This window comes from Cibotium barometz, chromosome 58 (assembly GCF_041138505.1).
Source record: "Cibotium barometz isolate CiBa-2024 chromosome 58, ASM4113850v1, whole genome shotgun sequence".
Lineage (NCBI taxonomy): Eukaryota > Viridiplantae > Streptophyta > Polypodiopsida > Cyatheales > Cibotiaceae > Cibotium > Cibotium barometz.
The window spans coordinates 37,055,348-37,127,436 of NC_141103.1; the positions used below are offsets into that span (position 1 = coordinate 37,055,348).

At 41.6% G+C, this 72,089-nt stretch overlaps 2 protein-coding genes across 2 annotated transcripts; one reads left to right on the forward strand and one right to left on the reverse strand.

Moving 5' to 3' along the window:
* The first annotated feature begins 14,432 nt into the window (after positions 1-14,432).
* LOC147606233 (protein transport protein SEC24 A-like) lies at positions 14,433-37,002 on the forward strand. The gene is made up of 13 exons (XM_086792764.1): positions 14,433-14,776; positions 14,952-16,509; positions 16,605-16,743; positions 16,903-17,093; positions 17,199-17,306; positions 17,422-17,625; positions 17,747-17,978; positions 18,075-18,224; positions 18,342-18,498; positions 19,025-19,152; positions 19,268-19,593; positions 19,686-19,868; positions 36,473-37,002. The coding sequence occupies exons 2-13, from the start codon at positions 15,046-15,048 to the stop codon at positions 36,704-36,706; spliced, it is 3,516 nt and encodes a 1,171-aa protein (XP_086648890.1). The 5' UTR covers positions 14,433-14,776; positions 14,952-15,045; the 3' UTR covers positions 36,707-37,002.
* Positions 29,880-32,233, reverse strand: LOC147606234 (uncharacterized). Its single transcript, XM_086792552.1, has 2 exons — positions 32,150-32,233; positions 29,880-31,978 (listed from the first exon to the last, which is right to left on the reverse strand). The coding sequence occupies exon 2, from the start codon at positions 31,362-31,364 to the stop codon at positions 29,880-29,882; it is 1,485 nt and encodes a 494-aa protein (XP_086648678.1). The 5' UTR covers positions 31,365-31,978; positions 32,150-32,233.
* Positions 37,003-72,089: the final 35,087 nt, after the last annotated feature.

The window sequence follows — 72,089 nt, forward strand, 5'->3', positions numbered from 1 at the left end:
ATTCCCTTTACACAAGACTTGAACATGCCATGTTTGGGGTACTTTGAACATACAATGTATATTGAAACTAACCCCCTTCCTTGCAAGTTTTTTGTGGTTGAGTATGTTGTGGAAGCAGATTTGATCTTGGGGTATAAATGGACTATTGCTCTGCTAAGCACCACTGTGCTTTGCTAGCGATAGAGTCATCATGATGGTTAACGACAAAAAGTTGACAATACCATATTGCAACTAAGAGGATCCAACTTTAATGGATTTCTATGATGTTGAATGTAAAAGGTTACAAGCCTCTTCCACAGAAGCACCTCTACACAATGACCTACCATCTGTGTTAACGACCAACTCTGTTAGAGCATCTACTCCTTCGACGCCATCCTCACCACCAACGAAGTTAAATGCCAATGCCTCGCAATCAACAGCTATTCCTAAAGAAGTTCCCACAGTGCAACCATCTATCTCTAACAAGGAGCTCAAAAGAAAAGCCCCAGAGCCTATGCTTCTTCATTGTCGATAAACCCCACCAAAGGAGACAACCACATGCTCGAAAGCCTCATCATCGACAGCCACTCCATAAGAGACTCTAGCCTCATCATCATCAACAATTCCCATGAGTCTCAAACCTACAGCCTCATCGCTAGCCAGTGTGCTCAAGGCTACTATGAAGGTGCTAATCAAATTTGGGTGCCTCGATAGTCAAAGCCTCTTCCTCAATGCAACACTCAGATGCCAAGGAAAAATAAAAGTACTCCACAACACCGTCCACAAAAACCTATGTGAGTTCCTCAAAGAACTCCACCAAGTCAGCAAGTGTGGGTACCAAAAAGATTACTGCAGAACAAGGTTACTACCAAAGTAATAACAAAGCTTGGATTCCCAAGCACATCACAAAGCCCCCTAAGCTTGCACAAAGAAGGAAACCTCAACACCAAGCGCATCAGCCACACCAATTTATAATGTTCATCAAAGATGGGTGCCTGTGCATGTGCTTCAATAACAAGGATACTATGATGGTAATCCCATCATATGGTTGCCAAAATCGAACAACGTGAAGAAAACCTCACCACCGATTTCAACCCCAACAGCTTCACCTAAAGATCGATAAGAATGGAGGCCCAAGCAACACCAAGCAAGTCACTCAACCACTCTCGTGCATTTATCACCTACACAAGAGCTTGTGTGTTAAAACAACCCTAATGGTAACCAACCAGCAGTCTTACCTACCGCCTCGCCAACATTTGAGCAAGTCACTCAACCACTCTCGTCACCTACACAAGAGCTTGTGTGTTAAAACAACCCTAATGGTAACCAACAAGCAGTCTTACCTACCGCCTCGCCAAAGCTAAAAATTAAAGAACCAATTCTCATGTCTACAATGGAGACTTATGAGCACATCAAAGACAAACTCACAATGCTCTTTTCACCCCTCTAGATGTGAAGTGTAAATGCAAAAGCTACACGGCAGACATAAGAACCTATTCTCTCAAAAGGAGAATAGCCACAAGAACATGTTGCTCGCAAGGTGGTAACCAAAAATGTTTTAAAAAAACACAAACACAAGAGAATCACATATATGGCCTATCAAACAAAGGATCTTAAATAGCCATTCCATTGTTGTTAAGCTTATAGCTTACTATTCTTTTGCCTATATTAACATAGCAGCTACTCTATGAGTACATATCCATACTATGCACTAGAGGACATTTGCACCAAAACCTCACCATCGACAACTTCCAGGTACATCTCTGGATGAGGGGGCCATGGTAGGAGAAAGCATGGTCAATGGTACAACCCATCGCCTGGAATTTTCCTTCAAATTACAAACCTCTCCAAACAACGCTACCATCCTCACAAATCAATGATCTCTAATCCTTAGTGAAGATATCTATATTAGCCTCTCAAGTCAATGTAATTCTTTCAACCTCGCCAACAAGTGGCTACTTCAACACAGAGTAGTTTAATAAGAGTCTATTTGACTCAATTCTTGTACTTCATGTATATCTGCTTCATAAGAAACTTAAATATACATAAAAACATAAAAAACACATGGAAAGAAGCATGTAGGAATAGGTCCTACTCAACAACATGTGACAAGAATCCTACCACACAAAGGGACATCATCAAAGGCCAATTTCTTCAAATGATGAATGTCACTTCAATGAATCAAATGAGGAACTGAGAATCACCATCTTGTTCTGATGATAATGTCTACGTTCCTCCGAATCCTTTCCTCTCTTCTCTCCCATTATTAACATCTCTTAGCATCCCCACTAACACAAATCACATGTAACCTTGCTTATGATTACAAAAAACAAAGTGAGCAAAAAACCCCCCAAAAAAATGCTCACACAAATATAAAAATGCAATCACTCACAAAACCCCCCCTCCTCGGGTTAGGAATTCTCGATAAATCACCACTAACCTTTTCATTCACTGACTAGATTTTCTTATTCCTTCCGGAGAGGAACAAAGACCATTGAAGGTCACTCAATATCAAAAGCCATCGACAAAGCTTGTCCATTCTCCCCACACAAAGGTCTTTAATGACACGATCACGAGGACGCGATCGCCATCAGGAAGGGGGGGATGTTAACCCACTTCTAGGGTTAACAAGATCTACCACCATCATCTTACATCAAGGAGTCACGATAGATATGTTGAGATATCGAGCTCATCTAGTGAGGCGTTGGACACTGATGACCCGCCTAGGGGATAGGCCCCACACTTACACCACTGGCATGGTTGGTGAGATCATGGGTGTGATATGTGGCCAGTGAGATGACAGGCTGTGTGACAGCCATTCTAGCTCATTTAGTTGGGTTCACACTATAGAGAACCCTAGTATGTATTTGGTTGAGTACCTTTTCATATGGTGTGTACTCTTATCTTTGTATATGGTGTGTTGAGTGTTGTGTGAAGAAGAAGAAGATTTTGAGCCTCTCACCTTGTGTGTTCTCTTTTAGGGTTTTGTGAGTGTGTGTGCTTGTTGCAAGAGCTCAAGCTCTCTTCTCCTCTGCATCTTTTCATGGTATCAGAGAGCCTGGTTCATGCTAAGGGCTGAGCTACAAGCAAGAGAAGCACAGGAAGCGGTACGAGGGTAAGAGCTTCATCTACTCTTCCCTATTTGTGTTGGCAACTACACCCTTGTCAGGAGCTCTATGGGAGGCAGCGGCAATGATTGAGGAGCTTTCTTTGCGGGTCGAAAATGCATTTCGGGCGCGTTACGACCTCTGTTTTTTAGAAAACAGGCAATTTCGAGCACTGCGGGTAAGTCATCGATTCTTTGCAAAACTCTGTTTTAAGAACTGCAGGAAGAAAGGTTGGTTGTGCAGACATTGTGTGTGCTGCAAGGAGGTCAGTAGTTTCCATTGGGTGTATGTATGTACATTGAAGTCACTGGTTGTGACATTTAAGTGTAGTACAGTACCGTTTTGTAAAAAATACAGCAGTTTGTGCAGGATAAACCAGAGTACTGTTTCTGGTAAATTTGTGTGTCTGGCAAGATATCAAATGATGGCATAAACCAGATTGTTGCTGAAAAGCTTGATAAGAACAACTTCCATGCTTGGAGGTTCAGGTTGACAAATTTCCTGATGGAAAAGAGTTACTGCTGGGACTACATAGAAGGTGAGCATGAAGAGGCACTGGAGATATCGAAGATCAATCCGACTGCTGCAGATGTGAAAGAGTTCAAGGATTGGAACCAAGGAGCCAAAAAAGTTATGTATTAGCTCTCTATCAGTATACAGGACACCATGATTGGGCACATACAGGATGCCAAGTTCCCCAAGGAGGCGTGGGACACCTTGGTAAAACTCTATGAAACGAATACCAAGGCACGAAAGATACAGTTGAAGAATGAACTTCATACTGTGGAGAAAAAGAGTATGTCTGTGAATGACTATGCATTGAAGATCAAGGGTATTGTGGAATCCCTTACATCTATTGGCGTTTTAGTTAGATGATGATGATAAGGTGGAAGTCTGTCTACGTGGTCTCGGGCCACAATACAAGGCGTTCAAGACGTCTATTCAGACTCGGGAAAACATTCCCAATTTCACAAATTTGGTGTCTGTTGATTATAGAAGAGAAGAGCTTGGGTGAAGACCAACAGTCTTCACAAAACAAAAATAATTCAGAGCAATAGGCCTTCTACACAAGTTCAAGAAGAGGACAAGGTAGAGGAGGCCGTGGACACGGCCAAGGAGATGGTCGAACAAGTAATCAGAATTATGGCTAGCAGCAGCAACAACAACAGTCCCAGAATTCACAGCAACACGCAGGTGGAAGAGGCCAATTCAGAGGCAGGGGGAGTCAAAGAGGTCGTGGAAATTGGCAAAGGCAGCATAATGATACACGTGGATGCTTTTATTGCAGTAAGCCTGGACATGTACAGGCAGATTGTTATAAGAAGAAAGTTGACATGCAAAATGGGAAATTGCAGCAAAACTATGCATTCTCGAGCAGAAACAATGAGGATAATGAAAGGTTGTTTGTTATGCAGCATGTCGTTAATGCCATGTTTGAAAATGTTGAAGCAGCAAATAAAGATAATGTATGGTATGTTGATTGAGGTGCTTCGAACCACATGACAAGTCATGGGGAGTGGTTCAAGGAGATGAAAAACCTTGAAAGACCAGGTTTTGTGGAAATAAGGGATGACACTGCTCATCCAATTGCCCATGTTGGAGATGTGCCATTGTCTATGTAGGATGGCAAAGTGAAGTACCTTGCATATGTACTTCATGTTCCAAACATAACAAAGAATCTGGTTTCAGTTAGCGAGATGATTGAGCAGGGTTTGCAGGTTCGGTTTAATCCTGATGGTTGTTATGTTGAAGACTTTAAAGACAAGTGCAGGTTGGTTGCAAAAGGAACCAGAGTGGGCAGAATGTTTACATTGAATGTAAACATGCCTGAAGTGAGTGCTGCGATGTTTGCAAATGGTTTAAGAATTGTTGCAGACACAGAGATTTGGCATAAAAGAATTGGACATGTGAATGTGCAAAGAATGAAGTCTATGCGGGGATGCCAAAATTTAAAGTTGAAGGTATGCAGAAAATATGTGAAGCATGCCAATTTGGAAAGCAAACAAAGCATGTATTTCCATGTGACAGAAATGTGAGCAGAAATGCACTAGATGCTATGCATTCAGATGTATGGGGTCCTACGAAGACCATGTCTATGGGAGGCTACAGGTATTATGTGACATTTATTGATGTGACCACATAAGGAAAGTGTGGGTATACTTCATGAAGGAGAAGGGTGAAGTGTTCACTCATTTTCAGAATTTCAGAGTTATGGTTGAAAAGCAAACAGGGAAATATGTAAAGTACCTAAGGTCAGATGGAGGGAGAGAGTACTTCTCCAATGAGTTCTCTGAATTTTTGAAGAAGAAGAATGGTATTCGGAGACAGTTTACATGCAGATACACTCCGTAGCAAAATGGAGTTGCTGAGCGAAAAAACAGGCACATTGTTGAGATTGCGCGAGCATTGATGGGAGAGAAGAATATGCCGCATAGCTATTGGGCTGAGGCTGTTTCTACAGCAATTTACATCATGAACAGAACTCCAACTGCAGCCATACATGATGTAACTCCAGAGGAGAGGTTTATTATGGCAGAAAACCTGATTTGTCTCATGTGAAAGTCTTTGGATGCATTGCATATATGCATGTGCCAGATGAGTTGAGAACTAAGCTGGATCCAGAAGCTGAAAAAATGTGTGTTTATTGGGTATTCCCTTGAGCAAAAGGGATACAGGTGTTATAACCCTGCTACACGTGAGTTGAGGGTAAGCAGGGATGTTGTTTTTGATGAGATGAGCAGCTAGTATGCTGTTGAAAAAGAAGCTGTTGGGGCTGATGTGAGTGGAAATGTGGTTGCACAGAATACAAGTCAGCAATCATAGTCTTTGAGTGGACCAGGAGAGTCCTCATCTAGTGGTTGCACATCTAGTGGAAATGTGGTTGCACAGAATACAAGTTAGCAATCACAGTCTTTGAGTGGACTAGGAGAGTCCTCAATACTGGTTCAGTTGATAGACCATGGAGTGGCAAGCTACGTCATAATACCAGTCCTGCAAATGTGATTTGTACATCACATAAAGGCAAAGAGAAAGTGGTTGAGCCTCTTAGTATGCCTGACATTTCTGCAGGGCATTCTCATGTTGATGGAGAGTCTAGTGACTCAGAGATGAGCCTTGATGAGGAGCTTGGGATACCAGCTATGAGAACACCTGGTGTAAAGAAGGCTATGGAAGCCATGAATGCAAAGCTGCGAAGATCTGGGAGAGTGAAGAATCATGTGCAGCAAGGGTTTACCTATGATGGTTATGTGGCACATCACTATGCATACATGGCAAAAGTTGTATAGGTTGTAGAGCCCACATGCATTGATGAGGCTGTTGGAAATGTGTGTTGGGAGAAAGCTATGGATGAGGAGATGGATGCACTATATGGAAATGAGACTTGGGATTTAGTGCAATTGCATGAAGGCAAGAAAGCCATTGGATGCAAGTGGGTGTACAAAGAAAAACATAACAGTGATGGAAGCATAAGCAAGTACAAGGCTAGATTGGTAGCCAAAGGATATGCACAGACATATGGCATTGATTATGAGGAAACTTTCAGCCCAGCTGCCAAGATGGCAACAGTGAGAGTTGTGATAGCAGTGGCTGCGTCAATGCGTCAAAGCAATGGTCTTTACATCAGATGGATGTAAAGAATGCATTCTTGCATAGGGATTTGCAAGAAGAGGTGTATATGTTGCAGCCACTTGGTTATGAGGATGTGTCACCCTGAGCATGTGTGCAGGTTGAAGAAAGCCTTGTATGGCTTAAAACAAGCACCGAGAGCATGGTCTGACAAGATTTCTGAATATCTTGTCACTATTGGCTTTCATGTAGCCAATGCAGATTTCTCGTTGTATGTGAGACAGAGTGATAGAGGGGTTGTGCTTATTGTCATCTATGTAGATGACCTAATCATTACGAGGGACCATGATGCAGAGATCTTTGATGTAAAGATCTTGCTTAGACAGAAGTTTGAGATGAAGGATCTGGGGGAGCTTAGATATTTCTTGGGCATTGAGGTGATTAGGTCACCACATGGTATTGGATTACTACAAAGACAGTATGGCTTGGACATGTTGTCCAAGTATGGAATGATAGGCTGTAAGCCTATCTTAGTGCCATTAGATCAGAATGGCAAGTTGAGTGCAGATTCAGGAGAGATTTTGGAGGATCCTACTATGTATAGGCGCATAGTAGGAAGCTTGATCTACATGACGATCACCAGGCCAGATTTGAGCTATGCTGTTGAGTTGGTGAGTCAATTTATGTAGGTTCCTCGGAAGCCGCATTTGGATACATTGAGACGCATACTGAGGTATGTGAGGTCTACTTTGCATTGTGGACTATTTTATGAAACTGGGACAGAGATATGTGTACATGGGTACACAGATGTTGATTGGGCTAGTAGTATCTTAGATAGAAGATCTACTAGTGGCTTCATGTTTTCTTTGGGGAGTGCTGCTGTGACTTAGAGCAGCAAGAAGCAGCCTACGGTTGCTCTATCCAGTACAAAGGCCGAGTACAGAGGTGCTGCTATGGCAGCATGTGAGGTAGCTTGGTTGAGAAAGCTACTTGCAAATTTGGGTCTATTAGACAAGTTGTCATTTTCTATGACAACATTAGCAGTATATACAGTTGGCCAGGAACCCAGTTTTTCATGCTCGCACAAAGCATATAGAGGTCCACTACCATTTTGTCAGAGAGAAGGTTTTGGCAGGAGACGTTGACCTTGTTTATGTCAGCACACAGGATCAGGTCACTGACATCTTCACCAAAGCATTGGGTACAAAGAAGCTCCGCAGATTCAGGGCTTCGCTTGGTGTACATGAGATGGAGTTGAGCTCGAGGGGGAGTGTTAAGATATTGAGCTCATCTAGTGAGGCGGTGGACACTGAGGGGGATAGGCCCCACACTTACACCACTGGCATGGTTGGTGAGATCATGGGTGATATGCGGCCACTGAGATGACAGACTATGTGACAGCCATTCTAGAGACTGGCATAGTTATAGCGCTAGCTCATTTAGTTGGGTTCACACTATAGAGAACCCTAGTATGTATTTGGTTGAGTACCTTTTCATATGGTTGTGTACTCTTATCTTTGTATATGGTGTGTTAAGTGTTGTGTGAAGAAGATTTTTAGCCTCTCACCTTGTGTGTTCTCTTTTAGGGTTTTGTGAGTGTGTGTGTGCTTGCAAGAGCTCAAGCTCTCTTCTCCCCTGCATCTTTTCAAGATACACCAAAGGGTCATACATTCAAGATATGAAGCAATAGTGTCCAAAGCTACAACTTGGATAGGCGCCCGTAATGGTGTGATGAAGTATTTATGGTGATTCTCGCTTCAAGAGTATGTGGTAGCAAGTCCAAGATAAAGTCCTAAGTGATGTACTTCATGGATATATTATGAGAGTAGTCATTGTAATAACATTAGGCCTCATATGAGCCTAAAGTGCCCGGTCGGCCATAGTTTAAGTGAGTGTGAACACTTATGGCCATGTATATAAGTGAATATCTCTCATATTACAACATACTCTCCCATTTTGCAATTGAGTCTTTCTCTTGCTAATCCTCTTACTCTCTCCCTAATGCATGCTAGTGAGTGTGTGTGAGTGAAGTGGGGTGAGAGGAGGGGCGAGTAACCGTAGTGCAATGCGGCAGTGTGACAATGCTCATGGGGAGGTACAGTGGAATTGCTTCTCAAGGAGTTGTAGAGCTTGGAGACCTCAAGGGTTACAAGCTCAGCCATTGGAAAGATCCTCCATGCATGACAGTTGCGGTTCACCAGGTAATCTCTTTTTAGATGTGTTTCAAGGGAGGGTTAGGGTGAGCCATAACACAACAACTCAAAACCTGCATCTCTCGTGCCCCTAACATAAACAATCCAAAAGGTCAAAACTACTTAGGAAGTGGTTAAGCAAACACTTCAGTGTTTCAATTGTCGTGGACCACACAAAGTAAAAAAATGCACAGTTTGGAATACTTCCATGCCCACAGTCACTAACACTTTGCAACCCATATGTGAACGATGTGGGATCGATCACATATTCCAAGATTGCCCAAGGTGAGTTGCTTCCGTGCAACCTATCCCAGAATACAACTCTTAACATCCTAAGTGTGCAAAATGGGCAATCATCCACGATACCCTTGAATGTGCTTACACACTTACAGAGTATGAGTTATCACCTACCAATGTAGGTGAAGGTGTCCCATGCATAAATGCAACAGATGATGATATTGATCCTGATGCAAAGACCACCACTAGTAGTGGATTAGATCTCTTTGTTAACATTGGAATGTCCATGGGTGGGGCTATGGATTTAGAGATAGACTCCTTTGCATTTATGGATCTAATTCAAGATACAATTGATAATGAACCATGAGACATCTAGTACATGTACTTCTATTCATATATAAGTAATGATGGATTTAATGATCTCATTTTTCCCTCTTTGACAATACATGGTTCGTCTTCCATTACTTAATTATTGTATCATTCAACTCAACTTACTCCTTTGTCACCATCCTTCTAAACTCCACCTAACTCTCTTAATTCACCCCAACCAGATCATCAGAATCAACCTTGTCCTCTTGGGAATAAGGAAGTGTGTGACAAAAATATTAAAGCAAAAAAACTTATTTTTTCTCTCTATTTTTTTTAAATAGTGGGCTACAATGGGCTATTGACCCGGCTACTAGCCTAGCTATACCGGTTAATAGCGGCTACTAGCTAGGTTAATAGCGGCTACTAGCTAGGTTAATGACTCGACTATGGTTAGGCGTAGCTATAGCTGGGGCAGACAAGCGAGCAGGGTTCACACGGCTATCATCCTATCATTGTTGCCCAGCTAACCCTCCATTGTGTTATAGTGCCATAAAGAAGAATATGTGCATTGGGATGAAACAATTACTTCTAGCCATGCTATATATTTTTTCGAAGCCCAAGATAAAGGGGTAAAGCTGCCTTTTTTTGGGTGAAACCCAATGTTAGGTTGCAAATTTAAGGCTTGCATGTGAGGAATAAACTATCGCCCTAATGCTATACCTTAACACACATGCACACACGTATGTAGGCATGCACGCATGCACCTACGTGCACGCGCACGGGCACGCACACACACACACACACACACACACACACCCCTCTCCCCACCTAAGCTAGGCATGAGAGAGAGAGAGAGAGAGAGAGAGAGAGAGAGAGTCATATTTAAGAAAAGGAAAACAAAGCTAGAGAAGAATAAGAGAAAGAGGGGAATAGAGAAAAAGAATAAGAAGAGGAGGAGGATGGAAAAATAAAGTAAAGAGAAGTACATGCTATAGCAGCAGAATTTGCAGCAGTATAACAGAAGAAGCCACAGATCATAACAACACTATCAGCATCATCGAAAACAATAGTAGCATTATCAGCACCGTCCAAGTAGGAGCATTATCAGCACCGTCCAAGTAGGAGCATTATCAGCATCGTCCAAGTAGGAGCATCCATAATTAATATTTGGCTCGCCATCTAATAATTTGTGTGTATGTCAAGGTATGCACGATGCATATGGTATGCCAATGATGTATCTATCTATCATGTGTATAATATTTCTAATAATATATGTGAATGGTGTGTATGACAAGTCCCCTTTTGGCATGCCAAGGTAGGCTATTGCACTTGTCATAGTTTTTTGCTTGTCCCAGTTGTGTTTACTACACCAAATCTTTAAATGACCTTTAATCCCCCCCACCCCTCTCGCCACCCCACTGCCCCCCCTTATTCCATGATTGTTTTATAACAAGTCTCCTTTTGGCATGCCAAGGTAGGCTATTGCACTTGTCTTGGTTTTTTGTTTGTCATACTTGTTCCATGATTGTTTTCTCAAGAAGTTAATACCATAATGATCTCTTCACTAATATACAAAATTCTATTGACATGTGTCATGTTAATAACATAACGATCTCTTCACTTGGTAATAACCAATATACAAATTCTATTGATAAGTGGCATGTTAACTTGGAAACAAGGCTACTACATAGGCAACCACAAAGAGAAAAAACTCCTCAAATTATTTAAGGAAGCTCTCACCGAGGATCATTCCTCCTTCAACATAGGCATGTATTCAAATCGGAATGCACACATAGCACTTGAGCATTATACATTGTAATTCAAAGTTTCATTCAATGGTACAAGAACCCACATCTAAATGAACCTTCACCACATCTAGATGAACATCCCACCTCAATACTATATTATAGTTTAGAGTTTAATAAAATGGTACAAGAACCTACAACAATTTAGAATTTTACCATGGACCACATCTCCCACAACAAAAACTTGAACCAAGTATGGATAGTGGTATGTCGGCCACTCTATCACACCTTATGTAAGACCACTATGGAAGAGAGTGCTCATGAATATACTGTGCTTTGATTACTTCGTCACATCTTTTCATACCTTCTAAAAGGCCATGATTATAGAAGGTAGTGTTTAATTTACATCTCCCCGCAAACGTTAGAAAGCACTCCCTTGTTGAGAAACCCTTTTCTTGTGTTTAAAATTGAAAGAAAAAAAAGTAAAAATCCAATGCATGCCATATACTTGTTTGAAATTGAAAGCCAAAAAATTATTTAGGCTGCTTAAAAGTACCTCAAATGATAGAGGGCAGTAAGTTCAAATCTCTGCAAGCCTTGTTGGTATTGTGGCTGCTTTTGTGATCGCATGTTGTAACCTTGCGACTAAAGAAGGATCTACAATGTTCAAATCTTTGCAAGTCTTGTTGGTATTGTGGGTGCTTTGTGATCACATGTTGTAATCTGAGAAAAGGATCTACTATGTGCAAGCCTCGTTTGGTATTGTGGCTTCTTTGTGATCATATGATGAAACCTTGAAACTAAGGAAGGATTACTATGGGGAAAAAAATGATGGCAAAATAGTAAGCGTTACCCACATTATTGACAATTTTGTTGATGTTGCATATTAATTAATGTCCACTGCTATGGGCATTGATCAATAAAGGGGCAAACCTTACATAAGTGTAAGTGACACGTATTAATGTAAGGTATGAAATTACAAAAAGGAAATGTACAAAATCATGTAAAAACCACATAAACTTGATTTTATTAATCCACTAGAAGTTTTATTTTTGTACGTGAAAGTATCCATTAGATTTTTTGCAAGAAACTAAGAAACTAAATGCAAGATTCAGACAAACGCCTCGCAGTGGAACAGATATAAAATCATCACCCTCGCTGATGGCTCTCAGAAACTCTGCAACTTTCTCTTCGGAAGAAATTATGTATGGCTCTCGAGGATCCACATCAGGCGGGCTGTCCTCCACAAGGATTGGATTATTGCAAGTACCAGTCGGAACTCCATCCTCTTCACTTCGTAAGAAGGCTTCTGGATCTTCTTCTTCTTGTGGATGACACGCCCTTGGAAGAAAGTACCTGGCAGACTCACCTTCAATGTAGTGGTCTCTGAAGAACACTTTCCTTATGTCAGAAATGTCGGCGAGCTCAGGAGTCTTCAAACACTTCCACACTGCTCTAGCCCTGCTAGAATCCATTCATTGTCGGCCTTGGGAATGATCCACTGTGCATTAGGGAAATACTTGCCACTTCTCATCATTTTCAGAAGAGTTACACCAAGTGTCACTGTCCATTTGTTTAGTATGTAATTATCCATGTACACAAAAGCCCTTTCGAAAATGTTCACCGGTGTGAGACAAACATGATTTTTCAAGTTACCCTGCCCAAATTGTGTATACAGTGTTCGGCCATGAGAGATCTCATCGGCAGAAACATTGTGTGCATGAAAACAAAAGTGAGGTTTATGCAGATCTTTGAGACAGTAACCTACCATTCCCTCAAATGTATGCATCTTTATCTGGCATAATGCACGGCACATAACAATACCTCCTGATGGCTTATTTGTATTCCACATCAAATACCGCCTCACAGGTTTCCCTACTGATATTATGGATGTTGAAATTATGTGAGCAACCATCTGGAAGTGAAGATGGTGCAGAGTTCCACCTCTCTCAAGCAAGAAGACAGCCTGAGTGCATTCATGACGCACAAACTCGACAAGATTATCCTAGAGAGAAATATTCACATCATCATTTCCAATCCCGATAGTGATTGACACCTCCAGCATCTTTACATTGTTCCGGCTGGGAAACTGAGGACATGCTCCACTTGGCTCGGTTACGTGCATAGCAGGTGGACCTACGGTATCCGCACTCTTCTTCCTCTTCGTTGTAGCACACGAGGTTTTAGAGCTCCCTGTAACAAAAGAAACGTCCACAGAAGGACATACGACATTAAAACACACATATGTCGAAAAGAATGCACATAAACTTGTACGCAGGACGTTTCAGACCTCCCTGCGGGGCGGCGGCAAACGAAACGTCCACAGAAGGACAGACGACATCAAAACACACATCTGTGGAAAATGATGCACAAAAAAAATTTGTACGCAGGAGGTTTCATAGCTCCCTGCGCTCTGCGACAAATGAAACGTCCACAGAAGGACATATGACATCAAAACAGACATCTGTGGAAAAGAACGCACAGAAACATATGCATAAAATAGAGGAGAAACACCAGACGTCAGGTGGAAATAACATACCAGAGGAGCGAGCTCTCCGTTTCACACCTTTCAAATTTTCTAAGCTAACAGGACCTTCAGGAGGCGTCACAATTTGAGGAGGCACATTCTCCTTATTCAACTTCGGGGGCTGATCGGCAGGAGGAGGTTCACCAGGAAGCCGAGAAGGGGACAACGCCTTCGTTTTTCTTCGAATGTGCAGGCATGGCGATAAACGCCTGCCATGCAAAGCACAGAACAAGCTGCATATAACAGAATCTCCCACACACAACTGCCACACAAAGCGCCATAGTCGGAGAAAACCTTGCGCAATCAGACATGCCAATGTGCCATGAAGAACTGCGCCCAAAAGGTCCTCGCAAACAACACATGCACCAACAAGCTGCTCGTGACATGCATTTTGCATGCGGGCCCTGCGCTATAGCACGGCAGAAACTCCACAAGAAGGGCCACGCCATCGAACATGACGATGCAGCCAGAAGGTCCGAGCGAATAGAAGTAAGAAGGTTGGACGACACGTGTAAGTCATGCAAATTAGCAAGCGCGATTGAGCCTAATTACTAACCACTTATCGAAGCAACGGCTGACATGCGTAACCCATGTGCGATTAATTAATCGACCATTGCATGTAGCCAAAGATGCAAAATCCAAGTCGAAATTCGAACCCTAAAAAATCATAGTGGGCACATATTCATACAATTTTTTTTTTTCGAGTGATACTTGCCATGGGACATCTTCCAATTCCAAACCAATCAAAATAACAAAAATGCATGCGATTTGGTACTAAAAATTAGAGAAACTACCAAAAATAATTTTTCTCTCTTGAAAATCACGACAAAAGGAAATTTCAGAACCAGGTTTTTCGAGAACTTAGGGACTTTACAGAACAACATAACAGAGAATTAAACGTTCTAAAATCAAAAGAATCCTGCTCTTCCTCAAGGATACCGCCTCTGTTTACGATTTAGCTCTGAAGGAGTTCTACAAAGTTCTGGCTACGGCGTTCTAGGGCATCGATGAACCCTTGCTCATGTAGCTGGCGTTCTGATTCTCCACGGAGGCTTTGCGAAGGTCTGGCTATGGCAATGACTGCTTAGGACAAACATTGATTTTTGATTTCCGGTATGTTTCTCTCATCTTTCTATAGGTTTTCCTGCGTTTGATCTCGCAGTCCATTGTTGCTTGATCTCGCCCGATCAAGCAAATTTTACGGTGGAAAGCTGCGATCTTGTGCTTTTGCTTGCAATTTGCAGCAGGGATTGGAATCAGATTGTTGTTGTTTTTTTTGTGTGCTCAGGATACATGATATACTCCTTTTTAAGTCGGCCAAAAAAACTTCAGTTTTGCAAGGTTTTTCTCCCATTCATTGTTTCTGAAAAGGCTGCGTTGGGATGACATCAACTCCATCACGCCAAGACTCCACAGCAATGGGATCCGAGCCAAATCCAAGCTCAAATACAAAGACACAGTACTACTCGGCTCCAACGACTGGTTTCCAACCGCAAGCCCCACCCTATGCACGGCCAACACAATATCAGATAAGGTCTCCAATCACAACAGATCAAAGTCCTGGTTATCCATTGACTGGCCAGGGATTTAGAGCCCCAGCAAACCAGTCGGGTGCTGTGGCTGGGCCGCCCTCATCGACAGCATTGGGGCAGATGTATCAAAGGGCGCCAACAGCTCCCACATTCTCGGGTCCCCCTGGCACCTTGCCTTCCTTTCCACCTCCTAATGCAGTTCCCCCTTTGGCAGGTTCGATGATGCCTCGGCCACACCCCCCCACCCCATCAATGGGCCAAATAGCAACTCTTCATAACCAGAATCCCATCCCTGGGTCTTTTCTGATGGGTCAAACAGCGACACCTGTGAATCAGACTGCCATCTCTGGGCCTTTTGCGTCAGGCCAAAGGGCTGGTACACTGAATCAGATACAGACACCCATATCTGGATCGTTTCCACCAACTCGAGTGAATCAGCCAGGCGTTGCTGGATCATTTCCCATGGGTCTATTGGCCAGACCAGTGAATCAGGCACCAATACCTGGGTCAGTTCAGACTACTCCAGTAAATCCGCCATCTGTTTCTGGGTCATCTTGGATGGGCCAATTAGGCACTCCGAATGAGATTCCCATCTCTGGGCCACTTCTGACTGCCCAAATGGCTACTCAAGTAAATCAGACACCCACGTCAATTCCGCGAAGCCAAATGACTGCACCAGTGAATCAAATAGCAGTATCTGAGTCTTTTGCAAGTCCACCAAATGCAATGAGGGCAGTTCCTCAAAGGGGTCCACCCACCTTTGGTTTACCTCAGGCTACTACACCAGCAACTTATAAATCCCCTGCTCTGCTAAACTCAGCTCCTGTACCCCCAGGCTTTCCAGGACAAACTGGTAGCCAAGGTTTGCCTCATGCAGTGCCCCCTTATATGCCTGTTGCAGCAGCTCAAGCTCCTCCATTTAGGCCAGTGGCCTCACAACCTGGACTGCAGGCCTCACAATATCCACAGTATGCAGGACAGCCTCCTACGGCATTTGATGGACAGTCAAATAGGGGTTCGCTTCCTTATCAGGGGACAGCTCCTCCCTTTCAAAGCATGCAAGGCTTAGTGGAAGAATTTCAATCGCTGTCCATTGCAACTGTACCAGGAACCATGGAGGCAACCGTTGATCCAAATTCTTTACCACGACCATTAGCGGCAACAGAATATCCTGTGCTGTCTTCAACAGAAAATTGCCATGGTAGATACCTCCGTCTAACAAGTGGTTCACTGCCAAATTCTCAATCCATGGCAGCCAGGTGGCATCTACCTCTTGGAGCAGTTGTACATCCACTTGCTGAGGCCCCTCTGAATGTAGGTAGTAGAAGCCAAGGTTTCCATTCAGAGGTGAAGATGCTGTTGCAAATACTGTATCTGCCTGGCTTAACAGTGCCTCTTTATTTTTGCAGGAGGAAGTGCCTGTCATAGATTTTGGCACTTCAGGCATTGTTCGTTGTCGTCGCTGCAGAACATATATCAATCCCTATGCGGTTTTCACAGACAATGGAAGGCGATGGAGATGTAATTTATGTGGTTTGAATAATGAAGGCATGTGCCTTACTTCTCACATTTGAGTATAGTAGTTAGTCTTAGTGTCATTACTAGCAATCCTTTCCTTAGTGTCATTACTAGCAATCCTTTCCTTAGTAGTAGCTCTTCATTGCAAAGCATTGCTGGAGTTTGATAATATGAGTTGCATTGATGCAGTTCCCTCGGAGTACTACTGCCCACTTGATCAAAATGGAAGGCGAAAAGATGCCGATGAGCGCCCAGAACTATCTCAAGGAAGTGTAGAATTTATTGCCCCTGCTGAATACATGGTGCGCCCACCAATGCCACCAGTGTATTTCTTTCTTATTGACGTGTCCTCATGTGCAATCAAGACTGGTATGCTGCAGGTAACAGGAATTTGATTTGGTTTTGCTGGATCTTTCGCTAGTGTTTTGGAAAGGAGATAAGAATGACCGATCAAAAATGAACTCCATGTTGTTGGAGCGATGCAGATTGCAGTGGATACAATAAAGTCTTGTTTGGACAAGCTTGCAGGATACCCGAGGACTCAAATTGGCTTTTTGACCTTTGATAGTACGTTACATTTTTACAGCTTAAAGGTCAGTGTGAACTCTTGGTAACAACGGGTCATGCATTCATTGATGGGTTGATGCTGAGCGGTGATAGAAAGTGCAAGAGTAGCAGCTTGAAGAATGTTGTGTGGTTTGGTGGCAGTCATCATTGACACAACCTCAGATGATGGTGGTTGCGGATCTGGATGATCCATTCTTGCCTATGCCTGATGATCTACTTGTAAACCTTGCCGAGTCTCGAGCAGTAGTGGAAGCATTGCTGAACAGCCTGCCATCCATGTTTAAGGACAACTCAAATGTAGAATCAGCTGTTGGCCCTGCACTCCGAGCAGTATTTATGATCATGGTATGTGACCATGTTGAATTCGTAGTCTGTTTGAGTAGATTACTGCTGATACAATGAGATTCATGGTCTTTCTGATAGCCTTTCTATTGCTCAGTAAGTGCCTGCTATTTTTCTGGTGCAGAGCCAACTCGGAGGCAAGTTGCTACTTTTTCAAAGCACCTTGCCTTCCTTAGGCGTTGGGCGCCTGAAAATCCGGGGGGACGATTCTCGCATATATGGGTCCGATAGAGAGCCAGCGTTGCGTAATCCAGAGGATCCTTTTTACAAACAAATGGCGGCTGATTTTTCCAAGTTTCAAATCAGCGTCAACCTCTATGCATTTTCTGAAAACTACATCGATTTGGCCTCATTAGGTTTGGATTCTTGTATTTGTTATGTATAGTTCAAGAGGTCTTCACATTGTTGCTTTGAGATTTCGGCCATGAGTAAGGAGGATTTGTTGGCATCAGGTACTTTAACAAAATATACCGCCGGACAGGTTTACTTTTACCCTTCTTTCCATCCACACTTGAGCAGAGAAAAATTTAGGTATGAGCTTTTTAGGGATCTCACGAGAGAGACAGCGTGGGAGGCTGTACTGAGGATACGTTGTGGAAAAGGTGAAAGACTTGGACTACTAATCAAGCAGCTTTTTTTTTGGGAAAATTTACACAGGATGTCACTAATTTTGTGTGTGTCGTAATGTGTTAAGATGACATTGGGTGTTGTTATTACAGGTATGAGGTTCAGTACATATCATGGGCATTTCATGCTGCGCAGCTCTGATCTAATGGCACTCCCAGCTGTTGATTGTGATAAGGCTTTTGCGATGCAGTTGGCACTTGAAGATACACTTTTGACTTCTCAAACAGCTTACTTTCAAGCTGCTTTGCTGTATCCTTGTAATATTGAAGGGATCATGGTGAAGGTGTGGAACTTCATGTGTGATGGTAAGCGGGTTTTTGCCTGTAGTGTTTGCGTGTGGTGTTTCCAAGATGCTGGAAAGGGGGGTTTCCTTTTTAACTTCCAGTAGAGTGCCGTTGCTCTCAATGTAGAGCGATCATGGGCATTCTATAGGTCTTCCTATGCCGCAATGGTTTTGCACTTGGACACTTAAGGGAACCTCGAATTGAAAGGAGGTTCTGTGGGTGCCTTGTTTGAGACATAATTGTCTAGCAGTTATTCTCTGAATGACTCAATCGAATCTAATTGGCAAGAGCATGTATACGTCCTCGTGTTTTGAAATGGAAGGATTGTAATAAGCTCAACTTAATCATCAAGCTTTTCAACACAATGTTCTCACATGACATGTGGAACAGCATACACACCGAATGTGGATGCTAGTTTGAATGCCTCATGCATGGGCTTCTCAGCTCTAAATTTTCATTGATATTTTTGTGTACTTAATCATTTTTTCAAGATATACTTCATCAAATGGCGAGCGACGTATCCGTATACATACGTTTGCTGCTCCTTTTACTTCGGACCTGAATGAAATGTATCACAGTGCGGATACTGGTGCTATCATGATGTTAATGAGCAGGCTAGGTATGGTCACTTGCAATTGTGTTGCAGGGGTTTATCAACATAGTAGTGCTGTTTAATCAACATTGGACCTAGGACAAGAATATGCCAAATTGAAGTGGTGGTGCTTTGATTGCAGCCTTAGAGAAATCACTGACTTCAAAGATTGACGAGGTGCGACAGCAGTTAGTGCAGGTGAAGCTAGTCCGTGCCCTGCGTGAGTATCAGAACATGTACGGTGTACAACACTCTTTGACTGGGAGGCTTATCTATCCAGAGTCTCTCAAGCTTTTGCCCCTCTATTGCTTGTCTCTGTACAAATGTCTTGCTCTGCGGGGTGGCTATGCTGGTGCTACATTAGATGAGTGCCTGTCTGCTAGTTTTGACATGATGGTCATGTCTATACCTCGTCTTCTAAACCTTCTCTACCCAACCATGCTTCGGCTGGATGAATACCTCATCAAGGTAAAGCTGTTCACATCTTGTATATTGATTTGTCTGAGCTTGCTGGAATGTAAACTAATATTGGTTTTCAATGTTTCTGTTTTTGGTTGAAGGGTGGAGTGGATGTCAAGTCTATTCATCCCCTGCCTCTCACAGCCGAAAGGTTGGATCCTCGTGGTGCTTTTCTTGTGAACAATGGTTTGCGGTTCGTTGTCTGGTTGGGAAGTGTCCTGTCAGAAGAATTTTCAGTCCACCTGCTGGGGATGGAGGCTGCAAACAGTGCTGATCTTAGCAAGGTACATTGTCCTTGTCCTTCTTGTCAAAAAGTTGACATAGCTGTAAGAATTTAAGGTCAAGATTCTGTGGATTGTTGCCTTATATATGACTGTCTTGAGCTGTGAACATCTTCTAGCTACATCAAACTCTTTGAGAAGTGCTGCTACACGAGTCTATTATTCTTTATATCATGTTCTCCTTGACTACATACACGAATGTAACTTAACTAAATTTGATTGATATCATGCTGGCTGATTGCTTGATTAAATTATCCAAAGATGAAATCTCATGCCTGCTTGGGGTAGGAGTGGGCACTGCAGCAAGGAGGGTGGAGTAAATTCGAGCCTTTTTTTTTCTGGGTGGTAGATCCTTCTATTAGTTAATTTTTTTCCATCATATGTGCCTGCCGGAAGGCAAGTCCCCCCCTGAAGGTGATTTTTCCATGGGTGCTCAAGCCATGTGGGGTGCCATTGGGGGAGCACCTGTTGGGACTTGAACCCAGGACATCTTGGTCTATCTAACTGCTGGGCTACAACTCCCTTGGCAAATGCAAGGCATTTTCATCATTAAGAAAATACAAAACTTTGTAAATACCTATTAATAGAACCTGTAGCAGGGATGGTTGCCTGACACACTAAAGTGGTGGTTCTCCTTTGGATGTGCACACATGTACATGGCTCATATCCAAGGTTAATCCCTGATGTGGCAGAAAATGAATAGAAAGTTAGGGGCTCATGCTAGGGCCAGACATGCACAAAATATAGTCAAGTGGGCAAGGAGCCTGTCGGCGAGATCTGGATTTGCTTAAGGAGCAGGTCGGCAGCATATACTGAAAATATGGGATTTTCTGCTGGCCGACTGCTGGTCGGTCAGTCCCTCGGGCATGTCTTGGGCCTATAAAAAGGCTAGGCCATGATTCATTCAGACCATCTCATCTCCCTCTTGGAGATTGGTCTAGAATAGGACCCTAGAGGTCTAGATTTGGATTTTGGGGTTGCTAAGACAGCCAACAACTTGTACCCTTTTGTACATCTATGAATATACTGAATATACAGCCATCTCTCTGTATATGCTGAATGTTATTGCATCAGGTGTTCTATGCAGTGCTTAGGACTGAAAGAACACTACCCAGAGCTTCTGCACGTCACAGTGGTATCAGAGCATCAGGCTCAGGTATGCTAAGTGCTGTTGGTGTGCTAGAGGAAGTGCATAGGTCCATGGAGAGAAAACACAGCATGTATCAAGACCCCCGGAAGCTGGTTGGTGTTAGGCAATCCCAAGGGGAGAGTTGGTAGCCAGTTGGGCAAGAAACGTTTCGAAACGTTTCGAAACGTTTCAGAAACTCTTGATTTTTTTGGTTTCTCCAAAAAAAAAAAAAAGTTTCTCAAAGTTAAAAGTTTCTATTTTTTGGAACTTTAGCAATGCAAAATTATATAGAAAAAAATCCGAAACCTTGTGTTTCTTAGCCGAAGGGCGAAACGTTTTGCCCCGAAACCTCAAAAACCCCAAAACATTTCTGGTGAGACTATGACTCCAAGAGATGAAGTTCATCCAAGGGGTGGAGCCAAGGGTGCCGGGATCAGTTTTCAAGAACGATTCATGTTTGTGTTTAGGGACAGGACAAGAAGGCAAGATGACAAAGTGGAAGAGTTGCACAGATCTCTACTTCAGATTTGGAGTGGATTCAGAGACCTAAGGCAAAGTTTTCAGTGAAAAGGTTGCTAGGAAGGAAAGGATGACAGGTATGAGAGACCATATGAGGAGACAGGGGATGATGACAGTCATCTAGGGTTAGCAGTTGGAATCTTGTTATCAAGTTTAGTAGGAGGGGATGTCATGTGCACACATGCAATGGTTCATATCCAAGGTTAATCCCTGATGAGGGGCCCATGCCAGGGCCAGACATGCACAAAAGACAGTTGAGTGGTCAAGGAGCCTGTTGGCGGCCAGATTTGGATTTGCGTAAGGGGTAGGTCGGCAACATATACTGATGGGATTTTCTGTTGGTTGACTGCTGGTCGGTTCCTTGGGCATGTCTTGGGCCTATAAAAAGGCTAGGCCATGATGCATTTAGACCATCTCATATCCCTCTTGGAGATAGGTCTAGAATAGGACCCTAGAGGTCTAGATTAGGATTTTGGGGTTGCTAAGACAGCCAACAACTTGTACCCTTTTGTACATCTATGAATATATTGAATATACAGCTACCTCTCTCTCTCTCTCTCTCTCTCTCTCTCTATTCTTTGTCTAGAAGACACTGGAAGAGGTAATCGCTTCTCCAGGGCCTGGATCATAGCTTTCTACTCAAGTAATTGATCTCCTCGTTGTTTCATGAGATGCATGAATGTAACATGCGGAAGCTTCAGGGAAGATCGGTAACTTCAATGCTCAGAAATCAGCACACTTTTCGCGACGGAATTAACGCACAAAATTGAATGAAGATGTGCAGAAAATAGAGAGAGAGAGGGAGAGAGGAGAGGACACAATATTGGGTCCCAAATACCCTCTGTAGGACCCCCACCACGGATGGTGTATTTGCTTTATTAGAATGATGTAAATCTGAAAGAAAATACAAGAAAACTTGACCTTTCTTGGCTGAGAAATCTCTGCCCTTGACCTGTAGTCCTTCACCCCTTTGCGTTAGCAAGCCCTTGGCTGTCGTAGCCCTTTGGTTGCTTGAGCACTTGGTGAATTATGAGATAATACAATGAATTGTGGGCTCACCTATTTATACTCCCAAATAATAGCAGTCAGCCAGTATCAACCAGGCGGCCAGTTCTGAATTATGAGATAATACAATGAATTGTGGGCTCACCTATTTATACTCCCAAATAATTGCAGTCGGCGAGTATCAACCAGGCGGCCAGTTCTGAATTCTGCCCACGACTGAATATTAGCATTAAATGCTGAATAAAATAATAGAAATGCTGCGCATCTCTTCATGGCTGGCTGGGCATCAGGCGCATGATTCCCTAGGGGCTGGGCACTGAATCCCTTCTGTTTTGAGGGCTGGGCAGCCTGTGTGGGCTGCCCCACACTTGCCCTACAGCCATCATAATGCTGGATGTGCTGTCGGCTGCCCCTGGCATGCCCCTGGGGCTGTCCTACAGCCCCTCCATGGCTGGTGGGTTCAGCCAAGGCCTTCCTGGGCCTCATGGGGGTGGTTTGACACTATCCCCATGCCCACACAAGGACTTGGGGTAGCCCTATGGGCTGGCCCCTTTTCCTAAAAGCAAACCCTAACTACCTACATAATGATCTAGCATCCAGTACCATACATGATACACAGAATCACTGACATCATTCCAGAGGGAGACTCGCAGCGCGGACTGGCACTGTTTCATGTGCAGGACAGACTACAGTGCACATCTGACCTTGGACGACTGTGCAGGACAATGCACACCTGACCTCGGACGACTGGGATGGATTCCTGGTTGACTTGTCCCGGACTGGGTTCACATGGGACTAGTTTACCATCCCAGGTCCTGCACCTTTTTGTACAGAAATGTCTACGTGGCATCCAAGTGCAGGATGCACATGACATCCCCTTCTGCTTAACTTGACGAAAGCTGCATAGCCTCCAAATAATCCGTCAATAACGCCGGATAGTCCTCGAAAAACCCTTTGTCAAGCCATACCGCTTCGTGGGTCCCTTGGTCGTCCTGAAACTTCGTGAGGAACTGTCTTTGTCTTCGGCTTGAGCCATGCTTGAAACAGTGCAAAGGGATCTGTTCTGGAACCATAACTTCTGCTTCATCAACAATATCTAGTTCTGAGGACCTGCAAATGGCTTTAACGAACTGACGTGAAACACATCGTGCATAGTCCAACTCGGAGGTAGCTTTAACTGCATAGACACCTCATTAATCTTCTTTTGGATGGGAAAAGGTCCGAAGCTCCTGAAAGACAACTTTGGGCATCGCTTGCCCACCTGTTTCAACCTTTGCTTCATAATCCGAAGATAAACCCAATACCCTTCTGAAAACTTCATATCCCTTCGGTCTTTATTGGCCTGTCGAGTATAGGCCTCTTGTGCTTTAGCCAACTTGTTTTTAACTGACTCTAAAATCTCCTGGTAAGACTCCGTCACTCTGTTCGCTTTAGGTACTGAAGACGAAGTCCTGGTTAACAACGATTGGAAAGGTCTTTCAAACGCTGCCTCATATGGAGTCCTGCCAATAGCTGAAGAAAAAGAATCATTCAAAACAGCTTGAACTAAAAGCAAATAAGATTCTCACTTACCTTGTTGATCGTGGACATAACACTTCAACACATCAAAGGCCAACTGGTTGTATATCTCTGTCTGGCTGTCCGTCTGTGGGTGGAATGCACTGGAAAAATTCAATTTAGTACCAAAGTTATCAAACAATGCCCTCCAAAAATGACTGGTAAACTTGGTATCTCGGTCTGACACTATGGTCCTAGGAATCCCGCCAATTGGGTATCAATGCCGAATGAACAATTGGGCAATATCCTCGGCGGTCACATTGGCCCTGTAAGGAATAAGCATAACAAATTTGCTAAATCTATCAACAATAGTTAAGCATTGCGTATTACGCTTACTCGGACTGGGAGGCAGATTCGTGACAAAGTCCATTGAAATGTCTTGGAAAGGACCCTTAGGAATTGGCAAGGGTTGCAACAACCCTATCTTCTTTCCATGAGGAGCTTTCACCTTTTGACAAATATCACAGCGTTGTACATATGTAATGTCACCATTGAGCTATCTAATGGTCCTCTTATCTTCTTGTGTGAGCTTTGGGCTCTGGATGAGCATACTCCGTAGTGGTGCTCCATCGCTAGGACTGGCACGGCGTGATTCGTAGTGCCAGGGACGGGTGGATTGCACACGGTGTATGTTTCTGGATTACCACCGCTAGGACTGGCACGGCGTGATTCGTAGTGCCAGGGACGGGTGGATTGTACACTGTGTGTGTACCTGGAATTGACTTCCCGGTGGGCCTGTTTGTGCCCGGAAATGTCAAGTATTGTGCAAGTACATGAACGGAGATTATCCTTTAACAATGTTGCATTGTGCACTCATGTTTGCCTACCTTTGAAATGTTTTCGCGTGAACTGGTTTCGTTTGCATGCCTGACATGTGTGTCTAGCTCAGGGGTCGGGGACGCCCTCCCGTGAGCCGTGGAATGCCTTGTCTTCTGACAGGTTTTGTGGCGTGTGAACAGGTGGGAAATCCTTATTTAAATAAGAGTTTTAAGTTATAAGCCTTATAACTTACAGGTTTCATACTTCATTAAAAGTAGGTGGACACTTTATAAGTGTGGGCACCCTCTTTTGGCCTGGGCACCCTTTTATAGCATGTGGGGTGGGGGTTGGCCACCTACCCCACCTACCACATCCAATCTTTTGCATGGGAGGAAGGCGCCTCACTTCCAGCCCTCTCCCTTGCATTTTTGGAGGAAGAAAACACAATTGTTGGCTGGGATTTAGAGAAAACAGGCTGGAGCACTCATTATTCTCATGAAACTGGTCGTACAGCAGGTACAGCAGGTACACCAGCAGGTACAGCAGGTACTGCAGGTACAGTATCTTCATTAATTGCTGATTCTGGTCGTACAGCAGGTACAGCAGGTACACCAGCAGGTACAGCAGGTACAGTACCTTCATTAATTGCTGATTCTGGTCGTACAGCAGGTACAGCAGGTACACCAGCAGGTCAGCAGGTACAGCAGGTACAGCACCTTCATTAATTGCTGATTCTGGTCGTACAGCAGGTACCGCGGGTACACCGGCAGGTACAGCAGGTACTGCAGGTACAGTACCTTCATTAATTGCTGATTCTGGTCGTACAGCAGGTACACCAGTAGGTACAGCAGGTACAGTACCTTCATTAATTGCTGATTCTGGTCGTACAGCAGGTACACCAGCAGGTACAGCAGGTACAGCAGGTACAACAGCAGGTACGGTGGCTCCAGAAGATTTTCATCGCGAAGAATGAGGAATTCTCCTGCTCTCCTATGTCTGGACTCCTCTTCCATTCACCGAGTCAACTCCGTGAGGGTGCCCCATCGCTAGGACTGGCACGGCGTGATCCGTAGTGCCAGGGACGGGTGGATTGCACGCGAAGTGTGACTCTGGAAGGTGCTATGGACGGGGCAGCCCTTGGTGACTGCAGACTCGGCATCAACAAACATGTTTGGGTTTGATACTTTGTTTTCATTGTGCATTGCTTATTGGAAATCTGGCCTTGGGCCCGTGTACTTGTAACAAATTCTCCCAAGTAATAATATCATTTCCTTGGGGGGGGGGCCGGCCGTTCCGGCCTCAGTGTGGTGTCATCTATCTATGCTCAGAGTTGTTAATTACTTTTTGCTATTTTGTCTTGTGCTATTGTCTTTTAAGAGTGTATATTAAAGTGCTAACTGGAGAAGTGAGTCCAGGAAGGGGTGACCTCTCCCCGTCTTCTAAGCAGTTGTCCGCAACTGAAAAGCTTCCAAATAGTCATGGAGAAGCTGCGGATAATCTTTGAAGTAGTCCTCATCAACCCACTTAGCATCAATGGGGAGATAGTTCTTGAACTTCACCAAATAGCGTCTTACAAGCTTGCCTGCAGATAGCTTACGCTCTTTATGAAACACAATCTGCTCTGGTTGCAAAATCTCTTCCAACTCATCCACTTCTGGTGGATCCTCAATGATAGGAAGACTTGGTTCCGGACCCACATACTTTCGTAAGAGGCTAACATGGAAAGCATTATGTATCTTCCAATGGGATGGCAATGCTAAACGAAAAGCAACTTCATTGATCTGCTCAATGACCTTGAAAGGCCCATAATACCTGGATGAGAGCTTGGGAAACATCCCCTCCTTACCAGATCTCTTACGGAGTCTAGCTTTTTCGAATTTCAGCAATACCCAATCATTTACCTTGACATCCAAATGCTTTCTATGCTTGTCTGCAGCCTTCTTATGCTTCTCTTGAGAACGGGCTATGGCTGTGCAAAGGCAATATCCAAGTCCCTGACAAAGTCATCAGCAGCAAAAATCTCATCCTTAGTACGTAGGATGGGAGGCAATACCACTTTGCCATAAACTATCTCAAAGGGAGCCTTCCCAGTAGAAGCATGCACCGTGTTATTGTATGCAAACTCCACAAGTGGCAAATACTTTTCCCACAAAGTCTTTTGATCAGCTACATAGCATTTGAGAAGGTCCAATACGGCTGAATTTGCTGCTTCACTTTGACCATCGGTTTGAGGATGAAAAGCGGATGAAAAGTTCAGCTTTGTGCCCATATTGTCAAAAAGTGCTCTCCAGAAGAGACTGGTAGTTCGAGGATCACGGTCACCCACAATAGATTTAGGCATACCATGATGCTTGAATACCTGTGATAAGAAAACTTTTGCCATATGATCTGCCTTGATCGTTTTCTTGACCGGCAAGAAATGAGCTTGCTTGCTAAACCGGTCAACGATAGTCCATATAGCATCATTACCTTGCTGAGTGCGAGGCAAATCCATGATGAAATCCATAGCTATACTCTCCCATGGCTGCGAGGGAATAGGCAATGGTAGAAGCAATCCAGGAGACTTCTGACGATCAAACTTGACCTTTTGGCAAGTAAGGCAAGCACGTACATAAGCCTCAATGTCCTTCCTCATCCCTGGCCAAAAGAAGTAGCGTTCAACCATATGAGTAGTAGGTAGAATACCTCTATGTCCTGCATACGGTGGAGCATGGCATTCTTCCAACACTTTTTGCCTCAAATCTGTGAGCACACAAAGGCAATTGTCTTTAAGGAGATACCCATCTTTGATCACATATGATGCATGAGTATGACCAGCCACCAAATCAGCCCATAAATCTGAAAAATCAGCATCTATATGGTACTTATTTTGCATAGACGACAAGTCTCCATGAGAGGCAATTGAGATAGAAGCTACATACGGCCTTCGAGACAATGCATCGGCCACCACATTCTTCTTTCCCGGTGTATGCACAATCTGAAAATGAAACATAGAGAGGAAATTTGCCATCCGCATATGCTTCTCTGAGAGCTTAGTTTGTGTGAGAAAATACCGTAAGCTTTGGTTGTCGGTCTTCACCATAAACTCTGCACCGAGAAGATAGTGCTTCCAAATGGTCAATGCATGAATCACTGCCAATAGCTCCTTCTCATAGATCCCCAAAGAAAGCTCCGTATCACGCAAACGGCGGCTCTCAAATGCCACGGGGTGTCCTTCCTGGTTTAGGACAGCACCTAAACAATCTCCACATGCATCACATTCCACAAAGAATGGCTTGTGCAAGTCAGGAATGATCAACACGGGCCCAGATATGATTGCATCCTTTAGTGAATAGAAAGCTTTGCTTTCCAATGAAGTCCAGTGAAAGGAGACTTTCTTCTTTGTCAACTGATGAAGAGGGGCAGCTATCAAAGCAAAATGCCATATGAACCGTCTATAGTATGAGCATAACCCAAGAAAACTACGAACCTCATGCACTGACTTGAGTTCAGGCCAATTCTTGATAGCCTCAATCTTGGCGGGATCCATTCGTATGCCATCTTGAGAAACAATATGCCCAAGATAATGAATTTCGGAGAGGAAGAACTCACTCTTCTTAGCATTGATGTGAAGTCTATGCTTTCGGAGTTCTTCAAAGACTATGGCCAAATGCTTTCTGTGCTCTTCTTCACTCTTGGAATAAACCAAGATGTCATCGAAGAAAACTCCAGTGAACGATCGATGATCTCTAAAAATCCTGTCCATCATACGGTTAAAAGTGGCAGGAGCATTTGTAAGACCGAAAGGCATAACAAGATACTCGTACAAACCAAATGCTGTCCTGAAAGCGGTCTTATGCACATCCTCTGGTACTACCCGTACTTGATGATATCCACTCTTCAAATCAATTCGGCTGAAATATGCCGAGCCATCCAATCTATCCAAAATATCATCAATACGAGGAATAGGAAACCTATTCTTGATGGTTAGTTTATTTAGAGCCCGATAATCCACACACATACGATAAGAGAGATCCTTCTTCTGCACTAGAAGTACGGGAGAGCGATACGGTGAAGAGCTAGGGCGGATCAAACCTTTTTGCATGAGCTCATTGACTTGCTTCATGATCTCCTCCTGCTGTGATGCACTCACACGGTATGCCGGCCTATTTGGTGGAGAACTGCCAGGCACAAGGTCTATACGATGATCCTCCGGCCGTGGTGGTGGTAGCTCCCCTGGAAGTGAATCTGTAAAGCAATCTTCATATTGTTTCAAAAATTCCAGCCTATCACATGTGAGAGAATCAAGAGAATGATCAACATGGTCTACTCTATCACGAACAAAAATCATGTACGAGCAAAGACCCTTTCTCATGGCTTTATTTATTTGAATGTGGGATACAATAGGGATAGAATTCCCTTCCACACCGGCATCAATAACATGCTCTTTGCCCCTATGCATAAATGTGATCCGGTTGGTCTTGTAAGCCTTGCGAGGATCAAGACGGGAGTGCCAAGGCTTTCCAAGCAATACATCACACCCATTTAATGGTGCAATGAGGAAGTTCTCATGGTCCAAATATCCCTGAATATGCATGCGAAGCTTGCCAATAAGGGGTGTGACCTTGACTTGCTTGCCAACAAATGCACTTCCGGCCTCAATCTCCGGTCCCATGTCATCCACACTAATGCCCAATGCTGTAGCCATTTCCAATGATATGAAGTTGTCCGTGGCACAATCATCAAACATAAATAATGCGGGTTGATCTTTGAGCTGTCCCCATGCCTTGCATACCATTCTATCCAAAGCATCATGGGCTGTCCCCCCTTGTACATCGGGCACCATATGCACATTAACCTTGGTTTCCTTTGCATCCTCTTTGCCTGCTTTCTTTGGGCATTGCCGGACCATGTGATCTTTACTACCACAAGAAAAACACTTACCGTCACGTATATATTGCACCCTTTGTTCCGGAGTAAGTCCATAGTTAGGCCTTTTGTTGGGACGCTTCTTCTCTGAAGTACTTTCAGCTTTTGGAGCTCCCTTAACTTCATTGGAGTCCCTTTTAGGTGGCTGTCCACCCTTGCAGATTTGGGACAGCCTTGTCCTTCCCCTTTTGAGCATGTCCATCTCTATAATTTTGCTTCAGCTTTTGCTCCAATTGTTCGGTGGCCAAAGCAGCTGAAATGAGCTGTTGTAGAGTGTGGTTTGGGTACAACTCCAAGCCCGATTGGTAAACCGGTTGGAGTCCCGATTCAAACTTTCTCTTGCGTTCCTCATCATTTACCTGCATAATAGGGGAAACTTCCAAGAGTGTTTTCCAAAACTTGGATACATAAGCATGAACTGACTCACCTTCATTCTGCTTAACCCAATCCCACTTCTTGCGGATGTTCTTCTTGGCATTAGGGGGTAAGAATTGGGCATAGAATCTAGTTTTGAATTCAGCCCAAGTGTCCACGGGAGTGCCTGAGAGCTTTTCTGCAAGCCACCAATGAGCGGCCGTGCCCTTCAAGAACATGCTGGCATGCCTCACCTTGGACTTTTCTGAAAAATCCTCATCACTAAAAGCAATGTCAAATTGGGAAACAAATGACATAACCTTGGAAGCATCAAACTCACCATGATATGTCTCGAACTTGACGGATTTGTCCCCGGCTTTGAATTCCTTTTGCTTATGAACATGATGCTCATAATCCCCATGAGTCCTCTTGATTCCACGTTCATGTGGATCAGCCCTGGCATCCATAGATGCTCCTGCATACTTAGGTGGCATACGTGGACGTGAACCATGTGCTGTACCTGCATGCATGTGTGTAGCCCCACCACTTTCTCTTGCAGCATAAGCATGATCCGGAGAGGATGTGGAGATGGGAGCATGAAGAAATGGCTCTTCATGGGAAAGTTCAACAGGTAAAGTAGTAGTACGGGGATGTCGGTGCTCTCTAAGCCCATGAGAAACCTGCAATGATGAAGAATGAGGCTTGTAACGATCATCTCTAGAAGTAATGTTACCTTCATAGGCATGGCTATGCCTCCCATATAAGGTAGAATCACGTCGGGATGTAATGGAAGGCTCCTCTTTGTGGACAGCAGATTTCAGCTTTGGAGAGGCTATCCCAGGCATGTCCACCAATGGAGATCTCTTTATAACAAGCTCCCTATCCTGGCCCTGCAATACATCACCCTTATCCACTAAGAATGAAAGAGCTAGCTCACGAGGTTTCAGCCCTGATCCACGAGCCAAAGCTTCAAAGTCTTGAAAGACGGTTGCCTCCTTTTTCTTTGCATCTAGCACTTGTTGAATGTGTGGGTCCTCACGTAGGCTGGCCAATTCCATCTCCCTGGCATGGAGAAGCTCTCGCATACGCTGAATTTTTGCATTCATGGCACTTGGCTCTTGCTCTTGCTCCTGCATTTTCTCCTTGCCACGGGACGGCTGTCCCAACCATACATGATCACGGGCATAAGGCATCCGTCCACTTGTTTGTGTTCCACTGGAGTGCCCCTTTGAATTTGGCACTTCCTTGCTACTTGCTTGGCTAGCCATAATAAGAGTAAAGTCACTAATGGAGAGTGGTCAGGAAGCCTTTGGATCGTCTCCCAATGTAGAAAAAGGAAGATCCGTGCTCTGATACCACTGAAACGAGACCCAAGCAGGGGTCACCCCTTCTTGGACTCACTTCTCCAGTTAGCACTTTAATATACACTCTTAAAAGACAATAGCACAAGACAAAATAGCAAAAAGTAATTAACAACTCTGAGCATAGATAGATGACACCACACTGAGGCCGGAACGGCCGGCCCCCCCCCAAGGAAATGATATTATTACTTGGGAGAATTTGTTACAAGTACACGGGCCTAAGGCCAGATTTCCAATAAGCAATGCACAATGAAAACAAAGTATCAAACCCAAACATGTTTGTTGATGCCGAGTCTGCAGTCACCAAGGGCTGCCCCGTCCATAGCACCTTCCAGAGTCACACTTCGCGTGCAATCCACCCGTCCCTGGCACTACGGATCACGCCGTGCCAGTCCTAGCGATGGGGCACCCTCACGGAGTTGACTCGGTGAATGGAAGAGGAGTCCAGACATAGGAGAGCAGGAGAATTCCTCATTCTTCGCGATGAAAATCTTCTGGAGCCACCGTACCTGCTGTTGTACCTGCTGTACCTGCTGTACCTGCTGTACCTGCTGTACGACCAGAATCAGCAATTAATGAAGGTACTGTACCTACTGTACCTGCTGGTGTACCTGCTGTACTTGCTGTACGACCAGAATCAGCAATTAATGAAGGTACCGTACCTGCAATACCTGCTGTACCTGCTGGTGTACCTGCTGTACCTGCTGTACGACCAGAATCAGCAATTAATGAAGGTACTGTACCTGCTGTACTTGCTGTACCTGATGGTGTACTTGCTGCACCTGCTGTACGACCAGAATCAGCAATTAATGAAGGTATTGTACCTGCAGTACCTGCTGGTGTACCTGCTGTACGACCAAAATCAGCAATTAATGAAGGTACTGTACCTGCAGTACCTGCTGTACCTGCTGTACGACCAGTTTCATGAGAATAATGAGTGCTCCAGCCTGTTTTCTCTAAATCCCAGCCAACAATTGTGTTTTCTTCCTCCAAAAATGCAAGGGAGAGGGCTGGAAGTGAGGCGCCTTCCTCCCATGCAAAAGATTGGGTGTGGTAGGTGGGGTAGGTGGCCAACCCCCACCCCACATGCTATAAAAGGGTGCCCAGGCCAAAAGAGGGTGCCCACACTTATAAAGTGTCCACCTACTTTTAATGAAGTATGAAACCTGTAAGTTATAAGGCTTATAACTTAAAACTCTTATTTAAATAAGGATTTCCCACCTGTTCACACGCCACAAAACCTGTCAGAAGACAAGGCATTCCACGGCTCACGGGAGGGCGTCCCCGACCCCTGAGCTAGACACACATGTCAGGCATGCAAACGAAACCAGTTCACGCGAAAACATTTCAAAGGTAGGCAAACATGAGTGCACAATGCAACATTGTTAAAGGATAATCTCCGTTCATGTACTTGCACAATACTTGACATTTCCGGGCACAAACAGGCCCACCGGAAAGTCAATTTCAGGTACACACACAGTGTACAATCCACCCGTCCCTGGCACTACGAATCACGCCGTGCCAGTCCTAGCGGTGGTAATCCAGAAACATACACCGTGTGCAATCCACCCGTCTCTGGCACTACGAATCACGCCGTGCCAGTCCTAGCGATGGAGCACCACTACGGAGTATGCTCATCCAGAGCCCAAAGCTCACACAAGAAGATAAGAGGACCATTAGATAGCTCAATGGTGACATGTAAACACATCTCGCCTCATCTTTGGCCAATAATATTGCCGTTCCAATTTCTCTAGAGTCGAATTCATGTCCCTATGACCACCAGTAATGGCGTCATGGGCATCATGGAGAAGAGCTGCCCTGAACGACTTCATGACACACAGTCGGCCTTTGTAGAAAAGCCAACCATCACGTATCAGAAAGTGGCATGGTCCTTTGGCATCCAATGCCTGTTCCCACTGTGTACCGAATTCCTCGGAATCCGCGTACGTGTGCTTCATGTCATCTAGTCCTATACCAACAAGGTGAGTGCGTCTTCAAAGGTGGCTGGCCTAAACATACGCACCTCCCATTGAATTTGCATGTCAAGGCTATACAAAAACTGCCCTTTCTTGTCCGAATCAGATAAGCCTAATTGCAAACATAAAGTCGAAATTCTATTGGCAAACTGAATGACTGGTTGCGTGTTCTGACGCGCTCCCCTGAACTTGTCTTCGAGTCGCTCAAGGTAGTGGGACGATAGAAACCGCTGCTTAAGGTCGCGGACAAACTCGTCCCACATATAAGCTGCCATACCTAATCTGGTGTGGGCATGAGCCCACTGAGTCCACCAAGGAATGGCCTCACCTTCCAAGTACCAACTAGCTAATATTACTCTATCAGTATCAGTCTTTCTAACTGCAGCAAAGTAAGCATCTAAACTGATGCAACCATGAATAGAGTTGTGGGGTCGAGTTTACCATTATACTTACTAAAGTTCATTTTCTCGGGAAAATTATTCGAGGGTGCTGCTAGTGTCAATCTGGCGTCCAAAGCTGCTAGGTAACGCTCGTGTTCCATGCGTCGCATGGCTTCGTCTTCACGTTGTCGGATCTCCAATGCACGCATCTTGCAACTCAAGCAAAGAACTCGGTTGCGGTCGTGACCCCACGAGAGGGTCCCTGTGTCGAGGATTTGGAATCTGGGATACGGAAGGAGAGGGAGGAGGAGATGGAAAACATGACGCTGGAGAAAGAGTACGCTCTTCCAGAGCCAAAATTTGCGCCTTCTGCTCTTCCAACTTGGTTGTTTGGTCTGTGATTGCTCGCATCATCTGCTGGAACATATCTGTAACACTCAAGCCTGGTGCCCTAGCTGGGCTGCCCGGTGCACTTTGGTCCCAAGGTTCTTGGTCTCTCTCATCGTCGAAGCTCGCCATAGTAGGAAAACGTACTTCCTTTCTGGAGCGCAATCTGACCATCCACTGTGTGTAGGAGACGTCCGGAGGCTGAAAACCAACCGTCCTTCGAGGGACAGGGGTCACTCCGAAAGGGGTAGTCCACCGGCGTCTGAAAACCAACCACACGAGCGAGAAAAAATTCTGGTTTCTTTGCTGAATCTTTGCACTTGAAGTAGGCTCTGATACCATTGCAACATGCGGAAGCTTCGGGGAAGATCGGTAACTTCAATGCATAGAAAACTCTGGAACAACATTGTCATTTGGTCCCTACCCAGAGCAATGCTCCTTGATGCCGTTGCTGAAGAAAGTGACAGCCTCTTCTTGGATCTGTTCCCTCTCATCGTCGAAGGTCGCCCTAGTGGGAGTGGTCAAGGTTCTTTCTAATCCCAAACAAACCATCCACTATGCGTGTGGGAGACTTGCCGGATTGTGTTCTGGAGACTGAAAACCAATTGTCCTTCAAGGGATAGGAGTCACATTGGAATGGGGAGTGCTTCTGGCGCATAGTCACAAGAAACGTTTCAAGGTTTTGAGGTTTCGAAGGTTCGAAAGGTTTATATGTATATATATAGATATATATAGGTAGATACATAGATAGAGATATATAGATGTATATATATCTCTTTCAAAAGGCACTAGAATATGGTGTTTTTCCACACATTCCAGGTAATATCATTTTTGTTTTGGCTAGGAATTGTAGAATGTGGGATTGTAATTATGGGATTAAGATGATGAAGAAGATAGGAATTGGGATTAGGATGGGAGATGAAGAGGTGAAATGAAAAAAAGAAGAGGAGGAAGAGAAGACAAAGAAAAAGGAGAGGATGTGGAAGAAGGGACGAAGGAGAAGAATAGAGGAAGGAAGGAGAGAAAGAGGAGGGTAATGAGAATAAGAGTGTAGAGAGAAAAGAGAGATAATAAATAGTGTTGGGTCCCAAATATCCTCTGAAGGGCCCCCACCATGTGTGGTGTATTTGCTTTATTGAATGCGTAGAATGATTGACTGCTGGCTGTAAATAACCAGGACTGAATTGACTTTGGAGACCTTCACTTGGCTGAGGTAACTTTCAGCCTAAAGGTGACCCTTGATCTTCACCTTCCACCTTGCCCTTGGCTCCTACGGGCTGTCTAGGCCCTTGAACCCTTGGTTGCAGAAATATGAGATGATAGGATTGGACTGAAGGGCTTAATTTATACTTCTCTATATGCTGCAGTTGGCCAGGTCCTTGGACAAATAAATACCAAAATTCCCATTCAATGCTGGTCGGCTTGTTTACATGCCCATGACTGGCTGGACAAGCCTGTATGCTGGCCGACTACCAGTATGCATGACTCTAGGATTGGCCGACTGGGTGTGAAGCCCTTGGCTGGCTCTTGGTGGCTCTTGTGCAAGCCCCACATGGCTGCCCGTGCCCAAGGCTCTTCAAAGCCGGTGTCTCCTGAACCTAGAGTGGTGCCTATGCATCCGGCTTGAAGCCTGATAGATGCCTAGTACACCTCTATATCATTTCATTGACGACTACTCTAGGCATGCTTGGGTGTATATTTTGAAGCAAAAGTCAGAGGTTTTTACATTCTTTAGACACTCTCTTTCCATGGCTGAAAATGTGTCCTTCGTACGGATCGAGGGGGGAGTACAATGCATACATGTCTAAGAGAGGCATAAAACATCAATGCACGGTGCCTTACACCTCAGCAGAATGGTGTGGCAGAGAGGAAGAACATGTCTCTTATGGAAATGGCATGTTGCATGGTTAAAGTCATCTCATGGATGTGTTGTGACACTGATGGTCTCATGGACTTTTGGGTCTTTGGTAGTTGTTAATATAGCTTGCTTCTTCTGCTTCCCTCCCCCTCCCCCTCCTCCCCCCCTCCTCTTCTCTCTCTCTCTCTCTCTCTCTCTCTCCCCACATACTAAAGCATTTGTGTTGCAGTCTTTTGGGTCTAGTCCTCTTTATTTGTCACTTGCACAGCACATAGACACTTAATTGGTGTACACCTGCACTTGCATACATACACTAAAGAGAAAAAGAAGAAAAATAAGCTGATGATCATATATCAGGATGTTATGCTGCAATATAATGTCTTTGAACAACATCAAATTTTTGATTGGGTGCAGGTGGCTGTTTGGGAGCAAGACAATGACTTGTCAAAGAGGTTCATGCATTTACTGAAATCATTAAGGCTTAGCAATCCAGCTCTTCACCAGCAGTGCCTTTTTGTGAGACAAGGTGATCAGCCGAGGGAGGGGTTTTTGGTGTTATTTAACCTCGTAGAGGATCGCACCGCAGGATCGATTGGATATGCTGACTGGATGATCCAGATTTATCGGCAAGTAAAGCAAAAGACATGATGAGTTTTTGCTACGACTTATTGCAGCTATGCTTTTGTAATCTCTCTTCCCCCCCCCCCCCCCCCCCCCCCCCCCTGCCGTCAAAAAAAAAAAAAAACTAATTGAAGAGGGACTCCTTGTGTATAGAGAAGAGAAGGTTTTTATACACTACCATAATTTTGCTTGTAGAATCCCGCATTTGGGTACCTAGTGTTGTTCAGAAAGTGGTGTTGTGCAGACAAGGGTTCTAGTTGTATTAATGATAGTGCAATTATACTTTCAATTTTTCATTCTAATATTATGAAGGTATTTTCTTCCGTGACTCTAGTGGACATGCGAGCTCTCCAAGAATTTTTGTCCAAATGGTGACCAGCTGTGGTACTTAATGATGAAGGGTGTGTGCGCTCCAATTGCTATTGAAAGTGCAATTATTCTGTGAAATGTAAGTTTGGAGGTATACGATTTGTATTCAGGAAGTGGTGTTAAGCAGACAAGGGTCATGTCATGCCCTTTACTCATGTTCTGCCCTCTATTTTTTTAAGTGCAAATTTTAGTAAGCCTTTAGCAACAGGCTAGTGCCCTATCAGTGCAGCTTCACCCCCCCAAGTTCAGACTGAAGGTTTGACTTCAACAAAAAATGTGAGAACGTGTGACCCCATTCTTGAGGCTCGCTTTCCCTACGCGAAGCTTCACAGATTGATGCATGCCTTGCATTCCAGTGAGGGTCCCCTTTCTTTTGTGGACTATTTTACTTGCTTTCACTTCATCCTCTTGTACATTTCCATATACTTTGAAGTGTCAAATAGTAAGGTATTTTCATGAGGAAAAATTTGAAGTGTATGTGACCATCATTTGAATTACCTCATTAATCCTTATTTCAATGTGTGGCCTTGGAGCTATAGTGAACAAAGGCTCTAATGGAGGAAAATTACCTTGGGAAACTCGAATGTGTTTTTCAAAGTGTTATTTGTTTCGCTTTCTTGTTATCCTTAGCAATATTAAAGGAGGTAATGGTGTTGAGAAATAAGTTGCACTCTTGTAGGCACTTAGTAGGTTTCTTGAAATATTTCCTTTTGGAGGCTAGCCTTAGATATAAATAATACCAATTGTGCATAAAGCATCACTAGAGCTCAAATTAAAATTTAAAGCCTAGCGTAGTCGAAATTCATTTTATCACATTCTATTGCTAGAAACTTCTTGGGAACGTTTTCACATGACAAACTTAAGCATTTTAGCCTTGGAAATTAAGATGGAAAATATCTTTGGTTTGAAGAAAATGTGGGACATTGTAATTGGAAAAATAGTTAGACCTAAAGAAGATCTTATCAAAGCGGTTGAATAGGATGAGAAAGCAAACTTAGCAATGGACATTATTAACTTTGATATCAAGGATGATATGATCACACTCATCAGAGATAAAGACTGTTGTGGAAGCTTGGAAAGCCTTGGAGAACATGTTTAAATCAAAGAATATGTCAAGAAATTTTAGCTTCAAAATAAGCTGAACAATGCAAAGAAGAATCATCAGAAAATGGACCAGATTACATGCTCAAATTGAAATGAATTGTATATCAATTGGAAGCAAAAAGTAGAAAATAGGAGATTGGTTTAGATTGCTTTGAATAGTCTTGGAGAAAACAAGAACTATGAGCAGTTTGTGACATCCATTATCACTAGGGATGCACCACCAACATTTGAAGTCATGTAAGGTCCTTTCCTCCCCATATCTGATGACCTGATGACCTTAGTCATTTTCTTTAACTATGCTTCTATGTTGCGAAAATTGAAGTTGTGAATTTTACCTTGGAAGTTGGCTAGAAAAATTATTAACTTGTCAATTTCCTTGAGATATAAAATCCGAGACTCAGAGATGGATAATAATAGATGCGATATAAATTTTACAAAGAAACGGTGTGGTAAATATTAGGTGAGAACTTTTACTAAGGTAAAAAGCTATAAAAATTCTTAAGTTATCTATTATCGAGAGTTATGCTGATAAATCTTGATTTCAAGTTAGGCATGTTACATTAACAAGAAATCAAAATAAAATATCAAATTAAGTAGGAACAAATTATTTTTAGTAATTTTTATAAAAGATGAAATTTTAGCCTAGTGTAAGTGACCATTAGGCGTGTCCAGGTTATAACCTTAGTTACTTAGACCTTAATAATAAGGGGCTTGCTTGGAAACATGCTCAAGGTGCTTGGTTGCCCATCCCCTGCTATACCTCCTTTCGAGAGGAACTGGAGACTTCTCACCTTACCTCTCACCAATTCCTTTCTTTGAGTGACCACACCCACCATATTCCTGCTGAATTTGGGTTGATTGGAGACTTCTTCTCCCTGCTTCCAAGCTAAAAATGTACCTACTTCACAGGGGTTTATGAGTTGCGTTTGTCATACTTTGCTGTTGCTGCCTAGTGCCTCCCTCCACCCTCGGGTGATATTGGAGCAATTTATGGAGCTAGAAGTCTAATTCCCGCTCTCCCAAAGTAAAGATAAGTGTTTTATAAGTAATTTTTGTTTTGGGTTTTCTCTGAATTTTTGGCAATTAATCTTTCCCTAAGCCCCGGGAGACCTTTTCTTAGAGTTTTCTGCTCTTGTCTCTCTCTTTTACTCTCAATTCACTAATTAGAAAGATCTTTCTCATGAACTAAGTTATGGAAGTTTTATTAGTTGTGATTAGTAAATAGGATTAATGATTAGAAAAAGTAGAGAAGTGAAATTACGTGATTAGGCTATTCTCTAATCTATTCCGTGCTAGAGTTAGGCTTTTTGTGAGAATTTCTCTCATAAGAATTCTTCCTTTCCTTACGTTTTATTAACTGTCAATTACATTAAGCATCTCTTTTATGCTTTTTAAGAGAATTAGAGATAAGGTATCGTCTCTAATCCCTCTAATAGAGTAGAGGAATTTTTGTAATGGTTATTGTTTTATTGTGTTTAGAGATTTGCATGATTAATTAGGGTTACTTTTTTTTTTCCGTCCCCTTTAAGTAGAGAATTGGCTATTTATAATTGTGGTTTGGGAATGAGAGAGGATGAATTAAATGTGTATGTTTGGGCATACACAGGCTATGGTTTCCTTCTCTTGTATTATGAGAGAATCATGGGTTTTGTGAGAGTGTAGAGGACTAAAGAGAGATTTTATTTCTTCTTTGATAAGGAGGATTCGAGTAAAAATTGTCTTTCTTAATCTAGGTCTTGCTATTTAAGTAATGGTAATTAAGAATGTTAATTAAGTAGCATAGTTTACTCTTTTGAAGGTAAAGTGCTGAGTGGGTGTGTTAAGGGAGATATAAATAAGCACATAAATTATTATGAGAATTCACTTATCATGGAAGAATATAAAAATGGTTAAATAGCTTCCAAAATGTTACAATGATGATAAAAGAATGATATAATTGCTGATAAAGAAAGATTGATGAAAATCCTGAGCTAGCTGATCGGGTGGACAAGGATAGAGAGAGAGAGGTTGCACTCGTCATGGGAGAATGGTGAGTCTAGGGCCTGAGCAACCCTGGCTCAGGTCCTTCAGTTTGGAATGGGTGAGGTTAGGATTAGCAACCTTGGGTGTGGGGGTCGGCTGGGACGTATCCCGCGCAAAGTGACTCTTGGTAACGATGCTCCTTGGCTGGGTCAACCCCATAGCAAGGTGTTGTGAAGTAAAAAGGAGAAAAGGGGAGCGTGGTGCCTCGACATACTGCCTACAGATGGGTGGGCCGGATGAGTTCGATGCTTTCCTTTTTGTAGGTTTTTATGATGAAGAAGCTCTTGGAAGAACCTTGCATGAGCATATGTAGAGATTTATATGTTAGTGATGTGTGGACGTAGGCTAGTAATGGGTTGGGTTACTTTTTTCCTCTTTATAAGGTTTTTTCCCTTGAGCATATGTACACACACTAATGAGCGTGTGTAAGTGATCTTCTCATGTCACTTCACTTGTATTTCTCATCAATCTAATTTGAGTGTTGTGTAAGTAACCTTATCACACGTATGAGTGTGTGTAAGTGACCTTATCATATCACTTCACACATTCTCGTCAATCTACTTTGAGTGTTATGTTTCCATCTCTCTCTCCTTGCTTGCTTCATCTATATGTGTGTTGCTTCTTTGATCTCCACTCTAGCAATTGGTATCACATTAGATTCTCTTGGCTCTAACCCCCTTGTCTTCTTCTTCTGGAGTCACTCTTTTGATTGTCTTAGATTGAGCTATCCTCTTAGATGGAGAAGGTATACCCTATAGTGTGTTGTTAAGTATGTTATTAATGTCAACAAAGTTTTTACGTGTTTCGAAGCATTTTGGGGCTCGTTCGTTTTGCAGGCTGTAAGTTTCCGCAGGGCATCCTGTGGGAGTATTAGTTCGAACTTTTTTTGTTTGATTTTGGGTATTCTTCACAAGCAGAAGTAGCATTTGGTGTGCAAAAAAGACCATCTTCATCTTCGACATCACATCTTCGAGCTCAGCTTCAACAACATCGTCAACATTGTCAGCGATTTCTACATTCATGTGAAGTATTATTTCCACACTCCACACTGTAATTTTTCTTACACTTTACAAGTTTCCATCATTATCAGTAATCTAATGGTGGGTATAATGGTTGCATTCAATGGGCATTGACAGTACCAGCACATATAGTTGGGATATTTGCATTATGCATCAAAGATTAGGTATTTGCAAGCTTGAATGGGATATTTGCATTATGCATCAAAGGTTAGGTATTTGCAAGCTTGAATGGGATAGGCAATGATGTATTTTGTATGATTTTTGTTGAGGATAAGCTTGATGGGACCCAACTACCCATTATGGTCCTATATGATGTGCCATGTATTGGTCACCAAAGGGCTTTGGAATGTTTTTATTGGCATTAAGGCATGCCCTGCCTCACCAGCACACGGATGGTGATATGAGTTCTAATGTAACTATGGCATCCACCTCGTGTGTGCCTCCCATAATGGGACAAACTAGCACATGTGGGATGACACGGATGCACATAAAAATGCATTAGTGGCACTTTTAGTGAAAAGGAGCATTATTCCTTATATTTGTTCATGTAAAAATGCAAAAGCATGCTTGGGATTTGCTTGCTATGCTTTACCAGGTGCGTAACAAAAGCCTAGTTATGCAAGCTAGTTACAGTCCAAGCATATGAATGAGGGAGATTTAATGGGTGAGTTTTTCACAAGGATTAAAGATCTAGAGCGAGTAGATGACATGTATTGATGAGGCCTATCTAAATATTTCTTTGGTGTTTTCTATTCTCACACCTCTATCGGATTCATACTAGGGTTTTGCATCTACACTTTGGCTCATGATGAAGGGTAACCCCAATGCCCTTACTTTTGATGAGTTGGTTGTAGTTCTCTTGTAAGAAGAGAAATCTAGACAAAATCGAACTAGTATGCATGTGGGAGTTAGGCATTTTTTGCCATTCAAAAAGCTAAAGACAAAGCCTTTTCTTAGGGTGGCTATAAGTCAAAGATAGAATTAACCCAGTCTTTTGGAAAGGATGCAGAGAAGGGGAGTGATAACCCTAAGAAGGAAGGCAAAATAGAAAAAGGCTAGGGAAAGAGAAGAAGAAAGAGTCATGCATGGTTGTGGTTGATGCATCCGCACCAAGTGCTAAAAAGAAGGGGTTAGTGAACTATGCAAAGGATGATTAGGCATTCATTGTGCACTGCGGTTATGATCCTTCTATCCATGATGTATGCATGGTTGTGGTTGTTGATGGATCAGCACCAAGTACTAAAAAGAAGGTATCAGTGAACTATGAAAAAGATGATTAGGCATTCATTGTGCACACTGCAGTTATGATCCTTCTGTCCTGCACGAGGTATGCATGTCTGATAGATTAACATGTCTGGTACTTTGATAGTGGTGCTAGGCTTCTCAACATGATTTATTTTTCTCGCTTGAGTCTACTCGTCAAGGAGGAACAATCACATGTGCAAACAATTCGTCGTATCTAATTTAATGAGTTAGTAGCTGGAAAGGCTTTTCCCCTCTCTCATTCTTAAATTCAGCCCTTCTTTATCCTAGTTAAGTAATCAAACTGTTTGAATTAAACTTTTCATATTGTTTCTCTTTTAAAAGTGGAATTTGATTAGTTTAGAATGCTTTAAACAAATTGGGGATAATTTTTAAGTAAATTAAGAATAGGAAAATTTGAAAAATGGTCAGCCATACAAAGGAGGTTATGGCGAAATTTTCCTAAATTTTGTGAAATAAGTATTACCTTTTATTATTCAAAAAGAGTAATCCCCATCGTTTGTGTATTCTAAAAGTGTTATTTTCATTCTATGCATAGAAAAATGCATAGTAGAAATATTTTTATTACAAAAGTGTCATTTCTATTAGATTTAAATTCTATGCATAGAAGGATGCATATGGGTTATTTTTTTATTATAAAAGAGTGATATTCATTAGATTTAAATTCTATGCATAGAAGGATGCATATTGGTTACTTTTTTTAATTATAAAAGAGTGATTTTCATTAGATTTAAATTCTATGCATAGAAAGATGCATATTGATTATTTTTTTAATAAAAGTGTGATTTTCATTAGATTTAAATTCTATGCATAGAAAGATGCATATTGGATATTTTTTTAAATTATAAAAGTGTTACTTTCACCAATATTGATTTTTATGCATAAAATGATGCATAAAAGTTTTTTTTAATAAAAGTGTTACTTTCATCAATATTGATTTTTATGCATAAAAGAATTTTTTTATTATCAAAGTTTTACTTTCATCAATATCGATTTTTATGCATAAAATGATGCATAAAAGAATTTTTTTATTATAAAAGTGTTACTTTCATCAATATTGATTTTTATGCATAAAAGAATATTTTTATTACAAAAGTGTTGCTTTCACCAATATTGATTTTTATGCATAAAATGATGCATAAAAGAATTTTTTAATTATAAAAGTGTTACTTTCACCAATATTGATTTTTATGCATAAAATGATGCATAAAAGAATTTTTTTTATTATAAAAGTGTTACTTTCATCAAAATTGATTTTTTTTGCATAAATAGATGCATAAAAGGATTTTCTTTTATATAAAAGCATTATTTCCATAGAAGTTGGATATCATGCATAAATAGATGCATACAAAATTTTTATATCAAAATAAGAGTTCTCTTTCATCCTATGTTTAAATCCCATGAATATTGAAAAATGAATAAGTAAATACTCAGTGAAGGAAAATTATACCGTTTCATATTCTCTAGGATGGTAATGAGAAAATTCAAAAAAACTATCGAAGTCAGAATTTTAGATAAATGATTAATTTATTCCTCATAGGAATTCGTGACTAGTTTTGAATTCAGCTAAGCAAAATACTCAATGAATGAAATTCCGTAAAGTAGTAATTCGTGACTAGTTTTGAATTCAGTTAAGCAAAATACTCAATGAATGAAATTTCGTAAAGTAGTAATTGAAATATTACCCTTCGACGAGAAAGATAGTTCAGGGAGAATCTTTCCAGACTCGAACCTTGAATCAGACTATGACCGAGACTTAATCTCCTTCCGTCAGTTTCAAGAAAAGATGATGTGACCAGTTCAATAATCTACACTCAAATCACCCCCCCACCAAATTTGAAACTAAGTTGAGACCTTTGATTTTGATTTGAGGATCAAGAATTCAGAATTCAAGGAATTCTGCTTGGGAATCCAGACCTGTGATCTAGAAGTCTTAGGATACGGAATTAAGATATACTCGTTGTATTCAAAAGAAAATCAAAACTGAAAACTTGCATAGAAACCATGTTTTTCTTAAAGGACTGTCTTACGCAAGAATGCTAGAGGGAGCATTTGGTATATGTGTTTTTCTAAGGGAAGTTCAGTTGCAATAGCTGGCGGGGAGTGTTCAAAGGACGGCTCACACGGCAAAAACCTGCCCATGTCTTGACCAGCCTGGGTATGGTGTAAAATGGTGTGCTTCCGGTACGATGGGCGAGAGCCGACGAAGCGGTCCCTGAGTGAAGTGCCAGGACACCTAAGGAGGATCCCGGAGGGTTCTGACCAGGCGATGCACGGGCTTGCGGTGCCTAGGACACCCATGCATATGTCGTGGAAGATATATATATGTTTGATGGCGAGAAAATTAGTGTAATCTGTTATTACTGGATCTCGTTGTGCTGACCTGCTGGTCTCAACGGAGAGTCCAGAGTGATACTGTTTTGTGAGAAACAAGGATTGAATGGAAATTTTGAGTTATGACATCTGTAACCAATAATTATTTGTCAATGGATTGTTTTGTAAATTAAAGTTTAAAGAGGACTGTGTGCGTATCTATATTCTAAAGCAAAAGTTAAGAAAGGCATTCAAATATGGGTTGGTGAGTACTTGTCTAGTTCTACCAATTCCAGTGGTTGGGCGATGGCTAACCCGTGGGCCGGATGGGGTTAGGCTGGAATCAGTAGAGATTTAATAATAAAATTGATCAATAGGAATACGCTTAGAACTCGAGTAGTTAATTAAAAGCCTGAAGACTTCTCTGATGAATAGATCAACGGCTGTGCCTGATTCAATTAGGAAAAAAGCATTGATTCCTTCAAGTTAAGTCTGTAATAGTTTCCCTTCTATCTGATTTAATCAGATGAAGGTTAGTTCAGTATCTTGACTTCGTTAGAGAAATTCGTTAAGAAAATAAAAATGGTGGAATCGTCCCCGTTTTTTGGGCATGGGAAATTTTCCCGATTTCGGTTTTCGGAATGACCACGAGCTTAGTCTCGTGCCCGAACATTCGAGGGCAAGACCCCGAGTGGGAAACCCTGCCCCGTGCAAGAGGAATCTGCTTTCGCTTTGCCAGCAATTGGGAATCCGATGCGCGGAGGAGGGGGCAGTGGGATCCCACAGTTGGTATCAGAGCACTGGTGTAAATTTACGTAACAGCATCAGAAATTGCTTAAAATTTTAAAGTAAATCTGGGAAATAATGTTTTCGCTTTATGTTGAATGAACTTCAAAAATTGAAAACTCATAAATTAAATTGGAAATTTATAGATGGATACCCCGAATCTATCTGGCATTCCTGAACTCTCCCAAAGTTCAGGAATGGATACCCCGAATCTATCTGGCATTCCTGAACTCTCCCAGAGTCAGGATATGATAGCCTTTGCATTCGAGCACCTAATCAACTCTACTACAACCCGAGTAAGCAGAGTGAGACTCGCACATCATTTTGAGAGTCTTTACTTTCCTGATCCTCTTGAGCAACGTCGGTATATGTGGTTATGTGTGGAGGACGATGTATTAATGTTAATACCAGTCAACGTCAGAGGCTCAGGCAAAATATTTCCTTAGCCATTATTCTGATAAGGCTAGGGCTTGTTCAGCATGTACAACTCTTTGATCATTCACCCAGGAACTTCAGAATTTCATGTCGAGTTTTTAGGCTTCTTAGCTGCGTTATCCCTAGAAGTAGAATTATAGCACCTCTTATATATGAATCATGTGTACCATGGTATGTCTCCTTCGCAGTTTTGCTTCTTTATGCATACGCGATTGAGGCAGTAATTTTGGGAGCCGTGATGCTCTATGTATATATCGAAAACTTTTGATAATAAACAATGTTTTGCAAAAAAAATCCAAATTGTTTTCATGATTGTGAATATGGTTAATAAAATTATCAGAGTAAATCTTGTTTCATGATGTATGATGAAATAATTATCTGTTTAAAGAATAAATTGTAAAAATTAAATAATCATAAATCTGTTGTGTCAAAGTTAAGTTGACGAAAATCTCGTTTTGTCAAAGTCATGAGGCGCACGGCCCGTGCAAGGCAACCGGATCCTCTAACCGATGTGACGAAGAGTTAGATCCGGATGTTCGAAAAGCCTTGCACATATCCCAACCTAGTCCCTTCAAGGGTAAAGGGGAGCAGTTAGGTGAAGTGGAAAAGTGGATTGAGGCTATGGAAGAATACTTTGATGTAACTGGCTACAATGAGAGAAGCAAGATGACTCTCGCCAGGTTAAAGATTGTGGAAACGACCAAGGTCGCTTGAAGGAATCACTGCGAGACTAACCGTCTCGACGGGAATACCCAGACCTGGACCGATGCCCTTCTCCTCAAATATTCTCCTCAATTGGATGAAGAGCAATTGATGGGGCCAAGTTCATTTGAGGAATGAACGAGCCATTGGACACCTTAGTAAAGAATGCCAATGGCTGAAGTAGTAAGAATGGCAAAGGACTTTGCCAAAGCCTTTGTAGTTAAGGTTCCGCCAAAGCCTGCACCCTCTAACTTTAAAAGATTCCAAACCCCGGGAAGTGCTTCAAACTTTCCTCCCCCAAAGAGGCAGCAAGGTCCAATTCAGAATCAGGATGCGCAAAGATTCAGAAGTGAAGGAAGACCCTTCCCCCAGAATACTTTCTCAGGAGCCCCACCTATTTCAAGGATTCAGAGGGATGAGCTCAGAAGTGAGAACCGGTGTTTTGGATGTAAGGGTTTTGGTCACTAGCTGAAAGACTGCCCGACTCCTGCCATGTCAAGGGGACAGGGAAGTCACGGACCGAGAGTGCAGAGAGACCAGCCCCTTCCTATCAGTCAAATCAGGGTCCATCTCGTCAAAATCAGGGCAATCCCAGGAGAACTCCAGCTCAGCCATTTGCCTCTATCCAGAGTAGCCTCAAAACTCCTTCCCAGAACTGGGGCAACCAAAGAGAAAGAGTTCCGCCTCTCAGACTGCACTAGCCAGAGCAGTCACAATAGCAAAAGTGGTGGAAGAAGAAAGAGGACAGATTTATGCAGCAATTGAAAACCAAGGCCCAAACCATCAATTCTCCGTACTCCAGCTGAGTATCAGGGTAAGCCTTTTAAGCTTTTGATTGATTCAAGCAGTACTCATTCTTTCATTTCCCCTGGATGCTTGCGTAAGCTAGTCTTAAATAAAAAATCAGGAAAACCTATGCAAGTTAAATTGGCAAGTGGGAAGATTCTTTTCACTCACCTTGAGACAGATCGTATTTAGTTCAATCTAGATGGGAATTTAACTAACTATCAGTTCAGAGTTATACCTTTGGGAGTTTTCGACGGGATCCTTGGAATGGATTGGCTCCACAAAAATCAAGTGGGAAGATTCTTTTCACTCACCTTGAGACAGATCGTATTCAGTTCAATCTAGATGGGAATTTAACTGACTGTCAGTTCAGAGTTATATCTTTGAGTTTTCGATGGGATCCTTGGAATGGATTGGCTCCACAAAAATCAAGCTGACATTCACTGTCATAATGGAACCATTTCCTTCCGTGACCTTCACAGAAATAAAGTTCAAGGAATCGGAATTTCAGGAACCTGAATGGTTAAGTGATTATGATGATTTATTCCCAACAGAATTATCAGAGATGCCTCCAATTTGGGAAGTAGATCATGTGATAGAATTGACCCCCGGAGCTCAGCTTGTAGCCCTACGCACGTACAAAATGCCAGTTCCTGAAGCCATCGAACTCAAGGAACAACTTAGACAGCTATTAGAAAAAGGGTTTGTAAGACCCAGTGTTTCACCTTGGGGTGTGCCAGTTCTCTTTCAGAAAAAGAAAGATGGAACGCTAAGACTCTGTGTGGACTACAGAGGTCTCAATCAGCTGACAGTTAAGAATAAGTATCCTATCCCCAAAATTGATGAGCTTCTGGACAGGCTAAGTGGAGCCCAAATCTTCACAAAGATAGATCTCAAATCAGGGTATTATCAGATCAGGATTAATGAGCAAGATATCCCGAAGACAACCATCAATACTCGGTATGGGCATTATGAATTCACTGTCATGCCATTTGGATTGACAAATGCCCCAGCTACATTCAATCGATTAATGCAGGACATTCTCAGAGAATACTTGGATGATTTTGTTCTTGTTTTCTTTGATGATACTCTGATTTACTCAAAGAATGTAGCTGACCATGAAGCTCAGGTACCTTGAGGATACCTCGTTGGGCCACTTCATGGCCAGGTTAAGGTGTATTGTGATGTGTAGGTGCTGGCAGAGCCAACAACAGTTTCCTCAGATTAGGTGGTAAGGGTTGTGGTAAGGGCCTAGCTTGAGCACCTCTTTGGTGGTCGAGATTAATGTTTTGTGTTTTCCCCATCTCTAGCAGTAAGCGCAGTAGAGAGTTTGTCTAGGTCTCAAATGTGGAGATGTTGTACTAGTGTGGTTTTCTTGATAAATCGGGCACCACACCAGTTCTCTCTTTGGGTATAAATGAGGTTGATTGGCTTGGTTGTGGCCTTAACCTATTCTCCATTGGCTTGGTTGTTGCTTTACCTATTTTCTTGAAGAGGGTTCTTTCAGATTTTGTGCTTGTGGTTTTAAAGGAAGCTTCAAAAGTGCCTTCATGTAATTCTTTCAAAGTCCATGGCACTTTTATAGCACTGCTCCCTCTAGAAATTGATCAATTAGTCTTTCATTAGAGAACTTGTCCCTGTCATTACACTGAAAGTGAAGATATCTCATGCGGTTTATATAGTCCTAGATGGATTCTCCATCCTTATGCCTCACATTATGCAATTATTTGATCAGATTCCATCAAGTTCCCTATCTTGAATACCCTACTTTGAAGGCCTCTTTCAAGGCATCAAATGTAGCCTTGTTTTCCATTTTTAGTGATCGAAACCACTGACCCACTTTTTCATTAAGTCTGAGGACAAAGGCAGTCACCTTAATCTAATCTTCTACATGGCCAAATGCTTCACAAATCTGGATAAACATCTCCAAATGAGGAATGGGATCCCTTGATCCATCAAGATTAGTAATAAGTTAGGAGATATGGGATGATTTGTTCCTTTCTAGCAATGGCAATGGTGGTTACATGGGCACTGGTGATACAATCCCCGAAGATACCGCCCTCCATATTTCCATTGCTAATCTCAACATTTTAGGGGTCAACACTACAGCAACTGGAGTTGGTACAGGTGGAGGTGCAGTAAGCAAGAAAGTAAATCCTGGAGGGTAATATCCCATTTGTGGATCATGTCTTAGTAGTGGGCCAATGTGCATTCCATAGGGATCCATATGATATCTGGGGTAAAACCCTTAGTGTGGGTAGTTACTATACATGGGTGCAGTGTGTTGGCTAGGGTGCTCTAGTTGTAATCTCTTTCCTTGGTAGGAAGTTTTAGGGCTTGGGTTAGTTGGTTCTCTATCTAGGCTTGGCACTGGTCTAGGTTCTTGAAATGAATGCATCGACATAGCAATCTACTTGTATAGCTTCCTAAACTATTGGATTGGGTTGGATGAGGATGGTCAATGAGGGAGCTTGGTGGAGGGAACTTTTCTTTGCTGCTCTCTCTACTTACACAATGTCTCTCTAACTATTGCCACCACCATCTCCACCCACCCCGCCCAGTCCACACACCACCAACCTTGCTCCTTCCTTTCTCTCTCTATCTATTACCAATGTCCCTTCCTCTCCCTCGCTCCCTTTCACTCTCCCACCCACCCTCTCTCTCCTTCTCCCACCCTCTTCCTTCCCCCTTTTTTACTCTCCTTCATCTCCCTCTCCCTCTCTCTCTTTCTCTCTCCTCCTCTCACTCTCTCTATCCTTCTCTTTACCCACTCTCTCTATCCTCCCCCTATCTCTCTCTATCCTTCTCTTGGCTCTCACTCTCTCTATCCTTATCTTTGTTAACTCTCGCTATCCTTTGCTCTCTTTTGTAGCTCTCTCTATCCTCGCCCCCTCTCTCTATCCTTCATTTCCCTCTCCCTCCCTCCCTTTCACTCTCCCACCCTCCTCTCTCTCTCTCTCTCTCTCTCTCTCTCTCTCTCTCTCTATATATATATATATATATATATATATATATCCTTCTCTTACCTCTTATCCTCCTTCCCTCTCTTGCTCTCTATATCCCTCTCTCTCTCTCTCTCTCTCTCTCTCTCTCTATCCATCTCTTTGCTCACTCTCTCTGTCCTTCTCTTTACTCACTCTCTCTATCATCCCTCGCTAACTCTTTACTCACTCTCTCTATTCTCCCCCTCTCACTCTTTCTATGTTTCTCTTTTCTCACTCCCTCTGTCCTCCCTCGCTCACTCTCTCTATCCTTCTCTTTACTCACTCTCTCTATCTTCTCCGTCTCTCTCTCTCTCTCTCTCTCTCTCTCTATCCTTCTCTTTACTCTCTCTCTCTCTCTCTCTCTCTCTCTCCCTCTCTCTCTCTATTCTTCTCTTTGCTTACTCTCTCTATCCTTCTCTCGCTTTTGTACTTCTCTCTGTCCTCTCCATGTCTCACTCTCTCTATCATTCTCTTTACTGACTTTCTCTATTCTCTCCTTGTCTCTCTCTCTCTCTACCCTTCTCTTTGCTCTCTCTTTTTCACCCTTTCTATCTTTATGTCCTTCTCTTTGCTCACTTTCTCTATCCCCCCCTCTCTCTACCCTTCTCTTTACTCTCTCTCTCTCTCTCTCTCTCTCTCTCTCTCTCTCTATATATATATATATATATATATATATATATATATATATATATATATATATATATATATATATATATCCGTCTCATTTCTTAACATATCATACTTAACTCATTTTTTGCGTATAGATCCTCAAGTCTACAAACTCTTCACACTACCTTATTCATCCACACAATACAAAAAATGTCCATTCTTTATTGGTTTGTATGACATATTGTACATAAACATCATTGCAATTGTGAATGATGTCTTATTGCAAAACCCCAACACGTGTTGCTCTCACCCTTTCTCTCTTTTTTAATATGAAAAATAAGATCATGACATAATCATAAACAATTGCTAGACCCAGTCACTTGAATATTCACAAATAAATATGTTTACTGCACTACAATGAAATCTTCATCAAGACACCCTCCACTACATCCTCTTCGGGATCAATACAAACAATGTTCATGCCTAATTTTTGTGCTACCATAGCACAATCTCCACATCCATCATAAAGCTCTACTATCACTTGCCCTTGCTTTACATGATGCTTCAGCAAGCTATTCCAAAAGTCACATCCACGCTGAGATCCACCTGCAAAGAAAATATCTCTCTTAACCCCACCAAAAAATGTTAATGCTCTTATTTTGGAGCACAAAAATGTTAACTCCATACATCACCATGCTGTCCCATATAGGCGTCTGCCCCAGTGCATCATGTTGCAAGGATCAATGATATAATCAGGTGAGAAAGGTTGTGTATAGTTTTGTCCAACTATGCTCGTGAAGGAAGTAGCGACAAGGGTATGTATTTGCACAAGAGTATAAGATGATTTTTTGTAGCAAAAATTGATGCTCAATGGCAACCTCTATGGTTAGTGTTGCTTACCTCTTGACCCCAAAGGGCTTTCCAATCTATGTTGTGTACATCACACATTCACCAGGGTGTCTAAGGAGAAGCTAGAGCGCTCGGCCTACGGTGTGTATGGTTTTGTCCAACTATGCTTATGAAGGTAGCAACAATGAACGAGGGTATGTATCTGCACAAGAGTATGATATTTTTTGTAGCAAAAAGTGATGCTCAATGGAAACCTCTATGGTTAGTGTTGCTTACCTCTTACCCAAAGGCCTTTCCAATCTACGTTGTACATTGCACATTTGCCAGGGTGTCTAAGGAGAAGCCAAAGCGCTCGGCCTGTGCTATAATGGTTGCCACCTGATACACACAGTACTGATGACAATAATAGAGCTATTATCATCTAAGATGGTCTCACAAATCTGAAGCAATATAGGCTCCTCTTCTTCTACATGGAATCAAAATGACATACACAAAAAATGTAAGCATGACATACACGCAACATCATATACACAACAACACATAAGGACTTAATGAAAGAAAAATCATCTCATCACTCACATGTGCAGAGATTCGATGGTGGGACATCGGGGTAGCCATAAACCAAACCTCATGTGGGCAACCTCACAACAATACAATCACACGTTAAGCTTGTATTGACACCTTTAACAATAAAGGTCATGTCTCCCTCTTTGACCTTATGCAACATATCAAAGACATTTACTAGCTCCTGTGGGGGACACTCCTGGTTCAAAAGTGCACGGCCTATCTTTAAAGGATCCCTAACAAATGTCCTCATCTTTGTAGAATGATGTCCTGCCATGCGTAGAGTTACATATCAATTTTCATTATAGGATATAAAAGACACACCTTTACAATCCTTTCACATGTTGTCACAATTCATTATTACACATATTTAACGTTGAGACTTCTATAATAGTAGAGGAACTAGCACTTTAATGTTTGCTCTGAACACCGAGGACTACTGTCGTGGTACGATGGGACACTCTTACAAAGCGTGCATTTTGTAAGTGCATGCAACACACATATACATTACATTATCATTACCAATGATGAGTAAAATTATACCTAGCAAATTTCATTTGGATTGGGGTCAGGTCACCCAAGCTAGGTGGATTAATATGTCGCAATGGTGCATTTGGCGCTTGACCTCTTGCCAAGCTTATTTAGATCTATAACTTAATCTATGTTAGTATCCAAACAATGTAACAATAATACCAATGATCGACAAGTAAAAGAGTGCCATGTCGTCTGAGTCGCTGCATGAACCACTTCTTCAACTTTTGGGGTTGCCTCATCTTGCGAGTGCTATCATCATAATTGCTTTCATCATATTCTAATGGTAGGAGAGGTATCGGAATCATCCTCTTCCTGTAGTGCCTTTCCTTTTATATTCTCTTTGTTACATCCTTCTTTGGCACTTTTGCCACTTCATCATCATCATCTTCATCATCCCCTTCATCTTTCATAAGACCTTTGCCCTCCTTCAAGAACATGTGATTTGTCACATAGACTTCTAGGCTTCATAATAGAATTCACGATTTAAAAAGATAAGAAATAATATTTAAAATAAACTAAAATATCTAATTGTATAGTTTATACCATGGTTGATTGATCCTCTTTATAGGCCCGAGTATACGTCTCCTTCTCGCTCTTGGAAAATTACAACTTGGAAAGTCTAGAAACAATGGGCATCTCTTATATATACCTGCATCTAAAGGTCTCGAAGTGCACTGTGTATACATAGTGCTCTCATGTTTTGGATTGCCTCAATCTTTTAAGATTGCAAGCACATCTTCAATATATCTCTCCCCATGGCACTTAGAAATCCATCTACACATTATTATTTTCGTTCAATTTATGAATATAAGAGTACAACTAAGTACTAAGTAATCTTTGTAGAATGTTACACACCTGAACACAACATGCTTGGTAGCCTTGACAACAACAAGGTTTGAAGCTACCACACCTTATTTCTTCAGGGATCCCACCATTTCCTCAAACAGCTTCCCAAAATATAGTCTCTTAAGATCGACGAGGTCCTCCAGGAATGTATCTGGGAAAATTATCTTGTACTTTTTTGATATTTCTACAAGGACAGCTACACCCCGTGCTCCAATCTCATGCCACATGACTTCTCTTCAAAGCCAATCCCTAAATAAACTTGCATTTGCTACGTTTCCATTGAAATTTTATTCAAACAATTTAGAATGCTTTGTTTATATCAAGAAGTAGGGAAAGTAATTATTACTTTCTTTTAGGGATTTGTGAGTCCTTCAGCCTCTACAAATTGCCATCAATCAAAATATCCAAAATCTGTGCTTTGTGGTCATTTGGCAACAAGCTAAATGCCAAGTTGCATAGCTTATCCTCTGTCAAACAATCTGGTTTCTTGTCCCAATTAACTTGCACTAGAAACACAAGACCAAAATTAAATCACAACATTAAAACCATTGTTGCCTACAAAATAGACAGAGGAAAGAGTGTAGGATTTCTTACTCAAAGAAACCTTCCCCTTATGTAGGGTTTGCAATCACCACCCAACCGCCTTGTAGCATACCTCCAATTGCTTTCATCTTTATAAAATTTAGTTCATTTCTCTTCAAACTAATGTGTAGGCAAGCTATCTAAGGGGTCAATATCTCGGGTGGATGCGAGGTACTGATCCTATTATTCACAAATTATAACATTAGTTGATAATATGAAATGTTAATCATATATTTCAAGTGTCAAAAGATTGAGGGTTTACTTAGAATACTATTTGGGAAAGTTTCGAAAGCTTGCAATTATACTAGGATGGGAGACCCTTAAGTGGATTACAATTACCTTCATTATGTTAAGACTGTCTTGTAGGAGTTCTAATCGCAAGCGAGTTGCATGAGTCACCATGAAACCCTCTTCATTAATCACCTTCTTTTTCAATTCCCCCGTCCACCTCTCCTATGTCCTTAGTTTCTTTAATGGATTTTAAAGAAGCACCTTTCTTCGAATACTTAGCAACTCTACTTGGATTCCTTCTAGGAGGAGTCCAATCATCATCATCTTCCTCTTGCATTTTTTCCCTCTTCTGCATACTTGTTGATAAAAAACAGAAGCAGGAGGGAGCACACACAAGAGAAGCAAACCCTAATCCATATCCATCAATCATAAAGAAGGAGAGACGCCATAGTCATCATCTCTCCACACCACACATGACCAGCTGGACGTGGTCATAAACACACCACACGATATCCATCTACCATACTGTCACTCTGTCAGCATCTCCACACCACACATGACCAGCTGGACGTGGTCATAAACACACCACACGATATCCATCTACCATACTGTCACTCTGTCAGCACCCATGTGCTATCCTCCAGCTGTATACGAGCTTGACATTTCAACACTCCCTCTCAAGCTCGACATGTCCATCTCTAGGACTCCCAATCTAGTACGGAAATACTCGAACTTATCCTTACCAAGTGCTTTGGTAAAGATATCTGCAACCTGCTCATCTGTCTGTATATATGTCAAATCAACATGCCCATCTAGCACTTTCTCTCTGATGAAATGATAGTGGACCTCAATATGTTTGGTCCTGGCATGATAAACTGGGTTGCTAGCAAGCTGAATACTACTCATGTTATCACAATGAATGACAACTCTCATATCACTCTGTAACCTGACATCATCTAGCAACTTCTTCAACCACATAGCCTCACATGCAGCTATGGCTGCTCCACGATACTCTGCCTCTGTGGTAGATAAAGCAACTGTAGGTTGCTTTTTATTGCTCCAACTCACAGCTCTACTACCAAGGCTGAAAACATAGCCACTGGTAGACCGCCTGTCATATGCACTACCGGCCCAATCTGCATCGGTATATCCATAGACATGCATGTCTTTTCCTGCCTCATAGAAAAGACCATAATGCACGGTAGTTTTGATGTATCTCAGAATACGTCTCACAGCATCCAAGTGAGGTTTACGAGGACTCTGCATAAACTGACTTACCAAACCAACTGCATAACTGAGATCTGGCCTCGTAATGGTCATGTAGATAAGGCTACCAACCATTTTCCTGTACATGGTGATATCATCAAGCTCATCACCCAAATCAGCCCTAAGCTTCATGTTTTGCTCTAATGGTGTCAACATTGGTTTGCATGCTGTCATACCATACTTTGCCAGCATGTCAAGTGCATATTGCCTTTGCACCAGCCATATACCCTTGCTTGTTCTAATCACCTCAATGCCAAGAAAAAACCTTAAATCACCAAGGTCTTTCATATCAAACTCTTTGCATAAAGAGGCCTTAACCTCATCAATGCCTTTCCCACAATCACCTGTGATAATCAAATCATCAACATAAATGACTATCATCACGATACCATCATGTGTCTTCTTCACATAAAGTGAAGAGTCTGCATTTCCAACCACAAATCGAATACTGACAAGATATCTGCTGATCTTGTCACTCCAAGCACGAGGTGCTTGCTTCAAACCATAGATTGCTTTCTTTAACCTGCAAACAAAAGTAGGATATTTTGGATGTACATATCCTTCTGGCTGTTCCATGTACACCTCTTCTTGTAGTTCACCATTCAAGAAAGCATTTTTTACATCCATTTGATGTAAAGCCCAACATTTTTGTGCTGCTAGTGCAATGATAGACCTCACTGTAGCCATCTTAGCCACTGGGCTGAAAGTTTCATCATAATCAAGACCATAAGTTTGTGCATATCCTTTAGCGACCAGCCTTGCCTTATGTCTCTCTAGGATGCCATTTGACTTGCACTTTACCTTATACACCCATTTGCAACCAATTGCATTCTTTCCTTGAGGTAACTCAGCCAATTCCCATGTATCATTTTTGTCCAAAGCATCCATCTCTTCATCCATGGCTTTCTCCCATACATGCTCTCCAATAGCCTCTGTATAGCATGTAGGTTCCACATGCTTTACTATAGATGTCATGTATGCATAGTGCATAGCAAAATCTCGATATGTCAATCTTTCAACTGGATATCTGACTCTCTGGGATCTCCGCAATGCATGCGGTTCACTCTATACACCTGTAACTCTAGCATGTGGTGGCACATATCTGTCCTGCCTAGCACCATGTGTGCGTAAAACAGGTATGCCGAGCTCCTCATCCAAACTCTCAGAACTAGATGACTCATAACCTGTGATTCCAATTCCTTCAACTTTCTTCTTGCCTTTATCCATAGCACTACTCCCAGTGCTCACACTCTCATGCCTCAAACGTCCTGACCATGGACGTACACCGCTACTCTCAGCTTCTGCTGCTGCTGGCCCAGACATAGTAGTAGAACTAGAACTTGCTTGTGGCAAGTTCACAGGCACATCTGCCTCAAGTGAGTCAATGACTCCCTCATCTTTTTCTTTGTACCAACTAGCAAGCTCATCAAACACCACATCTCGTGAGATGACTACTTGTCTAGTTTGAGGGTTATAACATTTGTAGGCCTTTCGATCCTGTGCATATCCAACAAATACACATTTCTCTGCCTTAGGATCCAACTTCCGTCTTCTTTCGTCAGGCACATGGACATAAGCTACGCATCCAAATACTTTAAGATGTCCAATGTCTGGCCTGTAACCTGTAAGTTGCATCTCTGGCGTGCTTCCATGAATGGCTGCTGTAGGTGTTTTGTTCAGGATATACACTGCAGTAGCACACGCTTCTGCCCAATACTAATCTGGCATGCTCTTTTCATTGAGCATTGCCCTTGCCACTTCACATATGACTCGATTATTTCTCTCAGCCACACCATTCTGCTGAGGTGTATACCTGCAAGTCAACTGTCTTCTTATTCCATGCTTCTGCAAGAAATGCTCAAAAGCTTTTGAGGTGTATTCACAACCTCCATTTGTTCTCAAACATTTAATCCAACAGCCATATTGCTTTTCTACAAGAGCCTTGAAATCCATGAACTTTTCCAACACTTCACTCTTCTCTCTCAGAAAGTATATCCATGTCATCCTGCTGAAATCATCTATAAATGTCACATAGTATAGACTGCCTTTGATAGATGGGTTTTGTGCAGGACCCCATACATCACTGTGTACTATCTCAAGTGGCCTGTTACTCATATTTTCTTCTCTAGGAAACCTCAACCTTTCCTGCTTTCCAAACTGACAGGCTTCACAAACATGCATATGTCCATCATATTTGAATCTAGGCAATCCACTGACAATGCCTCTTGTTTGCATGTTCTTTAATCTCTGTATATTGACATGTCCAATCCTCTTGTGCCACATATCAATATCCTGCACAATCCCATTGCTCTTTGAAAACATGGCTGAGCTCAATTCTGGTATGCTTGCATCCAATTTGAACAACCTTCCTTCCTTCTTGCCCTTGGCAATCAATCTACAGCCATGCTTAAAGTCTTCCACAAAACAGCCATTCTCATTGAATCTTACTTGTAGTCCTTGCTCAACCATTTGGCCTACTGATGCCAAATTCTTTGTAATGGATGGTACATATAGCACTTCTAACATATTCTTCACATTTCCATCATGCATCCTCAAAGGCACACTGCCAACATGTGTTATAAGATGCTGAGTATCATCTCTTGTGACCACATAACCATTTGTATCCAATGGTTGCATCTTCTCAAACCACTCACCATGACATGTCATGTGGTTTGAGGCACCCGAATCCATATACCATGACTCATCTCCAGCATTCTGAGAATCCATTGTCCCCATAATGTGCTTCATTGCAAAAAGACGATTTGAACTCCCATCATTGTTACTAGTAGATGCATAATTTCCATGTTGTGGTCTTCCATTCCTGACATCATTCTGCTTTTTGTAACAATCTTTTGCCATATGTCCAAGTTTGCCACAATAGTGACATTCAATCCCATTCAAATTTTGTTGAGGACCTTGCCATCGTCCTCTACCACGAGCACCTCCTCCAATTCTCCCCCTATGGGATTGAAATCCACGACCTCCACGTGATCCAAATGATGACTGTGAATTCTGAAAATTCTGATTTGATTGTGGTTGAGTAGACCTGTCATTCCAACCACGTCCTCCACGGCCTCGAGGAGTAAATCTCCCCCTGCCTCGAAAGCCTCTAGATGAGTAAAAAGCCTGATTCCTTGCATGCTCATCATTACTGGATGAGGATGCACCACCTGTAATATTCATACCACCAAGTCCAAGCTTCAATTCTTCCACAATGAGCAATGACACAAGCTCATTAAAGTCTGGCATTCCTCCCAACCTTACTGAGATGGAAGTGTCAAAAGATTTGTATTCTTTGCCTAAACCACGCAATGTGAGAGCAACCAAATCATCATTATCCATTGGGGCATGGATTGATGACAAGGAATCTGCATAACCCTTGATTTCCTGAACATACTCATGTATACTCCTATTCCTTCGTGTTACATTGTGAATCTGTTGCTTTAGTTGTATCTTCCTTGCACCAGTGTTTGTCTCATACATTCGGCACAATATACCCCATGCTTCTTTCGGTGTATCTGCATCTTGGATGTGAATAAGCAAGGCATCTGTTACACATATTGAAAAGTAATGCAACACTTTCGAAGACCGCTCTACCCATTGCTTGTGAGCTAGCAACTGAGCATTATTTGGTTGAGGAGGTAGGAATGGCTCCGGGTCTTCATCCAACACGAGACTCCATAAACCTTTGCCTTTCAAAAAACTCTTCATTCGAAACTTCCACACTTGAAAGTTAGTTCTGTCAAGCTTCTCTCCAACAATTTGTATCGGACCATCTCCCATGTTGGCAAGGTAGTAGATGTACCCCTTTGATCACAATGTATGAAGTACCTGTAATGCTCCAAATCTCTCCAAATCACATCAAATGATTGCAATATATGTGCTTTTGGATCCCACAATGCTTCATCAACAATGTATACTCGATCAAGGTTGAAAACAAATGATACTTCTTCACAAAAAATTTTCTGGTTTTTTTCTCGCCAGAGAACCAGTCAAAGATCTTGCTCTAATTCCTTAAAATCTTGTTCAAATTTAATGTTTATGCATTCATTGGCTTCATAACACATTGCTCCAACATATACTAGAAGGGTTTGATCAAATTCTTCAAGGTTAATGAGAACCACCAATTTTTGTAGCTCCCTGGTTTGCCTTCTTCTGCATATGTCAGGTACCACCTCTCACTAAAAATGCTCTATCTCCTTCAAATCTTATCCAAATTCAAAACTTTTTGAATCAAAAGTTTAGCAACTCATAGGACTCTATTGTACCAAAGGAATTAGGCCAATTTGATATAGACAAGGATTAATGCCTTGATTAATAATGCTCTGTTTCTGGATAGACTTTCTGCAAACCTGCACACCTCTGATAAATAACTTCAATGAGCTCCAAATACATCAAATGAGCTGCAACCAAGCTTCACAATGCCTTAGCAATGTCTTTTCTAAACTCCCCAAGCTTTGAATGGCATCAAATGGAGTAGTAATGAGTGAATTAGACCAAAAAGTATTCAACCTGTCCAAGAACCTGCACAGAGATGCGCCGCCTGCTCCAGAGGGTTGTAGAAGAGGGGCAATTCACATTTGAGTTGATAGGTCTCTTAGCAATGACCTAATATATCATGGGTATAAAGAGCAAGCTCCAATTTTGAGTAGAATTTCCACATTTGATCCTCCACGGGGCATGTATTCTCTGGTTTGCAGGAGTCAAAAAACCAGAATTTTTCTTTCACAAATCTCCTGAAATACATCAATGTTTCATGCAATGGTTTGCTCCAGTGTTGCTAATACATGTGCCCTTTCACAATACATGAGAACCTCTGTGTTTCCTTTGTATTTGCCCCAATACATTTGACAAAATACATTCCTTCACAAGCTTTCCATGAAAGCTTCAAAACCAGAAATTTTCTGCTTGCTTTATGCACTTCAATCTTCACTGAACTTGCTCTTTGGCACCTGCAATCCACTCAAGGGAGTTTTGCTACTCTTACCAGTTAGGCCAAGCTTCAGATCTGTAAACCGAGGTGAGCTCCACAGCTTTCTTTTGCTCCACAGCTTCAATGGAAATCTTCACAGCTTCTTCTTCTTCTTCCCTCGTCTCTCACTCACTCTCACAACACAACTAATGAGCTCTAGGCTCTGATACCATGATAAAAAACAGAAGCAGGAGGGAGCACACACAAGAGAAGCAAACCCTAATCCATATCCATCAATCATAAAGAAGGAGAGAAGCCATAGTCATCATCTCTCTCACACACACAAAAAAGAACACAACATAGTGTTATGTCCACACTACAAAGTAAACCTAATGTAATGTCCACACCACACATGACCAGTTGGACACGGTCATAAACACACCACACGATATCCATCTACCATACTGTTACTCTGTCAGCACCCATGTGCTATCCTCCAGCTGTATACGAGCTTGACATTTCAACACTTGTCACTTCTTGGCTTGCTTGTCTAGCAGGTGTGATCTTTACGCGTTTTGCACGCTTTGGATGTGGGGTTTCCTTTGATGTGTTTGCAACAATCTAAACACATCAACATATATAGAACAAGTTGCTCTAAAAAAAAACCACTAAAAAAGAGCATAATTGGAAAGGTGAAGAGAGATAAAGTAACACTTACATAATCTTTGGCTGGCCACAGAATGATGTAGCCTTTGGTTTGATTTAACTTGTCAATATCACCATCTTCAAGGGGAAAAAGAAAGAGGTACTCCTCCCACTTCAACATCTTTTATCGCCATGCCAACATGACAAAGCAGCAAACCAATTCCATGGACAGTATCCATAGTGGGGTCTACGTGCAAAAAACGGTCCCAATAGCTGCCTTGGTACTGTTGAACATCAAGGACACTTGTGTCCCTTTGGAATTGGGGAGACGCCATGTAAAAAAGTAGCACGAGAGAGAAGAGATAGATTGCTGAATACAATCACTTGGAAGGAGATTGAACAAGGAAGAAAGAGTCTTATAAGATATAAGAAAGAGAAAAGGTGATATAAATAGAGAAAAAGATAAAAATAGAGCAAAAAAGGAACAGATATAAATAGAGAAGATATAAATAGAGAGAAAAATAATAATTTTTTTTAAAAATAAGGTTTTAAAATTAGGGTTTAAGAAGAGCAAAGAGGGAAGAAACAACAACGAAAAGAGAAAGGAGAGGAGAGGAAAAGGAATAGAGAGAGAGAGAGAGAGAGAGAGAGAGAGAGAGAGAGAGAGAGAGAGAGAGAGAGAGAGAGAGAGAGAGAGAGAGGAAAAAAGAGAAAGGAGAGGAGAGGAAAAGAAATAGAGAGAGAGAGAGAGAGAGAGAGAGAGAGAGAGAGAGAGAGAGAGAGAGAGAGAGAGAGAGAGAGAGAGGAAAAAAGATAAAGAGACAAAGAGAGTGAAGGAAGGGTTGGTCAGCAAGTGAGAGAGAGAGAGAGGGAGGGAGATCCATGAGAGAGAGGGAGAGAGTCTGTGAGAGAGAGGGAGAGAGGGAGGGAGGGGGCTATCATTTTAGTTAAGGGAAGGGGGAGGGGAGCATTTTGCATTTAAGGGGGAGGGAGAGAGTGTGCATGAGGTGCGTTCACGTTTTTGGGGGAGGGAGAGAGTGCACGTGAGGCACGTTTGCATTTAAGGGGGGAGGCATGTGCTGCACGTTTTAGGGGGGGAGGGCAAGCTGGAGTGTGCATTCTAGGTGAGGGAGGGCAAGCTGTTGTCTGCCCCCCACTAAGGGTGACAGTCACCCTTAGTGGGGGGTGGGGGGGTGGGGGGTGTGCCCTCACTAAGGGCGACCGTCACCTAGAGTGAGGGCCCTTACTATCTCCCTTAGTGAGGGCCCTCACTAAGGGCGACGGTCGTCCTTAGTGAGGGTGAGGGGTGGCACCCCCCCAACTAAGGTTCTTGCCAAAGAAGGCGGGCTTCTCAACAAGCAACGGGGTTCATCAGCAACACCATCATCTCCATCATCATCAAGCCATGGGCTTGCTCTCTCTTTATCTTATTTTTCATTTAATTACCTCTATTCAATAGTACAAAAGTACACTTAGCAATGTTGAAAATTAGACTTGTAATTTTTATGTTCACTCTATCATATTTTTTTGTTGACTTTAACATTGAATGTGGTAGCCTTTAAACTCTTTACTTGGTGTTGAAATGGATGGATTAAGGATTATAAAAAAGTAAAAGGGATTAAAATGGATGGATTAAGAACTATACAAGGGTTTGTACTATTTACTTGAGATTAAAATGGCTGGCTTAAGAACTAGCTTAAGAACTATACAAGGGTTTGTTCTCTTTATTGGGGTTGAAATGGACAGTTAAAAACTACACAAGGCTTTGTACTCTTTACTTGGGATTAAAATGAATGGATCAAGTACTATATAAAGATACAAGGGATTAAAATGGATCAATTAAGAACTATAATTGGGTATGTACTTATCACTTTGGGTTAAAATCAATGGCTTAAGAACTATACAAGGGCATGTACTCTTTACTTGAAATAAAAATGGATGGAATCATAAAAAGGAATAATCATTAAACAGGAGTTAGGTATGGAATAATCATTAAATGGGAGTTAGTTATGCAAGCATTTATTATATAATATAATTATTGAAAATAGATTTTAGATTTTGAATGACACTATTTATAATGATTGAAGAATGTTTTTATGTTTGTCAAAATTATGATTACTTTTTAAAAATGAATATAAATCTTTTTTAAATTCTGATATGTATAGAATTAGTGTTTAGATTTTGAATTCGTTGTCATTAGTTGTGTGTTTGTGAGCTGGTTTTCTGAGAGCTTGTGTGTTTGTGAGCTTGTTTTCTGAGAGCTTTTCTTACCATGGAGAACACTTCTTTTCACATTTTTGTAGGAGGTTTGGAGAGTCATCCTATTGTTAGAGTTGTACAGTCGTTTTTATATTACTAAAGTTGATGATTTTGATGTAGTATTATTTCCTCCTCGATTTAAAGCCATAAGATGATAGTGTAGATCATTGTATATCTATCCAGTTAACTAGACTTGTTGTTGGAGAGGAACCATGTTATATCTTTGATAAAGATATAACAACAGAATACCTTGTTGCTCCAATAATAGGAGAGTCAAGCAACACTACAAAAATCACCCTAAAAGAAGTCATTATTGATCTTACAATAGAAGATTCTCCCACAGAAACACCACTTAAAAACAGTGTGGTTAAATACTTATTGTCTGGAGGAATCACATGCTGGTGTTCTTTGTAGAATGTTATTAGCAAGCACACAGATTGAGAAAGTCGAAGAGATTTCTCAAATCTATCATGGCAATGTGGCTTTTGAGTTGCCGAATGTGCATGATCCTTCAACCTCTCCAATACAAGGAATGGAGCACGCACATGATGGCCATTGTTGGGTGAAAACTGTGGAGAGTCACATGAAGTTTCTTGGAGTTGTACAAAAGAGTTCCTTTGTAGAGGCTTATTTGAGTGCACTTATGCCTTGTGTGGAAGCAAAACTATGAACGGCACACCGAATACAACATCATGGATTGGTAAGCTTATTATCTTGGCTCAATTTCGATAAACTTTGATTAATAAGAGTATTTATTGGAACTTTGTAATTTTCCACATAATAGACAAGCTCACACAAAAGCTTCCCTTGCATTGGGCTTAACAATGGATGGATATGGATCACTAGCTTGTTTCTACTACTACAAGAACAAACCTGTATGTAGAAGAATGTGTGGTGCTATAGTGTACTATTGTATGCCTGTTGACCCACATATAACGAGATTGATGATACATCAAGGGGAACATTTGCATGAGACGCAAAGGGACACATAAACATATGCATAAATAATATTTTTTACATTAAAAGTGTGATTTTTATCATAAATGATTTTTATGCATAAATAGATGCATAAAAGAAATTCTTTTATATTAAAAGAGTGATTTTCATCATAAATGATTTGTATGCATAAAAGATATTTTTTATATTAAAAGTGTGATTTTCATCATAAATGATTTTTATGCAAAAATAGATGCATAAAAGAAATTCTTTTATATTAAAAGAGTGATTTTCATCATAAATGATTTGTATGCATAAAAGATATTTTTTATATTAAAAGTGTGATTTTCATCATAAATGGATTTTATGCATAAATTAGATGCATAAGAGAAATTCTTTTATTCTAAAAGTGTAATTCCTACTAAATTGGATTTATGCATGGAAAGATGCATAAAGAATTTATTTTAATCCAAAAGTGTTATTCTCATCAATTTTGATTTTATGCATAAATAGATGTATAAAGATTTTTTTTAATTCAAAAGAGTTATTCTCATCAATTTTTATTTTATGCATAAATAGATGCATAAAGAATTTTATTTTTAATTCAAAAGAGTTATTCTCATCAATTTTGATTTTATGCATAAATAGATGCATAAAGAATTTTATTTTTATTTCAAAAGAGTTATTTTCATCAATTTTGATTTTATGCATAAATAGATGCATAAAGAATTTTATTTTTATTCCAAAAGAGTTATTCTTATCAATTTTGATTTTATGCATAGAAAGATGCATAAAGAATTTTATTTTTAATTCAAAAGAGTTATATTCATCATTTTTTATTTCATGCATAGATAGATGCATAAAAGATTTATTTTTATTTTTAAAGTATTATTTTCATTGAAATTGAATTTATGCATCGATAGATGCATAAAAGATTTATTTTTATTTTGAAAGTGTTATTCTCATTAAAATGGAATTTATGCATAGTAAAATGCATAAAAGATTTATTTTTATTTTGAAAGTGTTATTCTCATTAAAATGGAATTTATGCATAGTAAAATGCATAAAAGGTTTATTTTTAATTCGAAAGTGTTATTTTCCTTAAAATTGAATTTATGCCTAAATAGATGCATAAAAGGATTTTTATAAAAGTGTTATTCGTACTAAAATTGTCTTTATGCCTAATTAGATGCGTAAAGAATCTTTATATCAAAAATTTAGAATTCTCTTACATTCTATAAATAGATGTGATAGGAATTAGACAGATGTAAATGGATGGATGGAAGTGATATGAATCAAATAAATGAAAATGGATGAATGGATGTGATGTCCTGTGAATTAGGATGTGAATGAATGACGGCATGTGAATCGGATGTGAATGGATGATGTGGTTTGATGTGTGAACGATATAGGTTAATGTAGATTGATGTATGGATGATGTGGTTTGATGTGTGAATGATGTGGGTTGATGTAGATGGATGAATGGATGATGTGGATGTGGATGTATGGATGTGGATGTGGATGTGAAAATGGATGTATGGATGTGGATGTGGATGTATGAATATGAATGGAGATGTGTGGATGTATGAATGTAGATGTGGATGTGGATGTGAATGTGGATGTGGATGTATAAATGTGAATGGGGATGTGGATATATGAATGTGGATGTGGATATGGATGTATGAATGTGGATGTGAAAATGGATGTATGGATGTGAATGTGGATGTGGAAATGGATGTATGGATGTGGATGAGGATATGGATGTATGAATGTGGATGTGAAAATGGATGTATGGATGTGAATGTGGATGTGGAAATGGATGTATGGATGTGGATGTGGATGTATGAATGTGGATGTGAAAATGGATGTGGATGTGGATGTGAAATGGATGTATGGATGTGGATGCGGATGTGGATGTGGATGTGGATGTGGATGTGGATGTGGATATGGATGTGTATGTATGAATGCGGATGTGGAAGTGGATGTACGAATGTGTGTGTATGTAGAATAATGAATGCGAATGTGTATGTGAAATGATGTGATGTCGATATGAGTGAATGGATTAGATGTGATGACATGTGAATTGGGATGTGAATAAATGATATGTGATGTGAATGAATCTGAGGTGATGAGATGGAAAATGATGTGATTGGATGACAATGAGTACACATATGAATGGAATGTGGAATAAGTAATATTGGACTGATGAGGGATAATGTGGAATCTGAGGTGATGAGATGGAAAATGATGTGATTGGATGACAATGAGTACACATATGAATGGAATGTGGAATAAGTAATATTGGACTGATGAGGGATAATGTGGAAAGACGTGAGTTCATTATAGAAACTGTATTTGTGACCTATTTGTAAATGACTGTTTTATGTCAAGAATGCTGGGGAAGCATTTTGACCGTCTTGTGATTAAGGTCGTGGAGACCTAACTGATAAACTTGCAACAGCTGACGGAGAGTCAACGGAGGACGTCTCGCCTAGCATGGTCGGCCGAGGTCTTGATGACCAGCCTCGGTTCGATTTAAATGGTGAGCTTTTGGTACGGTGGATGAGGGGCCAAGGAAGCGGCCTATGAGTGAAGCGCTAGGTGACCTGCGAAGGATCCTAGAGGGTGCTGACCATACGGTGCTCGGGCTCTGGGTCGCCGAAGATACCCACACGTGCGTCGTGGAAGATATTGAATCAAGGAGTAAGAGTTGTTTTCTGAAACCGGGCATGGATCTGGTTGATTGACCTTGCTGGTCCTCAATGGATGAGTCCATGACTCTTTTATATGGATCTGATGGTTGATCTTGCTGATCTTCCATGGAGATTCCATTTTATTATATGAATATATTGCCGGTTACTATGAGCTAGGAACTATCGAAAAGGCCCTTGTGTGAACAGGTGGTGAGCGTTCTGGTTGCCAATGATGCCATAAGTACACCGATGAAGGAATGATTGGAAATAAGGATTCAACCAGAGATTTTGAGGATTGTGATCAGTGACACAATGGTTTCATTAAAGGATTGTTTTAAAGATAGCTGATGCTGAGAAAAATGCAATTTCATATTGGGTGTGTAAGTGGTGTGATTGGAGTTAAATTTGCTTGAAAATCCGGCTAGGGGGCCTGGGAACTCTTTTCCCTGGTACTTGGGACAAAACCTAACCAAATTCCTAATTGGATCCCATCACTACAGTGGTTGGGCAGTTGGCTAACCCATGGGACTGGATGGGGTTAGGCTGGACTGATGGATTCGTAAATCGAGACTCAATTTCTGTTTAGTTCGATAGATGAAGTAAATCCCGAACAAAAATTGTTCTATAGAAAAGAATCAACGGCTGTGCCTCTCAATGAGGAAAAAAGCGTTGGTCTCTATGATCGAAGTACAGTCTTTTTCCCTGATCTGACTATGGGACTTACAGGTTCGGTCAGATGAGCTCAGTTAGTTAAGGCTTTTGACTATGTTAGGGAAAAGTTATCCTGGTGGAATCGCCCGTGCTTTCCAGGCAAAGGAAGTTTTTCCGGGTTCGGTTTTGGAAAAACCGATGGATTAGTCTCTTGACCGGATATCCGTGGGCGAGGCCCCGAGTGTGGGACCCTACCCCATGCAAGAAGTGCTACTTCCGCTGCTAGCACCCCTGAAATTGTTGCGCGGTGGGGACAGGGATCTTACAGCAATTGTCAGGAAGCATACAAAGAATGAATCAAATATTAGCAACATGGAGTTGTCACTATTATTGGAACACATGCATCCGTTATAATGCAATGTCAAAGGTAACATTAATTCCATATTGATTTTAATTGTTTGGTAATTCTTGTGAACTTAAGTTTACATAGTTTGTTAAGTTGTCCAATTCTCTTGTAGATTCAAGAGGATGGTACGTGCTTCTGGGATCAATAGTTCAGTGTAAGGAGTAGAGTCAAGTATCCTATAATTGAAGAGACAATGTGCTTTTGAGTTCTTCCATGGTAGTCATTTTCCTAGGCAAGCTTAGAGGATTCAGAGGAGTGTTACATGTTTAAAATGTCAACCACAAGACATGCACATCGGGTTTGGATCTCGTGAACCATATGCGCCAAAACAAGAGACAGTGATGTGAGGAGAGCTTGGATTTATTTTGATCAAGTCAAGCATGTGCAAGGATGGACAATAATGGCTACACATTCATATGATCCAAGGTACATTTTGGTCTTGAAAAGTTCTTAGTAAATTTGATCTTGTTTTCAATAGTTTTCCAATTGATGTATGATGACATGCAATCCACAAAGAAGCATGCATTTATGCAAGGTAAATATCACAGAGAAAGTGTCTTACAATAAACAAGTTGATGGAGAAGGCGAAAACATCAAAAGCTCCAAGTCCATCAAGCACTAGCAGATTGGTCGGGGAAGTAGTGAGTGGCACACCAATGCACGTGCAACCAAACTTTTTTTGTGAAACATTACCATTACCCGATGTCAAAAACCCACAGTTGTAAATCTGAGAAAGATAACTCATCACATCGTCTAGAGTATATCATAGGAAACCAGCCACACAAGAAACAAGGTAGGAGATTAAACTTTACTTTCAATCAGAATTCAAAAAAAAAAATCATCATCTTTCAATTAGAATCCAAATCAATTCATCAATTTTCAACTAGAATTCTAAAATCATATCAACCAGCATTCGTCTAGGATAGCATTTTTGCTCATAACTTCAAGGTCTTAGATTCACTTGTATATATTGTCAGTATAGAGTTGCAGTTATACCCATGATATATACAGGTATTCACGACCCTTGGTGTTATAAGGCAAATGTCATCATATCTAGGCCTCAAGCAAGTCAGGGATTCCACATAATTGCGATACTTCCATCTAAAAACCCAATTTTCAATTTATGAATTTCCATTTTGAATATCAATTCGTACGAATTTCAACACACAATTACAATCTTTCACTAGTAATTCATAATTTTTAATATTTCTTACTTCTTGGTTTATCAACTTCATCCAAATCGCTGTGATACCAGCAGCTATGAGATCCCTGTCCTCTCTGTGAATCGAACTTTGGAGAGGTAGTAGGCAGAAGTAGCAACCTCACGTGTGCTGGGCAGAGCTTCCCACTCGGGGCCTCACCCATGAATGTCCGGGCAAGGGACTAGTATGGCGACTCTTCCAAAAATCGAATCCGGAAAATACTTTCCTCGCCCAGAAAACATAGGCGATTCCTCCAAGAAAATCTTCTAACGTAGTCAAGAGCCTTAACTATCCTTTGTACTCCGACCGAACCTGCGGGTCACATGGTCGGATCAAAGGAGGAACTTGCACTTGGTTCATAGAGACTAACGCTTTTTTCCCATCAAAAGAGGCACAACCGTTGATAGAACAAGAATTATTATGTGACTTACTTCAACTATCATAACGTGAACAGAATTGAATTTTATTATAGGAATCCATTAATCCAACCTAACCCCATCCAATCCCATGGGTTAGCCAACCACCCAACCACTGATTGATAGGATCCATTATAAATATTTGGTTATGTTTCGGGTACCAAGACAAAGAGTTCCCAGGTCCCCCTAGCCGGCTCTCATGCAAAAATTAAATAGACACACCACTTACATACCCAATATGAAATTGCCTTTTCTCTTATTCAACTATTTCCAAAACAGAATTGAAATAAAACCACAGTGTTTCTATCATAATCCTCAGTATTCCATTTCCAGGTCCAATTTCCAACTTTTCCACTTTCCAACCATAAAATCCAATTTTAGGCATTCCTTCCTCGGGCGTACCTATAGCATCATCCGGCAATCAGAACGCTCACCAATTGGTCAGTCCCTCTAGGCTCACCTAGTACTTCACTCAAGGGCCTTTTCAATAGTTCCTAACCCATAGTACCCAGGAGTATAATCTCATAAAATCCATATGGAGTCTCCATTGAAGATCAGCTAGATCAACCAACAAGATCCATTTATCAAAAAAGAGCCATGAACTCATCTGTTGAAGACTAGCAATGCCGATCAACCAGATCCATGCCCGTGTTCAGAAAACAACTCTAACTCATTTTCTTCCTCGTCGCACGCGTGGGTATCCTGGGCGACCGAGAGCCCGAGCAACGTATGGTCAGTACCCTCTAGGCTCCTTCGCAGGTGACCTAGTGCTTCACTCATAGGCCGCTTCCTTGGCCCCTCATCCACCGTACCGAAAGCTCACCATTTTAACCAAACCGAGCTTGGTTAAGACCTCGGCCAATCTTGCCACACCGGACGTCCTTCTTTGACTGTCCGTCTATTGCAACATTTTCCACGTAGGTCCCACGACCTCATTCTATAAGATAGTCAAAATGCTACCCCAGCATTCTTGACGTAAAACAATCTTTAAAAAACAGCTTTCATATGTAAATACAGTTTCCAAACAAAATTCCTATCTTTCCATATCATTCCATCATTTCACATTATTCCTTTCTCATCATCCCTTATCTTTCGACATTATTCCACATCATTCAACATCATTCCACATTAATTCACATCACCCCACATCATTCCACATCATCCCACATCATTTTCACATTCATTCACATCATCCCACATCATTTCCACATTTATTCACATCATCCCATATCATTTCCACATTCATTCACATCATCTCACGTCATTTTCACATTATTTCCACATTAATTTACATCATCTCACATCATTTCCACATTCATTCACATCATCCCACACATCAATCCACATCAATCCTCATTAATCCACATCACTCCACACATCAATCCACATCACTCCACATGTCAATCCACATCGATCTCATCAATCCACATCACTCCACACACCGATCCACATCAATCCACATCACTCCACACACTGATCCACATCAATCCACATCAACCACATCAATCCACACAACATCCACGTCAATCCACATCAATTCACACATTCCGCATCCTTCCACACACATCACTCCACATCATTCCACCCATCACCCACATTATTTCACTCATCACTACACATCACCCCACATCACTCGACATCATTCTATCCTCAATCCACATCAATTCACACATTCCGCATCCTTCCACACACATCACTCCACATCATTCCACCCATCACCCACATTATTCCACTCATCCCTACACATCACCCCACATCACTCGACATCATTCTATCCTCAATCAATTTCCACAAACAAGATGGTCTCTTTTCGCTTTAAGCGAATTAGGTCTGATTATCAACTTTCCTTGATCTAGTTATCAAAATTTTTGTCCCACAATCAACCAAATTAAAAGTACAGTTACTCTACTTTTTATACTGACAAGACTTTCTAAGTCTTGTCAATCCACATCAACCACATCAATCCACACAACATCCACGTCAATCCACATCAATTCACACATTCCGCATCCTTCCACACACATCA

Coding starts and splice junctions, on each gene's coding strand:
- LOC147606233 (XM_086792764.1), top strand. CDS start 15,046: ATGACATCAACTCCATCACGCCAAGACTCCACAGCAATGGGATCCGAG. Junction 17,094..17,198: donor TCAAGACTGGTATGCTGCAG/GTAACAGGAATT, acceptor GGAGCGATGCAG/ATTGCAGTGGATACAATAAA. Junction 19,594..19,685: donor TGGATGAATACCTCATCAAG/GTAAAGCTGTTC, acceptor TTTTGGTTGAAG/GGTGGAGTGGATGTCAAGTC.
- LOC147606234 (XM_086792552.1), bottom strand. CDS start 31,364: ATGGCTAGCCAAGCAAGTAGCAAGGAAGTGCCAAATTCAAAGGGGCAC.